This window comes from Enhydra lutris, unplaced genomic scaffold, assembly GCF_002288905.1.
Source record: "Enhydra lutris kenyoni isolate GAN:26980312 unplaced genomic scaffold, ASM228890v2 scaffoldscaffold40, whole genome shotgun sequence".
Taxonomy (NCBI): Eukaryota; Metazoa; Chordata; class Mammalia; order Carnivora; family Mustelidae; genus Enhydra; species Enhydra lutris.
Genome location: NW_019154124.1, coordinates 1,948,634 through 2,005,482, shown reverse-complemented (window position 1 = coordinate 2,005,482; position 56,849 = coordinate 1,948,634). Strand labels below are relative to the sequence as shown.

The 56,849-nt window shown below is 37.8% G+C and overlaps 1 protein-coding gene across 1 annotated transcript; it reads left to right on the top strand.

The window, feature by feature from the left end:
• The first annotated feature begins 2,549 nt into the window (after nucleotides 1-2,549).
• Nucleotides 2,550-50,691, top strand: LOC111155275 (B-cell receptor associated protein 29). The gene is made up of 8 exons (XM_022515402.1): nucleotides 2,550-2,624; nucleotides 3,111-3,217; nucleotides 6,954-7,054; nucleotides 11,750-11,900; nucleotides 13,137-13,272; nucleotides 18,324-18,432; nucleotides 44,013-44,113; nucleotides 50,347-50,691. The coding sequence occupies exons 2-8, from the start codon at nucleotides 3,126-3,128 to the stop codon at nucleotides 50,380-50,382; spliced, it is 726 nt and encodes a 241-aa protein (XP_022371110.1). The 5' UTR covers nucleotides 2,550-2,624; nucleotides 3,111-3,125; the 3' UTR covers nucleotides 50,383-50,691.
• The last annotated feature ends 6,158 nt before the right edge of the window (nucleotides 50,692-56,849 follow it).

The window sequence follows — 56,849 nt, the reverse complement described above, 5'->3', positions numbered from 1 at the left end:
CAGAGGGAGAAGCAGGCTCCCCGCCAAGCAAGGAGCCCGATGCGGGACTCGATCCCAGGACTATGGGATCATGACCTGAGCCGAAGGCAGCTGCTCAACCAACTGAGCCACCCAGGCGTCCCACAAAACTTAGTTTTAAAGAAGACCCCAGGTAGGGGGCCTGGGTGGCTCAGATGGTTTGGGCACCTTCAGCTCCTGTCATGATTCCAGGGTCCTTGGATGGAGTCTTGTGTTGGGCTCTCTGCTCAGTAGGGAGCCTGCTTCTCTCTCTGACTCTCTTTCTGTCTCTCATGAATAAATAAATAAAGTCTTTAAAAAAAAAAAAAGAAGACGACGACGTCAGGTAGATCATACATCCTGGTCATCCTACCAAACATTTGACAATTGCTCTGAATCCTATTATGGATTAAAAAAAAAAAAGACCCTCATTTTTTTTTTTCTGAAAGGAATTGTGTTTTTTACATTTTTAAATAAAACTTATTTTAATGCTAAAAGTGAGTCCTATAGTATTTATAAGTTAACATGAAACATGTTTGAGTGAAAATAAGTGCAAAGTGACAGAATAAATGCCAATTCTATTTAAAATGAAAAGGAACAAGAAATCCTGTATAGAATTACTTTCAGGGCTTAGATTAAAAATTCAAATTGGGAAATCAAACTGTTACTTCCTAATTCACGAATGAAACCTCGATGTATTTATTTTAAATGACTTTTTTAAAAGATTTTGACAGAGATCACAAGTGGGGTGGGGGGCCAGGGAGCGGGCTCCCTGCTGAACAGAGAACCTGATGTGGCAGTACCCTGAGATCATGACCTGAGCTGAAGGCAGAGGCTTAACCCACTGAGCCACACAGGTGCCCCAATTTTAAATTGTATGTAACCACGTTTAATCATGTGTGATGTTTTCAATAATTTAAAACTAAGATCCATGAAACTCTTTAAATGACATTAACTTTGTTACATTTCAAGTCTTCTAGATCCTAGAAGATTGATAACTTGGTAAATACATCTGTACCTGAAATAAAATTAGTTTTAGTCCCCGAAATTTTATGTATAAAATTTTGGTAACCAACCTGGAGATGATTATATATTTGAACTATTTCTTAGAGAAATTTAATTTTTAACTTAAAAACCTAATTTTCATACCCCGTTTTTAGTGATTTACTTATATTTTTATGCCTTCCAGCAGTTGATAATAATTTTAATTTTAAGTTCCATGGTCTGGGAGTGTTACTAAGAGAATTTTGTTATTGGTGAATCTGCCATTGCAAGAATTAAGTATCTCAGTTATGAAAAATAAAACAGTTCCATAGTTAAGATACTGGTCTATACTACCAACATGAGAACTGTGTAAGGAGACAGCTATCTGTTTGGCAGTATTAAATGAATCCATTTTGAAATAAACACCGTGTTGCTGTATCTTTTTAGGCACATTCTGTACTTTACTTTTTCAGTTAACATATTTTTAAAGACAACTGGATTTTTCATTTGATATAAGTAGTATATGTGCAAATAGGGAGCTATATAGTCAAAATTTGTAATTTTTATGTGGGTAAATTAACTCTGAATTGAATTATACTAGTGGTGTGTGCACGGCAGCATAAAGATGATGCACAGCCTTTCAAAGGAACTGGTGTAGAAGAGCATGGAGTCCTAAATGCGTTTGACTTAAAAAACAAAAAAAACAAAACCCACCTTCCTTATAGTTAATTTAAATTTAGTCTTAATTCTCTTTTCTGTGTGATCAAGTATATTTGTGATAAGAAAAAGCACCCACTTAATGGATTTTTATATTCTATAATTATCTATTTACATCATTTAATATTCCCAAATTGTCCAGGAGGGTCATACTGTCATTTGCATTTCTGATATCTTGTCAATATTTAAAAAGTGTATTCACGCAATTCGAAAACCTGGAATATAGTAACTGAGGGAATGCACCCACACACATGGTTTTCCCTCTCAGTTCCCAAACATCTCTCCAGTGTCTTGTCTCTTCCCAGCCTGCAGACAGAGCAGGAAAAAAATGTTTTGAAGCTGCATATTTTTCCACATTCTCAAAAGAACAAAATGCTGCACAACCAGCAGCCCTGCCTCTTCCATTTAACTCTAGCGACTGTTTCTACGGACGGAAGACGAACAGGAAAGCACAGGAAAAGAGTCCCTTTCTAACAGGTCCGCTGACTCCGCGTCCTGCCCCGGCGCCATTACCCTTCCGTGGACTACATGAAACTCTTTGAAGAAAACGTCGGTTAACCGCGCCCCTCCCGCCAAACCACACTTCATTAGAAATTTAAAGTCGGCTCTCTTGAAGCAGTTGACTGGGGAACCCCAAGCATTCGACCGAAAAGTCTGAGTCACCCTCTAACTCCACCATCAATTAGAAAACAATTATTGCTAATCGTCCTCCTCACGCCGCCAGCGACCTCGGCGGGCTAGCGCCCCGCGGTTCCGGTTTGGGAGCTGGCGGGGGCGGGAAGGGGGGTGGGGCACTCTCCTCCAACCACCCCCCCCCACACACACACCGCTCCCCTCCCCGCCCCCCTCGCCCTGCCGCGGCGTCTGACGTCCCGCGCGTCGGTTCGCGCGGAGCAACGCGGGGAGCCAGGCCGGCCGCAGGCGGGGTAAGGCCGGACGGGTTCCCGGGAGCGGCGGGCCCCGGGCGGGAATGAGCACCAGGCCGCGCGGGGCGGCGGAGTCGCGCCTCTCCCTCTGCGGTGGAAGCTCGGGAGCTGGCCCAGCCCGCGGCGCGTTCGCGGAGTGGGAGGGCCCCTGGGCGCGGGCGTTAGCGGAAGGTAGCGTTAGGCTCCTTCGCCGCGGTTGGGGGCCCGGCAAGCACGTCCTCGGTGCCGCGCAGGCCGCCTCGGCGGTGCCGCGCAGGCCGCCTCGGCGGTTCCGCAGGGCTCGCTCCGCAGGTGGAGACGCGGGCCTCCGGGCCCACCCTTGACCCCCGCCCCGGCCCTCCCGCCGGGAGTTCAGGCCGGGTACCTCGGGTGAGAGGAAGGTCCGACCCCCGTCAGTCCCCTGGACGAAAACATTGCGCCCCAGGGTCCTTAACCAAGTGGGTCTTTGAAAGGCGGCAAAGTAAACTTAAGCTTTTCTCTATTTAGGTGTGAAGAGAAAAAATGACACTCCAGTGGGTGGCAGTTGCAACCTTTCTTTATGCTGAAATAGGACTTATTTTAATCTTCTGCCTGCCTTTTATTCCTCCTCAGAGGTAGGAAACCTCCAAATCTTTACAATAAGTATACGTTTCAGTAAGCACAGGAAGCATGATTAGCTCCTTATACTGTTTAGTGTGATACGGAAAAGGTTTTCTTAAGATTAAAAAGTTTTGAAAGCTGATTATTTAAAAAGTGCTGTTTAAACTCACCAACTTTAGGAACTGTCTAATAATATTAAAGAAATCACTTTATATAAAACATTTTATTGTGTGTACAAACGCATTAGCCGTTTCCCTCACTTCTAAAAGGAAAAGGACCGCCCTTTTGGTTCTGTTGATTACAAATATGATAAAGCGTTGGTTGTACTTATAATACATGTCGTCATCAAACTTAACCTTGTTTATTGCCCTGAATTGGAACAGTGAACTAAAAAAAGGGAAATGGATAAATGAGGTTAGCAGCACGCATGGGTACAGAAATGTTTCATTGAGGGAGTGGAACAATGTAGGAGAAGTTAAACCAGTAAATGATTCTTAGTGTTCTTATGTAGCCCAAAGATAGTTTCATTAATGTTTACTGGCAATTTACTACTTTTTTCCATACACAGAATTAATATGTACTGAAAGTGCTGAATATGGAAAGTACCACAACCATACATTAGCGTTAATTCCTTAGTAAAGACCTTCAAAGGTCTTTAAGTACAGTACTGAGCATTTAAATTGAAGCCTTGGCTCACTTTGCTCCTATAATAATCCTCATATGGCTTGGTTTGAGGGCTGTGGGGGGTGGCAGTTAGTGTAGTGGACACACAATGTAGCATTAGTTTCAGGTGTACAACCTAGTGATTCAACTTCTCTGTGGTTATACCATACTCACCACAAGTGTAGCTACCATCTGGGGAGTTAGTTTTAGATCCAGAAAGTTGATAATATGAATGGTGAAATGCACTTTTAATAAAAATGTTGCAACACCTTTGTTCATGCTCATGACATAAAAGAAAATCTTTCATAAATGAGATCATAGAGATAAATTCAGTGAGATCGCATGACTGGAAAAGATTTATGAAAGTTTTTACTTTGGCTCAGGGTCCATGTGGTCTTTACACCTCTTAACTTGCTTCTTACCTACCTGCATTGCTACTCACTTCTGTCCTTGTCTATCAGCTATGCCATCACTTCTTTCTTCCTTACTAAAGAAAAAAAATTGAATCATGCCGTAAGAAGGAGCATTAGACATCATTTTTTTCCAACCCACTCATTCAGTAGTCTGAGTAGTCTAAGGTCATCTAGCTGATCCATGGCAAACTCCAGACAAGAATCTGTCTTTCAGCCTTGTGCTTTTTCTACGCTGCTGCTTATCCTGTTTGTTTGTTTCAAATCTCTGTAATGCCCTGTTAGCTTTTTGGTAGTAGTTCCAACAAGAGAGTCCTGTATTCAAGAAAAGGAATGATGTTATTTATAAACATCTGATTTATAAATAAGGCCTAAGAATTTGCAAACATATACACACACACACGTGTGTGTGTGTGTGTGTGTGTGTGTGTGTGTGTAGTCAATATTTTCTGCGTGAAAATGGTCCATAGATTATGGATCTTTTTCTTCCTACCAAATATAATTTTTTTCTTATACAAGTAGCTCTTTGATAGATACGTATATAAATACACAAATTATATATAGGCTCATGTACAAATATACATAAGAAAATGTGTGTGTATATATATATCTATATAAAAATGTGTATGTTTATGTATATACAGAAACGAAAACAATTCATTTATAATTTGTCCTTATTGTGTGTAAGGAAATTATACTCCAAGTATACTACTCGTATATATACTTTTAATCTTTTATATACGGATCACCATATTGTCAACGAAAAGGCTTCAATGGTTATTTAAGTTGACTATTACTCACATAACCCATTGGTTAAAGACACATAGTTACAAGTCTGGCTGCCTGGGTGTATGTCCCAACTTTGCGTGTTACTGTATGACGGTGGGCAAATTATTTACCATCTCTGGTCGGTTTCCTCATCTATAAAATACAGTTAATACTAGTACCAACCTCATATAGTGATTGTGGTGATTAAATGAGCTAAAATTTGTAAAAGTGCTTAGAACCATAGTATTGTAATGACTGAATATATAACAGCTATTATCATTTCCTCCTTGAATTGAGTATTACTAGAAACTGCTAGTTCTCTTCTGTAGGAAGTCTTTTTTGTGTTTCCTTTTATACTGGCCCTTAAAATGTGAATTTGCATTGGGACATGGAGAAGGTATTGCCAGTTATGTTCTCTTGCTAGAAATATAAAAATTTTCATAATGAAAAATTTGAATAGCGTCTCTGGACTTGGGGGCATAGAGGCATCTGTATCAGTCTCCCTCCCCTCATCAACTTCAAGTTGTTACTTAGGGCTGTTTTCCAAACTTATTAGTTAATAATTTGTTGTAGTCTTAAAGTAAAACATTTTAAAGTTGTGTTTGAAGTTTTATTAGGTGCTTATTACTTTTATGTCTCCTCGAATCTGTTATTCATTTAAAATGCCCTTGTAGGGGTGCCTGGGTGGCTCAGTGGGTTAAAGCCTGGGCCTTCGACTCAGGTCATGATCCCAGTGTCCTGGGATTGAGCCCCACATCTGGCTCTCTGCCCAGCAGGGAGCCTGCTTCCCTTCCTCTCTCTCTGCCTGCCTCTCTGCCTGCTTGTGATCTCTGTGTCAAATAAATAAATACAATCTTTAAAATAAAATAAAATGCCCTTGTAAGAAATGAGTACGTAAATAAATAAATATTAAAATATATAAAATAAAATGCCCTTGTACTGGGATACCTGGATGGCTCAGTCAGTTAAGTGTCCGACTCTGGATTTCAGCTCAGGTCAGGATCTCAGGGTCTTTAGATTGAACCCCACATTGGGCTCCACACTGGGTGTGGAGACTGCTTTGCCCTCTTGCCCACCCCCTGTTCACACGCATGTGTGTTCACACACTCTCTCTCTAAACAAATAAATAAATAAAATAAAATGCCCTTGTACAAAATTTGTTACCTTTCCAGTTGTGTAGTGGATTTCTTTGTCATTCTTTGTCATTTGTAATCCATACTTTCTTACCTCTGTTTCTGTGCTTATGCTGTTTAAACCTTCTAGACTATTTTTTCCCCATTTCGTTTCCTCTATGTTCACATCTTGATCTAGGTAATAATTACATGAGTATATACATACATAAAAATTTGTCAACCTATTAAGATTTTTGTACCTCATGTATGTAATGTCTCAGTGATTTTTTAATTCCTTTGTTGTAAAAAAGAAAAATTCTTTTACTTGGAGTAGATGTTAGAAGTGTATTATGTAAAAATATATAGTGCAGAGTTGGACTCCCTTTCCTGAAATGTTGGTGATTATTACACTAATAGGTCTTTGTTATTTCTGAGTTATTACCCAGATTAGCAAAAAGATGTAAAGTGATAACTTCTATCAGCGATATAACACATTACTATAAGAATTCATGTATCTTTACTTTGAAAGTTATTTTTTGTTGTAGAATGTCTAAACCAAGACAGAAGATAATGTCAGATTATCATTCAACTTGAAAGAGTTGTTATTTCATGAGACATCTTATGTCATCTCAGAAAATTGCTATTTCTCTGATATGACATAAAAAATTAAATTTCTATAATTCTTTTCACTTACTATGCAGTTACCAAAATGTTAATTGGATATTTGCAAAGCATTTCAAAATCTTTTGATTTTTTTTTTTTTTTTTAACGCCTAAAGTAATTGTATTGCTTTACAGATGGCAGAAGATTTTTTCATTTACTGTCTGGGGTAAAATTGCAACTTTCTGGAACAAGGCTTTCCTTACTATTATAGTCCTTTTGATTGTTCTGTTTCTAGGTAAGTACTGGATTCCTCTTTTGATTAGGCTTAACTCTAGAGGCTTTTTTAATTAATGAATTCATGGGGTTTTCAATTAGGTTGATGTTGCTATTGATGTAAAGTAGGTTATACAGGACTCATCCTGGGATAACCACCACATCTACCACCGTTTTATGAGCAAATGTTTCCTATGTTCCATACCACCAGCCTCTGAAATGAATTTCTTTTTCTAAAACTGGGAACAACTGGTACGAGGAGGTATGAGTAGGCGATTGTGTCAGGATGTGTGAATGGGTTCATGCCTCATTTCAAAATGTCAGTATTTGTCTCAGGGTATGCTCTTGTTATCAAGTAAATCTCCAGCTTTGTAAGAAATAACACTAAACAACTAAAGGACAATAAGAAAAATGGATCCCAACTCTGCCACCAGCTAACTAAATGCCTTTTGGAATGGCATTTCATCTCTCTGATCTTGGTTTATCCATTTGCATGCAGAGAGAGAAAAGGCAATCACTTCTGCAGCTCCTTCTGACTCTAGTATTGTGATTTTTTTTTTTTTTTGAGTTGTCTCTACACACAACATGGGGGTCTGACTCATGACCCTAGTGAAGATTTGCACACTCTACCGACTGAGCTAGCCAGGTGCACCTGTAGTATTGTGATCTTTTAACTCTAAAATTATTACAAGAAGTTTGACTGAAAACTGCCACATATCCATAAAAAGAAGGAAAACTAGAGTACAAGGTTTTTTTGGTTACATATATCAGAAACCAACTGGAGCTCACTTGAGCAAGAAAGGGGAACTAATAATAAAATAGAGTTGTTTTAGAGCAGCTCAGGGAAGGAAGAAAGCCAAATTCCAGGAAGAGACTTGTCCTAGAAACTGAAACTGAAAACTGTGTCCTTTGCACGTCCCTGCATTACTCCATGGGTCTTCATTCATCCTTATCCCATATAGCTGTGGGCACCATATAGCTGAAAAATATCATCACTCTGGCCATATACAAGGATTAGTAGCTATTTCTGAATATCGATTCCAATTATAAGGAAAATAAATGAGCCAGCTAGTACTATGTATCCAACCTTTGTTTGGTAAGCTATGGCCAGGGGTAAGAGTCACAAAGCAGAACCATGACCTCTAGCTAGAAACTACATCCATGGGCAGAGTGGGTAATTAATTCTCAGACAATAGCGACATCATGGATGATTAATACAGGACCTTTGACCTTGGATGGTAAAGGCAGCCAGATGGGGATCTATGCTGTAAGCCTTGGTGTTTCCATCTCAGAATAGGGTAATCACACCTGCTGCACTGAGGTATTCAAAGGTTTAAATGCAGTAGTGAATGTAAAATACACAGTCCAGTGTTCTTGTGCACCAGAATGACAATGGTGTAAATTATGGAAAACCAGTAGATTACTCGTTTCCTTTTTATTTTACTTTGAAATTTATTTCATTTTTCGTGTTGGTTTTTTCTCTAATAACATAATCATTACAAGATGTTCGTGTTTCTGGAGCCAGTACTAACTGAAAGTATGTGTGTATGTGTGTTTAAAGGGGTGGGAATAGGCGGAAAGAAGCAGGAAACCCAGGAATATGTTTAGTATCAGCAGAAATGCATCCCAGGAATTTGAAAGATTCCACGAGTGACCCAAGAAAGCTGTCCCCATGTGGTTTCTAGAAAATTGACCACGTATCATACCCTGCGTGTATGGTTGGTTGCCCCTGTATCATTTTTCATTTTTCAGACATAGTTTTGCTTTCAAACAGGTGATTTTATTCCCTAGTTGGTTTTTTTATATCCATTTATCTTTATAAACTTTTTTTTTTTAATATTTATTCATTTGATAGACAGAGATCACAGGTAGGCAGAAAGGCAGTCAGGGAGAGAGGAAAGGAAGCAGGCTCCCCGCTGAGCAGAGAGCCCGACATGGGGCTCAATCCTAGGACCCTGAGATCATGACCTGAGCTGAAGGCAGAGGCTTTAACCCACTGAGCCACCCAGGCACCCCAGTAAACTTCTTTGATGTTATTGGTTAATCTTCAGCATTTCTGCATAATGAATCTAGGAATATTATTTTTATTTAAAAGCCAAAGAAGCTGAATAATAAGCATAAGGATCCTTCATATTACTATGTAGTTTACCTGGCCTGTTTAGAATAACTCATAAATACTATTGTGTTTGATTTTTTTTTTTTTAGTTGTTTCATAGTGGTTGGTATGCTCTTACTATATTATCGTGGCAATCTGAGAAATGTAAAAGAGAAAATGGACATTAAGTTCAAAAAAAATTTTTAAAGATAATTTAAAAGACTGGGGTACCTGGGAGGCTCAGTCAGTTAAGCTTTACTTCAACTCAGGTCAGGATCTCAGAGTCCTGGGTTCAAGCCCCATGTCTGCTTCTCCCTCTGCTCTTCCACCTCCTCATGCACATGCTTTATCTCTCTCAAATAAGTAAATAAAATCTTTTTTTAAAAAAGACTATTTCATATATCTCTATGCAAATAAATGTGAATACCTACATGAAATGGATTTTTTTTTAAGATTTTATTTATTTATTTGACAGAGAGAGAGATCACAAGTAGGCAGAGAGGCAGGCAGAGAGAGGGGGGAAGCAGGCTCCCCGCTGAGCATAGAGCCCGATGTGGGCCTCGATCCCAGGACCCTGAGATCATGACCTGAGCCAAAGGCAGAGGCTTAACCCACTGAGCCACCCAGGCGCCCTGAAATGGATAATTTTGTAGAGAAACATAACTTATCAGATGAATTCTAGTAGATAGAGAAAATTTAAACAGACCAATTTTCCACAGAATTACAGAAAGTTATTTAAAAAAAGAAAAAAGCTACTCCCATCAGAAAAGAATAAAACCAGATAGCTTTGCAAGAAATTCTACCACTTTGAAAAAATAGACATTACTCATGCTGCTTAAACTGTTCCAGAATTTATGAAGCTAGAAAAAACCAAACTCTCTAATTGCAAAAAAATAAATAAATAAATAAAAATAAACCAGATATAAGACTGGTAACATACACCACAGAGAAAAAATGTTCATAGCAGCATTAGTCATAATAGCCAAAAAGTAGAAACAGTCCAAATGTCTTCAAGTGACAAATGGATAAAGCAAATGCAGTATATCTGCACAATGGAATGTTACTCAGCCAAAAAAAATAATGGCTGAATAACAGCCATACCAAAAAATATGTGGTACAACACAGATGAACTTTGAAAACATGCTAAGTGAAGGAAGCCAGATGCACAAAATACACAAGTTAATGATTGCTTTTGTATAGGATGTCCAGAATAGGCAAATCCATGGAGAAAGAAAGTAGATTGGCAGTTGCTAAGAGATAGGGAAGGGGCAGAATGGGAATGGGGTTTTGAGGGGGTTGATGAAAATATTCAAAAATCAGTGGTGTTGTTCGCACAACTTTGTGAATATACTCAAAACCACTGAATTATATGCTTTAAAGGGATAAGCTTTAAGATACGTGAGTTATAACTCAACAAAGCTGCTATTAAAAATAATTAAATAGGGCCAGCTCGGTGGCTCAGTCAGTTGGGCGTCTGCCTTCAGCTCAGCTCATGATCTCAGGGTCCTGAACTTGAGTCTCCAGTTGGGCTCCCTGCTCAGCGGGGAGTCTGCTTCTCCCTTTCCCTCTGCCCCTTCCCCCTTTCGTGCTCTCTCTTACGTGCTTGCTCTCTCAAGTAAATAAATAAAATCTTTAAAAACTAAAAAAATAGTTTAACCGGCCTCAGTTTCCAACTGGAATCTCTTTCCTGTAGCAGTAACTCTTCTCTAAGTGTGCTGATGGCAACATGAAAGAAGCAGTCTGACTTGTTTGCCCCCTGCTTTTTGAGACACCTAAGGGGCAGATAAGTTACCTAGGACCTACAAGATCCAGTGACTTAAGAATGCACTAAATATGGATATGAATAAGCGGAAATCTGTTTTCCATTAGAAAGAAATAGATCCCCTGTACCTCTGAGACTTAATAGAATTGACTGCATCAGAAGTGCAGCTCTCTGAATGTTTCCAGTAGCAGATGCCATCCATGTGCCCATTGGGGGAGCATATGCCCCCATAGGCCAAATTCCATTTTAACCTATGCCAGTGGAAATCTCAGTGTAACCCAATATTTCTAAAATCTTAGTAAAGTTATATTAGTATTACTAGTATGAATTATTAATAGCATTTTAATAATAATGTTCCTTTAATATTATTACCTTAAATAACTTAATATTATTTTAATAATTACCATAACAATTTGATAGTACTGAAGGAATAATACAATAAAATGCTAGTAGAGTCAGGAAAATAGATAACCTCTTAGAATTGATGGGAATGGGAGATGACCTATATGCTACTGTCAGTAGGTTGGATTTTGCTCAACCTATTAGGGATAGAAAGAGTCAAAGATAACAGTTTGCAGTGTAGCTAGAGATGAGAGACAGTACAGTGATAATAAGTCCTAGATAAAGAGTTTTTAAAAAATCCTCTTCCAGTTAAAATTCCCACTAACATCCATTTACAGAGCATCTCTTTTGAGTACGGTGCCCTCCCAGGGATAGTAGAGGAAAAGACAAAAAGAGGGCCCATACCAAAAGTCTATTGTTTAAAAGTCCATTCAGTTGTTCTGAAACTGCTTTCCATTTTAATAATAATTTTATATTATTAAAAGCCTAAAGTGATGTTTTCTCTTTTTCTCTAATAGATGCTGTGAGAGAAGTAAGGAAATATTCCTCATCACCTGCCATTGAGAAAGGCTTAACCAGCAGACCTGGAGCCTATGAACATGCACAGATGAAACTTTTTAGGTCTCAAAGAAATCTTTACATTTCTGGATTCTCATTATTTTTTTGGCTGTAAGTTTTTAAAAAAGCACAATTTTAAAACATGATTTGTGTTTCCCTTCCTCATTTTTCCTACCTATACCATACATTTTTTTTTCTGTGCTGTTTAGTATACTGACATCTTCACAAAAGGATGCAGATGAAATACCCAAATAATAGTCATTACTGCTTGTAGGTTTGCTGGGTCCCTAAGGCCCTGCATGGTCTGGCCCCTGCTTCTCTCTGGAGCCTTGTCGCTCACTGTTCTGGGATATTCACACCACATTCCACCCACACTGAGCTTCAACTGTTCACACATTCGTTCTTGCAACAAATATTTATTGACTCGCTATTGTTTACCTGACTCCTTCCTACTTCAGATTCTTCACACCCACTTTAACCTCTACCAGAACACTCCCCTCTTTCCTGGCTACCTTTCTATTCATCCTTCAGACCCTTTCACGGAGAATTTGTTTATGACCCTCACTCCCTCCAAAGCGTGCTTCTGTGGAATGTATCTGTATATGTATGTTTTTCTGAGTATCATTCATGTTTGCAATTAAATACTGTTTTAACTCTTTCTTCCCCAACTAGAACCTAAGCTCCTTGAAGGACTTTGTCTCACTTCCTGCTGTGTCTCCAGTACCCAGCACATGCTTAACACTTAGCAATTCCGAACACTTAGCCAAGGAAATACCTGTTGAATGAATATTTGAAGATACTAATTTCTAACAATGGAAGTTACCCATAAACTGATGTGAATGAGCAGTTTTTAGGCTTGGCCAGCCTCATACAATGCTCTTTAAATAGCAAATATTAAAGTGGTAAGGGGGAAAAAAATAAAATGAACAAAACGAACTCTCTTACTGGCCCTGCCACACTGTCTAAAATTCTGTTTCTTCTCCTCCTGGCCAAACACCTGTAGGAAAAGGATGATTAAATTAACAAGTACTGCTGAACCTATTCTTCCAAGTGCTAGTCTTATAACAAAGATTCCAAAGGAACGAGATACAGGCTTGTTTTGACAGAAAGACTTAAAAAAAAAAAAGGAAAAGAGAGAAAGAGAGAAAAAGAAAGAATGAAAGAAAGAAAAGGAAAGAAAAGAAAAAAGAAAGGAAGAATATATGTATACATGTCCTCCCTAAACATTATCTTCCTCCACCTTACCCATACCTAAAAGGGAGTCATTTGACAGTGACTGTTTATCTTAAATCTGAGCTTCTAATGATTAGTTACTTATACAGTACTCCAATGCTTTTGTTTGTTTAGAGTGTTGAGACGTCTGGTTATCCTTATTACTCAGCTGGCGAAAGAACTGTCAAACAAAGGAGTACTTAAAACTCAAGCAGAAAATACTAATGAGGCTGCCAAAAAATTCATGGAAGAGAATGAAAGACTAAAACGGGTATTTAAATTTGCTTTTCAAAAATGTGTGTAAATGTTGTTAGTTTTCCCAAGGCGTATTATTTTTCAGTATCAAAAAGAGTATTTTTGTAATTTGTAAGCAAAAAGTGACCATAAGTAACAATATTGTTCTATGAAATGATTGTTTCAGAGTGTCTTATTCTCCTTTAGATTAGTTTGTTCTCCGTTTCCCTCGGTAGTAGAATGCCATTGAACCTATTTCCTATGATTGAAAGAAAAAGAGTATTCTGGGAATATGGATTTTAATTCCTTCATTACCATTAATTTTACTTTATACCTAAAGCAAACCTTTTAAGGCTCTATGTTTCCATTTTCTTTTTAGTTAAATTATTTTTTAAATAATTTTTAAGCCTGATTTTTAAATTTTTTTTGTTTTCTTTTAAATGTTTATGTAGGGAGCAGTAGAAAGTAGTTAATCCTAGACTGATGACCGCACATTATATTTAAAGTCTTTAATTTGGCTGAGTTGCTGATAGTCCTTTCTTGAGAACCGTATGCTGTAATTCCCCTGCCAATCAGGCATAGTGAGTATTAGGAACTGATGTTTTCTCTATTAAATAAAAAGAACAAGTGAGAAAATTATAGCTACAGAATTATTTTATTTTCTTCTTAAGTGTAAAATTTAGGGATAAGATGTCAGAGCTTGAGTGTCTGGTGTTCATGTTAAGCCCCATAAGTTTTGCTAATTCTACTTCTTAAAACAAAGTGTCAGTGGAACCATTCAGAAGTGAAATACATTTTCTTAAAAGCATTCCTAAAATAGTACAATAAAATGATTTTCCTATTATAAATTAATGAAATGCAAATAGTCAATTATGTATTATTCCACATTATATTTATATAAAAAGTATTGCGTTTAATAGAGAATTAAAAATACCTTAGTCTTAAAGCCTAGCCTCTTATAGAAATGAATTAGCCAATACATAATATAATAGAAGTCTTTCCAGAAACCTATTAAATAAGGCAAACCTCATTGCACAAAAAATTGTGTTTGATGCTATGGTATAATGGTCACCTATTCAGAACCCATGTTTTATTTACAATGATGTCTTCCTTATTTCCCCTACAGCAAAAAAGTAAAGCAATACCTTTTTTCATATAAAACAGCATTCAAAAATGTTTCTTTGGGGTATTATAAAATAAAGAACCACTCTATTTTTTACTTCATTTTGTTTTGTTTTGACAAGACATTGATCTATAGATGTCGTATAAATTTCCTTTTGTCATAAATTATAGCTCCTGGTATTTCTGTATTCAAAAGTCATTTCTGCTTTTTTGCAAAAAAAAAAAAAAAAGCAAAATCAGCCTCATTTTGTACCTCAGTATTACTTGTTTCATTTCTGTCCTTTCATCTTATTTCAAAATGGTGAAAGTAAAAACAAAACCCTTAAAGCTTTGATTAATACATGATGGCTAAACTCAAAAGCACCCAGCCTTGTATTTGTAAACTTATTGTGTACCTATCTTGATTTAAAATTATGCCTATCATGTTAGAGTAATGAGTTTTAATTACTAACAGAACACTGATTTTTCCTCTTATTCTTTAGTTGTTTTCCTTTTACTCATCAGCTTTAAGAAAATGGAAAGTATTTTTGTAAACTTCTGGTCCTATTATTTTTTTCAAATATACCATAATTAACATATCTAAACTCATCTTGTCCTTCAAAAAAAGCACCTTCCTCAGAACAATTTTGGCACTTTTCTTTTAGTATTGTTTTCACAACAAGTTACCCTTGCAAGGAAATTTATTTCATGACTACTGATTCTTTGATTCCTCCACAATTTCTCTCTCTCTCTCTCTCTCTCTCTTTTTTTGTTTGTTTGTTTTATTCTTCCCCTTTGATTCCATGCTGTCCTGGTTCTCTGCTTCCTATATTGGAAGGTCCCAGTCATTGGCCCCAGATCATCAGAGACCCATAGATATGCCGAGCTAAAGCTAGCACACAGTAAGGAGAAAGATCATGAGCTGAACATTAATACTGTCAGTGCCCAAAGTGTACTAACTGACCAAGAAAAGCCAAAGGTCAGAATATCAAAGATCACTTCTGTTTTGAGATATTTCATGTAGATTTTGAAATATTAGCTATGGAAACAACTCTTTATTCTCTATCAGAGACACCTTACCTAATGGAAAGCACTTTTACTGTGAGATCCAAGAGACTTAGTCCTAACTCTAATAAAAGTGATTAGCATTGTGATCTAGGGCAAGTCACCTCATATGTTCTCGGGTCAAAGGTTATAAATAATAGCTAACACTATGCCAGGTACTGCTTCAAATCCTTCACGGTAAGGTATTAACTCTTAATTCTTGCAACAACCCCATGAGGTTGGTACTGTTATTATCTGTTTTTATATATGAGGAAATGGAAGCACAGGAAGGTTAAGTGACTTGCACAGAACCATTCAACTAATTAATGACAGAACTAAGATTTGAATTCAAGCAGCCTGGCTCTAGAATCCATTCTCTTAACCACATTTTTTGGTGCCCTTTGTATGCTATCTTACAAAATGACTTGTAGATGCTGCCTGAGACCCCTGGCTGTTGGGATACTCAGTTAATGAAATAATTATGGAAGACCAATCAACTTTTAATTCAACTGCTTTAAAATAACAACAGTGATGGAGCTTTGCGTCTTACCAGTTTTGTTTTGTTTTTTTTTTTCCCGGCTGCTTGCCACTATGGTATAAGGTGGGTGGAACAGGGAACACATGCATTATTGTAGCTAGTAGCTAGCTATTGAATTTCAGTTCCAGGGCTCTTGGTCTTTCTCCAGCATCAAGTCACACATAATAAATCTGGACAAGTTTGCAGGTGCAATAATGAAAGGTTATTTACAAGACCCAACACAAATCCAACTTTTCCAAGTCAATGGCATAGTAATTCAAGCAGTCAGTATAAACATTCCTGCAACTCAGTGGTTCTCTTCCAATTTGGGTAATCAGTGGAGACTGTGTGAACTGAATTCAGTGAAGTAACAGCTGGATTATTTTGAACTTGAAGTGGGCAACAAATTTATAGAGTTAATGGGAAAAAAAACTTTTTTCTTTCTGCTCTTTTTTTTTAATTTTGAAGATAAGAGGTTCCTTAAGCTTAAGGATGTATTTTAGTGTTTGTCTCCTAAAAAAATTCTTTGCAGTCATATATTCATGAGAGCTTTAATTCCTCCTCCTAAGCTGCCTAAACTGTATTATAACAAGATAGAAGATAGTACTGTATTTGATCTTATTTTTTTTTTTTAAGATTTTATTTATTTATTTGTCAGAGAGAGAGAGAGGGAGAGAGAGCAAGCACAGGCAAACAGAATGGCAGGCAGAGGCAGAGGGAGAAGCAGGCTCCCTGATGAGCAAGGAGCCCGATATGGGACTCGATCCCAGGACGCTGGGATCATGACCTGAGCCAAAGGCAGCTGCTCAACCAACTGAGCCACCCAAGCGTCCCTGTATTTGATCTTATACTACAGTTTTTATGCTCTTGTGTCCCCCTTTCCACTAGAGTTACATGAGAGCAGAGACCATGTTTCTCTTATATTTTTTTTCCCTTATATCACCTAATTATAAAAATTTAATATATTTACATGTAGCCCATGCTCAGTAGAAATTTGTGAGTTTTGTTTATTGGATATACCAGCTTACATTAGAAAAGGAATTACCCGGCAGTAGAAATTCTTTTCTGTCACTTTGTTCAAAATTGTCCTGAGCTGTGTTTTTTATTTGACTATAGAAGCCGTCAATATCAGGTTGCTTCCACATTATTTACTCAAATAACCCCTGTCAGTGTATACATATTTTTTTTCAAACATTAGTTTAATTTGCCTTTCGTGGTTACTTAAATATCTTAAAACTTCTCTAAGATAAGTAAGTTTCTTAATTCTGTTAACAATGCTAGTTTCCTTTTAGGCCTACAGATTATGAAATTTTTACTCCATGGTATTTTTATTTTAGTCAAATATTTTACTATTCTGGTCTTAATTTTTTTTGCCCAGAAAAGATGATCTACAGGGACGCCTGGGTGGCTCAGTCAGTTAAGTGTCTGCCTTTGGTTCAGGTCATGACCCAGGGTCCTGGGGGTCAAGTCCTGCGTTAGGCTCCTTGCTCAGCAGGGAGCCTGCTTCTCCCCCTCTGCCTGCCGTTCTTCCTGCATGTGCTCTCTCTCTCTCTCTGGAAAATAAAGTCTTAAAAAAAAAAAAAGATGATGATCTACCAACATACAAAACACATTTTAAAAGCCCACACTGGGGGCACCTAGTGGAGCTCGGTCAGTTAAGAATCTGCCTTTGGCTCTGATCATGTTCTCACAGTCCTGGGATTGAGTTCCACATCCAGCTGTCCGCTCAGCATCGAATCTGCTTCTCTCTCTGCCTCTGTGATCCCTCTTCCTCTATGATTGTTTTTGTTCTCTCTAAAATAAATAAAATCTTTAACAACAACCAAAAAAAGCCCACATAGATTTTAGAATATAAAAAACATTGTAAAAGATTAGCTGAATAAGATTAATTTGGGGACTAGTCAATGACTATTCAGAATTAGGTAGAATATTCCAAGCATAGAGATAGCCCTATCATTATACACTTACCCATCCCCACCCTGACTTATATTCCTTTTTTACAGATTGGTCTGCATAAAAATAGTCTGAGTAGACAGCTCTGTAATTGGAACATAATGGTTTACCAATTAATACCATCCTCACAACTGTTTTTTTCCTTAGATTTATATCACACATTTAACGGAGGAGGAGACATTCACATTACTTACCTAAATACTTTTTGAAAACATAATTTTCATTATAGCCCAACCAGAAACTCTAATTTTCATTTCAGAGATTTCAGCCTTACTAAGAAGAAATCTTTTTGTTTGCCAAATATCAAGTTTCTACCAGCAAAAGTACATTGTAGAAAATTATAGAATACTAAAAAGATAAAGAATCAAATAAAGACCAATAATTTTAAATATGTTATTCAGCCTACTTCCTGAAGCAGTATGTGGTTGTTGCAGTCTAAGCTTACTTCTTTCTATAACTCTCTTTTCGGATAGCTCTTGAAAAGCAATGCCAAGGAAGAGGAACACATTTTGGAAGCCGAAAATAAAAAACTAGTAGAAGACCAGGAAAAACTGAAAACCGAATTAAAGAAGACTTCAGATGGTAACTTTGTGTGCATGTGCAGAAGTAGAAAGTGTAGCATGATATTTTATGCGGTTACACATCACTGTTTTCCCTAAAACAAAACTAATGGCTCAATGTTCTTCTGGCTAAAATAACCAAGAATGACCTATTTACAAATTCCTGCTCAAATATGAAGATAAAACATGGTTTGGGCCAAGAGAAACATGCTCTGTTATACAGAAAAACATGTAAGTGTTTCAGATCTGTGTTGTAAATATAGATGTTCCTGCCTTAGCAGAAAAGCTATGTTCCTGAAAAGTTGCTTGTAAATATAGTTTTGGAAAATGAATGACATTTTTCCATCATAGTATATCGCTGCTTTGAAAGAAGCAATCGCAGGGGGACAATTTTGATTACAGGAAAATATATTGCTTATCTCAAACCCTAATATTTCCTACCTGCCAGATATAAGGAATGCATTCCCTGAAAAGAGACTGATTGTGTAAAGTAAGCAACAATCTGGAATTGTTGACAATTTGAATGGCTTATTCTAAAATACATTACAATCAGGACTTGGGAAGGCACCTATTTCTTCTATGTTTGTTTGTTGTTGTTGTTGTTTTTTTCTTAAAAAAAAATAATAGCATTTTCTTCTTTGTCAAAGAAAAAATTCTTACTGCTTATAGCCACATAACACAGAAAAGTAGGTACCCCAAGTTCAGTGTCATCCCAGGAAACTCAAGAGTAAAAATCTGTGGCTTGACCCTTGGACAACATCCTTGCATATAACAGATATTCCTTGATGTTGGCCAGACAGTGGCAGACTTCTCAGCCAGCCAGAGTTAAGGTAATGGATCAATGCATAGACCTTCTCTGATTTCAAATCTCTTCCACCACTTTATGTTGGAAGTAAATTGGAGAATGTTCAGTGACTGAATTAAGGATCTACTTTTAGACTATTTGTAAGTTTATACTCTTTAAAGTAGATCTCAGCTTAATAAAAGTTTTTTATAATATAACTTGCTTTATTGGTTATCTATTTACCATATTTGGATAGAGTTTACTTCATCATGATATATTTGAATTTGGTATGGAAAGCCCAAAGATAAAAGCTGATTCTGTAAAAACAAAACAAAAATCCATAGGATATTTCATATGATATAAAATTCTTTAATCACTTTCTTCTTATTTAAAGTGAAAAAAAAAAAGATTAGAAGCAGTAAGTTAAAAAATAAGTTACTCTTCTAGACAAGATAGTGCATTATGTGGTTGATGTAGTATAGTCCAAAATTCATTGCTGGTTCTGTTGTCTCTTGTGTCATTACAAAAGATTTGGAACATGATCAAGAATTTTTCACACTTATATGAAAATAAATTTAGTAATCACCCATTATATTTTAAACATCTAATGTTTAAGAAGAGAAGCAGTATTCTTTTTTTATCCAGCATAAAATATTGCTGCTAATCTTTTTGAAGATTGCAAGGGACCGTTTCCAAAATACCTTTAATTAGGATAAAAAATTGTTTCAAAATCTTGCTTTCTTTTTTTCATACCTGTCATGGCATGGATTCCTCTTTTAATGTAAGAAGGGTGGTACAAAAATAAAGACAACAACAAGTTGTTTGCCACATTACACCTTCCTTTTCCTTTGCCTTTCAAAAATCCTAACTTTAAGATATTTTGAGCTTTGACTTTATGACTCTGAGATATAACTCTAAACCTAATATTATTTTAGCATAATATAAAGAAACTCAGTATTTCTTTAACAGACAATTGAGATGTTTGGAATAGATGAACTCTTTGATAACATAGACATTGTGTTTATGATCTGATAGCAAGAGATACCAGCCTCTATGTTTAAAGTGTAGACTACAAACCTTCTTTCAGAGTGAATCAGAGTTGAGGTAAAAGCGGATTTTACCTGTTTGAGTATGTCCTGTTAGGTTTTTGCAAGATGTGTAATATTTTATGAACACATTTTATGTACCCAAAATTATTATTTCACATAACAGTATTAGTGACCTTGAGAAGATCAAAGCTCCATTTCTAAAAGAGATATATCTTTAGCTATGTTCTCCTGACATATTCCAGTCAATTTCATTAAGGCAAGGACTAAGAAATTACATAAATTAATAGTGCAAGGGATTCAGATGAATTCAGTAGCACAATGCTTTGTGTTGTATATTACCATTCAAAAATCATCATTGATTTCTCAATATTGAGGATATTAAGACTGACAGTGCTTAAGAAATGTTTCAGAAAGTTCTTTTATATTTGAAAATTGAGTAGAAAAGCAGTGTGATTTCTCTCTTAATGGAGGCAAATAGAATATTTCAGTATGCATTTTCTCATCCTTGGTGTTTGTTTAATCTAAGTGAAACATTTTCTCCGAAGTATACTAGTGAAGATAGAGCATAAATACAAATGTTTATTTAAACTGGTTAACTTCAAATTGGAAAAGCGGTGTTCTGAACCAAGGTATTAAGAACACTTTCTTAGTAGTGCCAAACACTCCATCAGTTTTTAATCACCAGCTCAGATTTGGACCAGAGTTAGTAAATTGTCTGTGCTTCAGTGCAGTAATATGGCCCTGGTGATCCAAAAGAGAGTATGCATGTCCCGGAGCACCTCATTTATAGTCAGGACTAACTTAGTCAGGTGTAAGGATCTGATCTGTCATTTTTAATGATCTGTTTAACAATAACTCTGATACCCCAGTATGTGGAGTAATTGGGAAAGGGCACTGCCATGGAAAATAAGAACTTATCTCTGAAGATTTACGAAGCTCACATAATAATAATAATAAAAGAACTCAGAAGCTCTCATAATAAAAATAGATCTTGTATGAAGTGAAAAATCTTGTGATGTCCGAGGCGATTGACTTCAAAGGAGTCTCCCAGGATAACTCCTGGTTTTTATTCTTCAAAATAAATACTTTCTTGGCATTTATGCTTATAAATAAATACTTTCTCAGTATATATTAACTAGAGGAGACATGTCCCATTCATTTATTGCCTGCATTCATGCAATGGTGAAAGTAGATAATGATTTTAAAAGTGAGGGCACTGGCTGGCTCAGTTGGAAGAGCCTGGGACTCTTGAGCACTGATCATGTTCTCACAGTCCTGGGATTGAGTTCCACATCCAGCTGTCCGCTCGAGCCTGATGTGGAGTATAGAGATTTCTTAAATAAAACAAAACAAAAATGTTTTTATAATAAATATGTTTTAATAAAACAATAATATAATATTTAGTAAAATAATAATATTTAATAAAAATTAACAATTGAAATGATTGAGTTTCAGGGCACCTGCCTGGCTCAGTCAGGGTCATGAGTTCAAGCCCCACATTGGGCATAGAGCTTACTTAAAAAAAAAAAAAGTGATTTTTATGTGGAAATGTCTCCTCCTTATTCCTTTATGAACAGAAATGTATTCATTACATGTTACATTTTAAAAGGAGTTCTCAGAGCTGCCAATCTTACAGTAGAGGTTGAGTAGTACCCTGCCTATTTCTGCTGCATAAAGGGAAAAGAAGAAAACACAAAAAAGTGATTGAGGCAAATTCCTTGATCCTGGCTTTATCTTCCTTCTCTCCTTTCCTCCCTCCCTCCTTCTTTCCTTCCTTCCTCTTTCGTCCCATCAGAAATTTTTTAAGGAACTTTTCAAACAATGTATTTATTGCAAAATCTTTTAATATGGAACACAGAGACATAAGCTTTTTATACAGATTTAAAACTGAGGGATGGAACACCTGGATGGTTCAGTTGGGTGAGCATCCAACTTGTCCTCTCTGCTGGGGTCTTGATCTTGGGGTCATGAGTTCAGGCCCCACATTGAGCTCTGAGCCTACTTTAAAAAAGAAAAGAAAAAGAAAAAGAAATAAGTAAAACTGAGGGCTTTCGAATTTCTTATAAATGAGTTATTTGAGCCATCTAAAAATAAATTATCAAAGTCTAACATAAGTATGTTTTACACCTGAAAATTTTTGTGAGCATGAACTATCTTTAATTTACAGCCATATCAAAGCCATCACCTTATTTTAAAGTTGTTAATATTTAAGCAAAAATGTGTCAGTTTTGTCATATTTTTTGCTTTATTTCCTTTTAATGAGCTTTTATAATTTGAATAAGAAATTCAAATGTTTTCTCCTCTGTTTATATAACTGGAAGTTTCTGCTTCTTTTCCATCTCCTTCCCTTCTCTTAATAACTGAAGTAAAGTCCATATTAAAAAATAATAGTACAGTGTATTTGATGGATGTGACAATAGACAATATGTAATTAATAGTATATTAATTAAGCAAAAAAATCGCTCCAAGCTATTGATAGCAGTTGTCTTTGGTATATACAAAGAATTTATTTTTTTCCTGGAGTTGAAATTATTTTCTGTAATGAATTTCTTTTACATGTACAGTGAAAAGGATAAAAAAACAAACAAACTCTCTTCCAAATATCCAGGTAATCTAAGGCATTCGTTTTTGGGGCTTGAATCATCTAATCGATTGAGTCTATTCCCAACTTTACTTTGAGAGTAGATACTACATATTAGAAGTTGTTTAACCATTGCTAAATGAAATGGATCACCTAGCAAATTCTGAAAATGTACAGAGTTGTTCTAGTCAAGTCACTGAACCTTTTTAGGCTGCAGTTTTCTGTAAAATGAGGGAATAGGCTACTTAACCTTTAATGTCTGTGTGTCTCCAAATAATACAGTTAAGCAAAAGTTACCATCAAGAACTATTTTCACTGTGGCTTTTTGACCCTTAAAATTGTATTTATTTTTCATGAGAGAAAATTTTTCACCGTAAGTTACCTTTCTTCCGAACTGAGTTCAGCAGGTGGTTAATTAAGCCATATTCCTCACAGAAAAATGTTTCATGTAGGCTTAGAGTCATTAGGACAGGGCCTGGCATGTTTTATCGACCCATTAGCTCATAGCTCAAGTGTGTTATATGGAATGGGGTTACAAATCTTAACCCTCTTGGGTGAGACATAACCATTTCTCACTAGGTTATAGTAAGGTTGTTTGTTTAGAACATCTTTTAGAATACTGATATGGAACAATATAACTGCAGGAAAGGAGAAATGATTTAGTAAAGGAATCAACATGCTCTTTTCATTAAAAATATTGGGGAAATAAAAAAGAAGATTAGACCTTTAGATCTTTTCTCTCTGAATATCTTTCCTTACAGAATTATAACACAAAGTAGTCACTGTAATGCTTAAACAGAACCTAATTCTTTTTTTTTTAAGATTTTATTTATTTATTTGACAGACAGAGAGCACAAGTAGGCAGAGAGAGAGGAGGAAGCAGGCTCCCTGCTGAGCAGAGAGCCTGATGTGGGGCTCAATCCCAGGACCCTGGGATCATGACCTGAGCCGAAGGCAGAGGCTTTAACCCACTGAGCCACCCAGGTGCCCCTAACTTTTTTTTTTTTTTTTTTTTTTTTTAACCAGAGTTTTCATATACAGAAATACTGAAAGTTGAAAGTACTACTACAGGGCTTACAGTGAAAAACAGCAATTTCCTGAGACCCTACCCAGAAACAGCTGTGTTAAGCTCATTTGGCTGTTTATTCTGATGTTCACCTCCAGATTTCTAAATGCAATGTTTAGGTAGCTGTTTTTTGATCTTTCAGTATGTGGGATTTTTTCTTTGACTTTCTTACATAGAAGAGAAGAACTTAGCTCTCTTGCCCAGCTCCTCAGACACATTTCCCATTCCGTCATTCCAATATGAGCATATCATAATTTTTCTTACATCACATTATTATGAGTATGTACCTACTATTCATCATTGTCATGAGAATCCCTGTGCCCTTTTCCTGCGCTGATACCCTTTTTCCTGAGTTCCATGTTTTCCATGTTTTATTTACTCTCTCCTTTTGGTAGAACATACCATCCAGTAGCTTACTGAGGAAGAATACATGAAAGGTAAACAACTTGAAGCCATGAATGTCTGGAAATCATTATTTTCTGAAATTAATTGTCATTATTTTAGCCTTACCCTTCTTTGAAAAATGCTTAACCTCAGAAATTCGAAGGCAGCTCCATTATCTTGTTTCTGTTGTTTCCATTGACATAGCCAGTTATTCCAGTCCCAGATTCTTTTTGTACATGACCTGTTTTGTTTTGTTTTGCCTTCTGGAAACTTGTGGAGTCTTCTTTCTGTCCTCAGGGTTATAAAATTTCATCATGAGAGGGATTTTAGGAGGCAGGAAGAACAAACAAGATTAGAGGAATGAGGGAAAGCAAAAATAGAAGACGACTCCAGGTTTCTAATTTGGTTGACTAAGTAGGTAATACTTTTAACCTAGATTAAGACCAAAGGAGATATGGGGTGCCTTCTTTTCTTTGGAGAGAGGGAAAGCAGATAAAATAAGTGTGGTTATAAATATGCTGAGTTTGAGGGGCCATCAGGATATCCTAGTGAAAATGCCCAAAAAACAGTTGGAAATACAAATTCAAAGCTTAAAAGAAAGGTCATCTGGGGGCACCTGGGTGGCTCAGTGGGTTAAAGCCTCTGCCTTCAGCTCGGGTCATGATCTCAGGTCCTGGGATTGAGTCCTGCATCGGGTTCCCTGCTGAGTGGGGAGCCTGCTTCCTCCTCTCTCTCTGCCTGCCTCTCTGCCTACTTGTGATCTCTGTCTGTCAAATAAATAAATAAAATCTTTAAAAAAAAAAATTAAAAAAAAAAAAAAGGTCATCTGAAGCTAGAGTCGAAGCCATCATACATATGGATAACTCTCAGTTAAGTCAAGGAGTTAATGGGAAAAATCAAGGAAGACTGTATTGAGTGAGAAGGGAGTGGTGTGAACACAGAACTCTGGCACATACAAACATTTGAGGCTTAGCCTGAGAAAAATCAGAGGTGCCCCCTGAGAACGAGTCACCTCTGGCCATCTGATTCTGTCATTTAGCTAGTAGGAAAGAGCCTCTGGGTTCCAGGTAGACGCCTCTACCTTGCTGTGTGTCTTAATAATGTGAAGCCTGCTGATGACCAAGAAGGTATTTATAATATGAAATGCTAAATGTAATTACAAGATTTTCTTCTAAAATTTTAAAATATCTTTGAGGAGTACCTGGGTGGCTCAGTCGGTCGAACATCTGAACCTTGGTTTCAGCTTGGGTTATGATCTCAGCGTCATGAGATCAAACCCCGTGTCAGGCTCTACGCTCAGTGGGGAGTCTGCTTAAGGATTCTCGCTCTCCCTCTCCCCCTCCCCCAACACACTGTGAGTGGGAGCACTCTCTCTTTCTCTCTCTCTTTCTCTCAGATAAATAAATCTTAAAAAAAAAAAAGACATTTTTGAAAGGTATTTTGAAATGGCAAGAAGGAACAGAGTGAGAAGCGTGTGGCTAACATGAGTTGGAGCAAGTTAGGATATATGAGGAATCTGAAGCTTGGGAAACAAAGATCACTCAGCCATGCTCTTTCCTCTCTGGACTACCTCACAGATTACTGTAATTTGATCTTTTATTCCAAATTTGAAAACCGATAGTATTTTCCTTCACTTCCTCTTTCCCCTTCTTGTTTCATCTTCTTCTCAATTATTGGCAGGAGATTGCTGTTGAGGTAAATTTTTATTGACCCAACACTTCTGAAGGTTGTATTTAATTTTAAGAAGTCTTCCAGTGATTTTCCTGAAACCAGCTTTGCCCTCTACACTAGATTAATAGCACATTCTGCTTCATAGAAGTCCCCACAACCTTCATGAACCAAATACCTCTCAACAGTTTTTATAGGATCGGTTCCCGAGGTTTGAGATTCTGCGGATGGCCACATTTCCTGCAGGGTTACATATTAAAGAGGTTTTAGCAACATGGAGTCTTTGCTGCATTCCATTTATGAACTTTTCCGTTTCCCTGCCATAGACGATATATGGTGCTGGATAAGAGGAGGGATACCAAGGCACATATACTGTCGTCCCAGTCTTCAAGGATCTCTAGTGAGAACAGTAGATACATTCACTCATAACAGGAATGTGAGGCAAGGGATGGTAACTGAACTGAAGGGAAAGCTCAAAGGGCTGAGGTAGCCCAGAGGAGAAAGAGATGGATTCTTATTGGCAGAGTTGAGGAAGATTTCTTAGGGGAGGTATTTGAGCTTGGTCTCAGAGATGAGAGGGATTTCAGAAGCAGAGATGATTGTGTCTTCCCCTAGCCTTGGCAACGCACACGATCCAAGGATTAAAGGCCATTATGCCTAAGAGAACAGTTTATGGACTGGAGTGGGCGTGATGAGGATGCCAAGCAATCTGAGACAAGATCTGGGGACCATGAGGACCAAGCATACAAGTCTATTGTTTCTTCTAAATTGAGCCCAGAGATGGCAGCAGTTTTTAGGAAGAAAATAGAGAGCCAGAAAGTCTTTCACCAAATAATTTGTAGACAAGAGATTCAGATAGAGAAGAAAGAGTAAATAGCTCTCAAATGTATAAATGTCTTTATTTAAGAATTCCCTTGAACAGTTTGTTGAAGATGCTAAGAGCGTCTGATATTTGGACATGCAGAGTTTAAAGTTACTCATACTTCATTTGAGACCAGCTTTTGTATATTAGCCTCTCTGGGACCTTGGGGAAGGAATTTACTCTAAGCTGTAGCTCTTCATGGGGTCATTGCATATAAAGCACACAGCCCAGTGCTTGATCTGTGTTCAATTTTAATAAAGTGCTAGGCTTTACCATTATTGTTGTTATTTCTATCAGAAAAGCTTCCAGGTTAAACAAGGAATGACTGAAGCATTTTAAAAAGAAAAGTTTATACCTGAGTTTTCAACCTAAAAAATTTTGTCAAAACTAATTTAAAAACTTTTCCTCAAGTTAGGAGATAATTTTTCTGACAGTATCTTGCTTTACAAATCCACGTAATACTGCCTTTTTGGTACACCATAATGAAAAGGCAGTCAGACTTAAGGTAAAATCTTTCCCCAAGCTTCTAAATTGAAAAAGAGAAAAAGACCTTTCAGAGTCTGATCAGTGGTATAACATGCCAGTGTTAGATGTTTGACTTGTTCATTTGCTAATTAAATCTGTGGTTGGTTTACAAAACCGAAGTAAAATAACAGCTCTGTTCTTTTCTGTGGGTGTCTTGGAAAGTTATTAGTTGAGCCCAATGTGTTTTAAATGCCCAGTGTGTCTGGGTGATGGACAGTGAAATGGGTTTGTTTGTGCTTTCGAAGATAGAGCATGAGTTTTTTGCTTTAGAGGCACCTGGCTGACTCAGTTGGTAGAGCACATGACTCTGATCTCAGGGCTGTGAGTTCTAGCCCCACGTTGGGTATAGAGATTACTTAAAAATAAAGTCTTAAAAAAAAAAAAAAGATTTTGCTTTAGAGGTTGCCTGATCACCAGAGTCTCAGATCAGCCTATCCAAAATTAAATTTGTCATCCTCTCCAAATTATCTCTGCTTTGGGTTCCTGAATCAAAAGCTGTCAGCTAGATTGCTAGAAAACTAAAGGAGGGGGGAAAAGTCTCTTCTTTCTAAAATTAAATCTCATTGCAAGCCCCCTGTCTGGATAGCCTTTGTTCTTTCTATAAGGAAAATTGATAGTTAAAATGGGATACTTTTTAGGAGTCTTCTTAAAATTTTCAGAATGATATGGATCTTGTAGTTCTTCTGAGTAAATTTATGATTTAAGAGAAACTGATAACACTTAACAAGTGTTGTTTTAGGACAAGGGCCAGCAAACTATAGGCCAAATCTTGCCTGCTGTCTTGTTTTTACAGATTAAATTTTACTGGAATGAAGCCATGCTTATTCGTTCACATATTTTCTATGACTACAGAGTTGAGTAGACTAGACAGAGTCTGCATGGCACAGAAAAAAATATTTACTCTCCAGCCCTTTATAGAAATAGTCTGGGAACCCATATTTAAGGTCTTTAAATAAAAAAGAGTATCTTTTTCTGTTTAAATGAGGTGATGCTGAAAAAAAAATTGCTTCTGCCATCAATATTGTTATAAAATTTGGTGTGTACCTAATTGCTTGTTGAATATTGATCAGATAATTTAAGAAATTATATATATTTATGTATAGTAAAGCTAGTTCTTTGTTTATAGTCCACACAAATTCACTCCTTCAATTCTCATGATGGGTTGATAATTCTTCTAGATGTCATGTATTTCTTCTGCTTACAGATGACCTTGCTTTTATAAAGTGTACCCTTTCTAAAGCAGTTGGTATAACCTGTACTTAACACGGTGCTTTGCCTAAAATGTACATCCTGATTTTTAAGGGGAAAGCCAGCATATTAATGTAGTTTATAATTATTCTTTGCTAAGTAACAGGTCCAAAATTGTTTTCTTAAGCATTTAAGCAACCTAATTAAGATTAATTGAGGAAGTCTTTATGCATTTATTGATGTTCTTTTCACCAACAGCACACACAGTGGGGAAATTAGGAAACCCATTTATCAAGTTCCCTGGCCCAGAGTACCAGTAAACTTTGAAATATCTACACACCTTAAGATCCATGTCTTTTCTAAAACCCAAAACGATTTTACTCATGAACCTCACCCATGTTCCCAGTAGCCCAGAATGTATGGGCAGGCACTCATATATGCAGAGTAATCATTCATTTTCCCTTTGTTCTGTGCAGGAGAAAAGTAGATCTATATTTGGTTTTATTTATTAATGTTGACTCTGTGATATAATTAGTTGTGCAGCTTTGTTTCCATTCCAGAGATGTCTTAATCCTCCTCCTGCAGAGAATGCAGTCTTGTAAAACACGTCCCCGTTTGGTCTTTGTGCCTTTTTGTTTGGCTTCTTCATATTGCCACCGGCGTAGTTTTTCAGCACCACGGATCTGATGATGCCTCTGCGCTATTTAAAACTCTTCCTTGGTGCCTGTCACCTTTGCAGCTCTCCAGGATGACACACATAATCTTCTGTGATCTGGCCTCCACCATCATCTCCAGCTCTGTCCCCCAGCCTTATCCAATCTAAATGTTATACTCCTACTCCATTAAATATCGGAGTTGGGAGTTCTTCTTACAGTGGTGTTTCCACACTTCTCCCATTTGCCCAGGACTGCAGGTCTCCTTCCTTAATCCTTCACTCTTGTCGTTAGCTTACACTCATTCTTCAGCTCCAACACTGCCGTGTCTAAGAAGACTCCCCAAAACTCCCTTCCGTCTAGACTGAGGAACACCTTGTGGGCCTCCATAGTGCTGTGTGCTTGCTTATGTGCTAGCACGCTCTGTAGAAATTTCTTTTTCATTCATTTGTCTTTCTTTCAAGACCCTAAGTGCTGTGAAGGCCAGGGCCACGTCTAAGTCAACTCTGTGTCCCCAGTATGAGGCTTGTGTCCCAAACACTGACTTTTGTGCCTTCTCTTCCTTCCTTACCCGGTTCCGATTTCATGGTTTATCCTAATCATGTTCTTGCTAAACTACTCATCTCCTTCATCTCCTTACCCCGTCACTCCCCGCTCCCCCTTCCTTCTTTACTCCCTGGCTCTCTCTAGGACCTAGTCCTGATTAATTTTCACATCTTCACCTACTTGGCACCTGCACCCAAACATGTCACCATTGCTGAAGGGACCAACTTTTTGCTTTAAATAAATGGTCACTAAATTCTGTGGGCCATCAACACGCATGACCATTCTGTTGCACTTCTCTAAAATCTCCTTTCCACACTCCAAAACTATCAGATCTCATCACACTGTGAAATTCTAAGTTTACCCTCTTTCATCGGGAACAAAGAATTAATCAGACAACAACTTCATCTTCTCACCACCAAACTACCGTCCTCCAGCCACTGGGCTCATGGGTTCCCAGGGATTAGGTTTCCATCCCTCATCCAGTGCTGTGGATCCCAGTCTCCAGGACTTTGCTTCTGCAGTCACTCCTGCACTTCCTGTCACCCTGCAGACATCCTCTGGGATCTCTGACGCAACAGAACAAAAACAGAAACTTCCCTTCGTCTCCTATTCCTCCAGTTACTGCCTCTGTTTCTCTGTTCTACTTCAGAACCAGATTTCTTTTTTTTTCCTTTAAACCTGTTTTTTTTTAAAGATTTTATTTATTTATTTGACAGAGAGAGATCACAAGTAGGCAGAGAGGCAGGTAGAGAGAGAGGAGGAAGCAGGCTCCCTGCTGAGCAGAGAGCCCAATGTGGGGCGCAATTCCAGGACCCTGGGATCATGACCTGAGCCGAAGGCAGAGGCTTAACCCACTGAGCCACCCAGGCGCCCCTAAACCTTTTTTTTTTTTTCTTAAAGATTTTATTTATTTGTTTGACAGAGATCACAAGTAGGCAGAGAGGCAGGCAGAGAGAGAGGGGGAAGCAGGCTCCCTGCTGAGCAGAGAGCCCGATGCAGGACTCGATCCCAGGACCCTGAGATCATGACCTGAGCCGAAAGCAGAGGTTTTAACGCACTGAGCCACCCAGGTGCCCCTCCTTTTAACTTTTTATTCAGGCATAATTTCAAACTCACAGGAAAGATACATGAATAATATCAAGAAATTCCTCTGCACCCTTCACTCAGTTCCACAGTGATAACACTTTACATTTGCCTTATCTTGTTCTCTCACCCTCTTTGTATTATTCTCTCACTTACTATTTGGATATTTTCCACATGTTGATTTCCTAACTCCCCCACTCCTTTTACATTCGTCAGATGCCATTCTGTGATAAGGAGGAGTCCTCCTTCATCCCCTTGTTATTTATGTGTTTCTTTAATTCTTTCAGTGGGTTAGAATCCATTATGAGCAGTGCGCTTTTTGTTCAGCTTGTCTCAGAATTGGCAGTCGGAGTCTTTCAGGTGGGGTCTCGTATCATTTTGTCATTTCCCCATTCTGTAGACACTTACTTTCTGGTATAATGAGACATTGCAAGCTCACCTTATACTTACCCTTCTCCATCCCTTGAATCAACTTTCTCCAGAGAGCCTTGGTTCCTTTAAGCAGAAAATGGGATTTAGAAAATAGGATCTGGATCCTGGATGTGCCCATTCCTACTGGGGCGTCATTTATTTATAGGCTCTCTCAGCAGACAGCACAGAGGGCAGCTTAAATTCCACCTCTCTAGAGAAACTTCATGACTACCCAGTCTCATAGCCATCCAGTCCCTCAGCCAGCAATCTGTCTGGACTTTTGTGTGACACTTAGTACTTGGCTGGTCTCTGTATTGTGTCTTCCTCCCAGATTAGAAAATGGCTTTTATGAGAATAGAGACCCTAGCGATCTTCTCACTCAGCACTCAGAAAAATGCCTGATGCCGAGTAAGTTTTTGAAGGGATAGATGAGTGGGAACTCCGTTGTCTTGGGACAGCTTCATCTGTGTAACAGCTTCTTTTGTGTGATAAGCAACAGGAACGTCAGCAGTTAGAGACCAGAAGAAAAATCTCCTTCCTCATGTTGTTTTTTTAAGATTGTATTTATTTCTTTTGAGAGAGCGGGCAGGGAGGGGCAGAGGCAGAGGGAGAGACAATCTGAAACAGACTCCATGCTGAGCATGACCCTGAGATCTTATGATCTCATGACCCTGAGATCATGACTGAGCTGAAATCAAGACCTGGATGCTTAACCATCTGAGCCACCCCAGTGCCCCTTTCCTCATATTCTTGATGAAATGGGGAAGATTTGCCATCACTGTTAAGGAGCTTATTTCTCACTGCCCTTCTATGTTTATTGTACATATGACCCTAATACATGATTGCATAACAGCTCTTCTTTTGAACTCTGATTTTAAATATTTAATGTATTAAGCCCATGCTTCTTTATTAGAATATCTGTTTTTCCTTTATGCACCTTCATACTGTTTACTCACTGACTTTTTAAAATAGTACCACTTGGTCCTTGTTTGTTCTTTTAATACATACTGTAATACGGGATTGAAAAACATATCAAGATTTTTTACAAAAGAGAATTTCAACTAATTTTTTCTTTAGTTAGAACAAAGGAATCACGCATATCCTATTTGATAGGTTCTTACTTAGATAGTACTTATAGCCTAATGAATGTTGTATTATCTGATCCTGTATGTGTAGTGTTTTGTTTTATTGTGTTCCCCTTGTGCTTTTTTTAAATAAATTTTATATGTTAAAAAAGGTCAGACTTATGGAAAAACTGCTAAGATAGTACAGAATTTTCCCATGTGCCCCATACTCCATTTCCCTATTATTGATTTTTGCATTAATGTGGTACATTTATACAACTAAATGAGCCAGTTTTCATACATTATTATTGACTAAATTCCCTAGTTTCATTAGATTTCCTTAGTTTTCACCTGATTTTTTTTTTCCTTTCCAGGATCTCATTCAGGATACCACAGTGTACTTGATAGTTATATCTCCCTTAGGCTCAGCTTGGCTAGAATAGCTTCTCAGACTTGCCTTATTTTTGATGACTTTGACAGTTTGGGGAAGTAGTGGTCAGGTATTTTGTAGAATATTTCTCTGTTGGCATTTATCTTGTGTTTAGACTAGGGTTGTAGGATTTGAGAGGAAAGTCACAGAGGTCAAGTGCCACTCTCTTCATGTTACATCAAGAGTACATACCAACACGATATATCACTGTGGGGGTTGGCCTTGACCACCTGTCTTTGGTGGCATTTGTCAGGGTTCTTTACTGTAAAGTTACTTTTTTTATTCCCTCTTTCCATAATGCACTTTTTGGAAGGAAGTCACAGCTAACACTTAAGAAATAGTTACTCTAAGGGGAGCCTAGGGGGCTCAGTTGGTTGAGCGTCTTGACTCTTGGTTTTGGCTCAGGTCGTGACCTTGGGTTTGTGGGATGAAGCCCTGAGTGGAGCTTCATGCTCATCACGAAGTCAGCTTGACATTCTCTCTCTCTCTCTCTGCTCCTCTCCCTGCTTGCATGCACGTGTATTCTCTCTTTCCAGTAAATAAATGAATAAATGGTTCTTTAAAAAAATGGCTACTCCCCTTGAGGGTGGAGTGTCTATATAAATTATTTGGAGCTCTTCTGCAGAGATTTGTCTGTTTACCACTATTTCTTTCTTTCTGTCTTTATGACTCGTGGCTATTCCTCTTAATACTTTGGATTGCAAATTTAACATTTTTATTATGTTTATTGTTTCAGCTCTAGCCATGGAGAGCTCTTTCATTTGGCTGCCATGTCCCTTTGACATATATATCCCCATTATTGTGGATTTGTTTTGTTTTATTTTCATTTTTTGAGTACTCCCTTATCTGACACTACAAGATGCTGAAGGCTTATCTTGCATATATCCAGCCCCATTCCTAGAGCCAGTGTTTTAGTCTTGTTTTTTTTTTTTTCTTAATTGAACTGGATTCTGTAATACTGTTTAGTTTTGTTTTTAAATTTGAATTAGCGTGAGATATTTGTGGGGTTTTTAAAAAGATTTTATTTATTTATTTGACAGAGAGCACAAGTAGGCAGAGAGGCAGGCAGAGAGAGGGAAGCAGGCTCCCTGCTGAGCAGAGAGCCCGATGCGGGCTCCATCCCAGGACCCTGAGATCATGATCAGAGCCCGATGCGGGCTCCATCCCAGGACCCTGAGATCATGATCTGAGCCGAAGGCAGAGGCTTAACTCACTGAGCCACTCAGGCGCCCCTAGCGTGAGATATTTGTAACATGATTATATTTTTATCAAAATATTTTAAAATGGTCTGTTGGCTTTGTGACTCTCCAGCTATCCAGGATATTTTTTTAGCTAAAGTATGGTTGACACACAATATTACATCAGTTTCAAGGGTGCAACACAATGATTTGACAATTGTGTACCTTATGCTATGTCACTGTGAGTGTTGCTATCATCTGTTCATCATACAGTGCTATTACAATGCCAGTGACCTTATTTCCTGTGCTGTACCTTTCATCCCCATTACTTAATCATTCCACTGTTGGAAGGAATGTTTTGTTCTTTGATTAAAGATATAATTGTTTTCAGTTGCAACCAGGATTCCTATCAGGTGAATAGAGTGATACTTCATTGTTTACCTGACATTTATCACAATCTCAGGAAAAGAACTGGTTACACACAAGTGAATTTTTCAAATGCTTAGAGCTTAAACTTTTCATTTACCCATTTTTTTCCTTCCTTCAAGGAACATATTTTAAGTACCTTCTGTGTGCTGAGCACGGTGCTGGGTTCTCAGAACAGAGAGACAAGACACGGTTCTGTTTCTCTAGTGGGGACATAGCTACACTTCAACATGGTGGGCGCTATATTTTAGGTGAGCTCCAGATGACATAGAAACCGACAGTGGAGATCAAGGGCAATTTCTTGACATTTTGCAGGAATAATGTTAATTAGCCAGAGGAAAAGGGAATAAATGAGCCTGGCAGGGAGGTGAAGGTCGATGAGCAAAGGTGTCTTAATGAAATGAGCAGCGGATAACTAAGAGAGTATGGCACTTCTGAAATACAACAAGGAGCTCATTGTGACTGGAGCATAACGTAAGACAGCGGCAGTGGCAGGAGGGGAGCAGAAGGCCTAGGATCCGTCAGGAAGGGCCTCGGGTTGCTATGTTCACATTCCCAGGCACTGCTGAAGGGGTTTTAGGCAGAGGGGCAATCACTCTGACAATACTGTGGGCAGTGAATTAGAATAGCCAGGAAACGAGATGAGGAACCCATTTCAGCAGTCTAAACAAGAGATGAGGGCAGTGGTGACAGAGTAGAGTGGATGGACCGATGGGATAGAAAAGAAGTAGAATCAGCAAAGCTTATCAACAGATGGATATAAGGTTAAAAGAGAGTGGGTGATAATGGAAGTGATGAATGCAACAGAGCTGATTTACATGTAACTGGCAATATAGGCATGTACCAAAAAGCGTAGCCATAATATAATTAAAACTGCAGTTTATGTTCCTTACTGAACCAGAGTTTGTGTGTCTACTTTCCAAGTGTCTCGGAAGCATTGCTGTCGATTAACACACCAGTCATTGATCACTGGCAAAAGAATAGTATGTGTGAGGATTAAGTATTAAATACTCCAATATACCTCACTCTCAAGGTCCCCAAAATAGAACCAAATAAACTGAAAGAAACCAACACTAGATGTATGGAAAATTTTCAAATAAAAAATTATTTCCTCTGTTGCAGTCCTTATACCTATTGTACAACAGCCAACTTTAGCTGTCTTGCTAATGCCTCTAGAATGTTCTCTTCCATTCCCTGGCAGAGCTTAGCTGGTGGTGTCTATTATCTCAAGTAGAAATCATAGTGATACATCTACACAGTGCATTAGTCTCACCAGCTTCTCCCACTGTGCAAACAGCTCCACAAATGTGAGTTTGGCATTTGTAAAACTACAAATATCATTGACCTGTTTACATGTCATTTTACACAAATATTTTACGCAAACATTTTGGTTTACATCTCACTGTAATATCATTTGGGGTTTCTCTATATTAATAAGTGATGTGTATGCCTCAGAAAGTTCCTGTTGACTAGAACATAACCCGGCTTCTAACTGAATCTGGCCAATACTCTCATGAAATATCTCAACATTTCCATAAAGCCACCAGCAAGTGATAGCAACTCATTTTTGCAGATGAGAAAATTGAAATAGTGACTTAGATGTATCACCTCAAGCCTCCTTGTTTAATAATGTCTTTCCTATAAATGCTACTTCCAAAATAAAATGATTCAAGATGAAATAAGCATATGCAAATGTCAGATAACAAGTTTATATAATCCCTTAGTCACGAAGGCAGTTCCAGAAGGAGGTGGAAGGCATCCAAAGCAGAATATTATAATTTTTATAAAACAAGAGATAGAGAAAGGACTGGGAGACAGTCCAAAAGGCTCCTAGACAATAACAGCCTCTCTTAATTGAAGTGAATTAAATAAGATAGTAATCATTAGGTTTATTAATATCTGCTGAGATACAAAACAAAATAAGAAACACAGCTCCTACCTTGGCTTGATAAGTGCCAGAAAAATGGGATTTGCCTGCATTTGTTTTGCCATACCTTCATATGTAGTGATCAGGAGAAACTTCTGGATAGGCTGCATAGTGGTTTTCCAGCTTCTTTTATAGATGTGTAGGACCTCCTGACTCATTCTATCTCCTAACAGTTCCTCGCTTTAAATAAGGAACTGATGAGATGATATCTAAAATTTATTCAGAAATTGAAGTATATATCATTTTTAACATTAAGACCAACTCCTATTCAGTACAAGCTCCTGGCCAGTATTCTATATTTTTAAGAATAATTGACATACAATATTGTATGAGTTTCAGATGTACAACATAGTGGATTGATATTTATATACATTATAAAATAGTCGCCACAGTAAGTCTAGTTACCATCTACTACCATACAAAGTTGCTACAGTATTATTGACTATATTCCCCATGCTGTATATTACATCCCCACATCTTTATTTTATAACTGGAAGACTGTACCTTTTAATCCCTTTGAACTGTTTCATCCATCTCTCCCACCTGCCCCTCACCTCTGGCAACCATCAGTTTGTTCTCTGTTTTTGTTTTGTTTGTTCATTTGTTTTTTAGATTCCACCAATGAGTGAAATTATATGGTATTTTTCTTTCTCTAACTTATTTTACTGAGCATAATACCCTCTAGATCCATCCGTGTTGCAAATGGCAACATTTCATTCTTTTTTGTTTTTTTGCAACATTTCATTCTTAAGGCTATGTAATGTTCCACTATAAATATATACACCACATTTTTTTTTATCCAATCATCTGTTGAAGGATATTAGTTTGCTTCCAAATTTGGGCTATTATAAATAATTCTGCAATGAACATAGGGGTGCATATTTCTTTTTAAAATAGTGTTTTCATTTTCTTTGGTTAAATACCTAGAAGTGGATTACTGTATCATATGGTAGTTCTATGAATAGTTTTTTCATAGAGGCTTGAGTGTTTTCTATATATAGTATCATGTCACCTGCATATAGTGACAGTTTACTTTTTCCTTTCCAATTTAAATGCATATTCTTTCTTTTTCTTGCTTAATTGCTATGGCTGGGATTTCCATTACTATGTTGAATAAAAATGGTAAGAATGGGCATCCTTGTCATGTTCCTGATCTTAGAAGGAAAGCTTTCAGCCTTTCACTGTTGGTTAGCTCTGGGTTTGTCATACATAACCTTTATTATCTTGAGGTGCGTTTTTTCTTTGTATCTACTTTGTTGAGAGTTTTATCCTAAATGGATATTGAATTTTGTCAAATGCTTTTTCTCCATCTGTTGAGATGATCATGTGATTTTTATCCTTCATTTTGTTAATGTGGTACATCATATTGATTGATTTCAGGTATTGAACCGTCCTTGCATCCCTAGAATAAATCCTACTTGATCGTGGTGTATGATCACTTAAAGTATCGTTAAATTCAGTTTGCTAATATTTTGGTGAGGATCTTTCCATCTAGACTTACAAGGAATACTGACCTCTAATTTTCTTTCTTTCTTTTTTTTTTTTTTTTTTTTTTGTAGTGTCTTTGGTTTTGGTACTAGGGTAGTGCTAGCCTCAGGATGAATTTGGAAGTGTTTCATCCTCTTTTTTCTTTTTGGAATAGTTTGAGAAGAATAGATATTAACTTGTCTTTAAATGTTTGATAGGATTCACTGGTGAAGCTGTCTGGTCCTGTATTTTAGTTTGTTGGGAGTTTTATTACTGTAATTTTATTACTAGTAATTGGTCTATTCAGATTTTTTTCTTTTTTTTTCTTCACATTTTCTAATTCTTTCTGATTTAGTCATGGAAGATTGTATGTTTATAGGAATTTATCCATTTCTTCTAGGTTGGCCAGTTTGTTGGCATGTAATTTTTCACAGTAGTCTTTTATAATCCTTTGTATTTCTGTAGTGTTGTTTATAACTTCTCTTTCACTTCTGGTTTTACTTAAATCTTCTCTTATTTTTTCTTAATAAGTCCAGGTAAAGGTTTATCAATTCTGTTTATCTGTTCAAAGAACCAGCTCTTAGTTTCATGGATCTTTTCTATGGCTTATTTAGTCTCTTTTTCACTAATTGCACTCTGATCTTTATTTTCTTCCTTTTACTAAATTTGGGCTATGTTTCTTCTTTTTTTTCTAGTTCCCTTAAATTTTTCTTGGTTTTTTTTTCCCTTGTTTTTGTTTTGTTTTGTTTTGGTTTTGGTTTTGGTTTTGGTTTTTTTTTTTTTTTGAGGGAAGCCTATAAACTTCAGGAGAATTGCTTCTCCTGCGTCCTGTAGATTTTGGAATGTCATATTTCCCTTTTCACTTGTCTCAAGTATTTTTTTGTTTCATCTTTGATTTCTTCATTCACCTGTTGGTTATATAGTAGCATGTTTTTAACTTTCTTGTATTTGTGCTTTTTTCCAGTTTTTTTCTTGTCATATCCCGTTGTGATCAGAAAAGATTCTTGATATGATTTCAGTCTTCTTAAATTTATTGAGATTTCTGGGGCACCTGGGTGAGTCAATTGGTTAAACGTCTGCCTTCAGCTCAGGTCATGGTCTCAGAGTCCTAGGATCAAGCCCTGTGTCAGGCTTCTTGCTCAGCAGGGAATCTGCTTCTCCCTCTCCCTCTCCTCTGCCTCCTCCGACCACAGCTCATGCTTGCTTGCTGGGTCTCAAATAAATAACATCTTTAAAAAAAAACTTTGTTGAGACTGCTTTTGTGGCCTAACATGTAATCTGTCCTGGAGAATGTTCCATGTATACTTGAAAAGAATGTGTATTCTGCTGGTTTTGGATGGAATGCTCTGTATATATTAAGTTGATCTGGTCTAATGTATCATTTAAGACCAATATTTCCTTATTAATTTTCTGTCTGGGTGATCTATCCATTGCTGTAAGTGGTTGTTAAAGTCCCCTACTATCAGTATGTTGTTGTAAGTTTCTCCCTTTGCATTTGTTAATATTTACTTGGTACTACTATGTTAGGTGTGTAATTATTAAGAAGTGATACAACTTCTTATTCAGTTGATCCCTTTAATACCCATTTTTGTCTCTTTTTACAGCCTTTCTTTTAAAGATCATTTTGTCTAGGAGAACCTGGGTGGCTCAGTCACTTAAGCATCTGACTCTTGATTTTGGCTCAGGTCATGATATCGGTCATGAGATGGAGCCCCATAACAGACTCTGTGCTCAGTGCAGAGTCTACTTAAAATTCTCTCCCTCTCTCTATGCACCTCACTCTCCCCCCACTTTTGTACTCTCTTTCTCTAAATAAAAAAATAATAAAATAAAAAATAAAGTCTATTTTGTCTGATAAAAGTATTGCTATCCCAGTTTTCTTTTCATTTCCATTTGCATGGAATACATTTTCCCATTCTGTCACTTTCAGTTTAGATGTGAAGTGAGTCTCTTGTAGGCAACATATAAATGAGTCTTGTTTTTTAATCCATTCAGCCACCTATGTATTGATTGAAGCATTTAGTTCATTTATATTTAAAGCTTTTTTTTTTTTTTTTAAAGATTTTATTTATTTATTTGTCAGAGAGAGAGCGAGCACAGGCAGACAGAGTGGCAGGCAGAGGCAGAGGGAGAAGCAGGCTCCCCACAGAACAAGGAGCCCAATGCGGGACTCGATCCCAGGACGCTGGGATCATGACCTGAGCCGAAGGCAGCCGCTTAACCAACTGAGCCACCCAGGCGTCCCTAGTTCATTTATATTTAAAGTAATTATGTACTTACCACCATTTTTTTAATTATTTAGTGGTTTTACAGTTCTTTGTTTCTTTCTTCCTGCTCTTTTCCCTTGTGACATGATAACTTTTTTTAGTATTATGTTTGGATTCCTTTCTCTTTATTTTTTGTGCATTTAATATAGGTTTTTGATTTGTGGTTACTGTGAGATTCATATATAACAACCTGTGAACATAGCAGTTTATTTTAAACTTATGATCATTTAAGCTTGAACAAATTCTTCAAACACTACATGTGTTTGAACACTCCCTACCCCCAATATTTTGTTTTTGACATCATGTTTTACATCCTTTTATTTTGTGTATCTTTAACTAATTATTGTAGTTATAGTTTATTCACCACTTTGTCTTTTAACCTTCACACTAGCTTTACAAGTGGTTGATCTACTACCTTCACTATATGTTCACTTTTTACCAGTGAGATTTTTTTCTTTCATATATTTTCTCAGTTTTAGTTATAATTTTCCTTTCTTTTTTTCTTAAGGAAATCCTTCTAATATTTTTTGTAAAGTGGTGAACTCCTTTAACTTCTATTTGGCTGGGAAACTTCTTATTTCCCCTCCAGTTCTGAATGACAACATTGTCAGTTAGAGTGTGCTTGGTTATGTTTTTTCATTTCAGCACTGTGAATATATTTTGCCACTCTGTGCTAGTCTGCAGAGTTTCTGCTGAAAAATCAACTCATTTCCTTATAGAAATCCCCTTATATGCAATTAATTGCTTTTCTCTTGCTACTTTTAAGATTCTTTATCTTTAGTCTTTGACATTTTAATTATAATGTATCTTGGTGTAGATCTCTTTTGAGTTCATCTTGTTTGGGAGCTGTGCTTCTTAGACTTGGGAAGATCCTCAGCTTAGTGAATTTTTCAGCTATGATTTCTTTAAATAAGTTTGATGCCCTTTTTTTATTATATATATACCCTTTTCTCTTTCAGTTGTCCTTCTGGGACCTATATAATGTGAATGTTAGTATTCAGTGTTGTCCCAGTGGCCCCTTAAACTGTCCTCATTTTTAAATTCCTTTTCTGTTTTCTTTTTCTTCTTTTTTTCTCTTTCTCCTTCCTTCCTTTCTTCCTTCCTTTCCCTTTTTCTCTTTCTCGTTCTTTCCTTCTTTCTTCCTCTGTTCTATTTAGGGGACTTTTTTTTGTTTTTTTGAGATAGACAAAGCAAATGCATGACCAGGGGTTAGAGAGTGGTTAGGGGCTGAGGGAGAGCGAGAATCTCATACAGGCTCCACACCCAGTCCAGAGCCCAATGCAGGGCTCAGTCTCACAACCCTGAGATCATGACCTGAGCCAAACTGACTGAGCCACCCAGACACCCCAGTTTGTGTGATCTTCATTACCCAGATCACTAATCTGTTCTTCTATATTATCAGATCTTCTGTTTATCCCCTCTAGTGTATTTTTTTTTATTTCTGTTATTGTATTCTTCAGCTCTGATTGGTACTTTCTTATATTTTTTCTTTGTTGAAGTTCTCAGAGTTTGATAAGCATCTTTATGAGCATTACTTTGAACTCTTTATCAGGTTGATTGCTTAACTCCCTTTCATTTAGTTCTTTTTCTGAGGTATTGTCTCACTCTTTTGTTTGGAACACATTTCTGTCTTCTCATTTGACCTAACTCTGTATTTGTTTTAGGTATTAGGGAATTCAGCTACATTTCCCAGTCTTTTTTCTTTTTTCTTTTTCTTTTGGAAGTTTTTATTTAAATTCTAGTTAGTTAACATACAGTACAATATTAATTTCAGGTTTCGAATCTATTGATTCAACACTTACATACAACCCTTACATACAACACCTGGCTATTTAAATAAAAAATTTAATTATAATTAAGTATAATTGGGGCACCTGGGTGATTCAGTTGGTTAAGCATCCAACACTTGATTTCAGCTCAGATCATGATCTCAGGGTCCTGCCTGACATTGAGTCCTGCAACAGGCTCTGCACTTGGCATGGAATCTGCTTGAGATTCTCTTTCTCCCTCTCTGCCCCCTATGCACTCTCCAAATAAATAAATAAATAAATAAATAAATAAATGAATGAATGAATGAATAAATAAATAAATAAATGGTAAGTGTGATTTAAAATTCAGTTCTTCAGTTACACTAACCACATTTCAAGTGCTAAATAGCTGCTTTCAGCTAGAGGCTGCTATATTACCCAGCACAGATGTGTCCAATAAATGTCCTATAATACAGGAAGCTTATTGACAACATTGTCTAGAAAGTGCTGATACAAAAGCCACTTTAGTTGAAAGTGACTTATATACGTAAAAATACCCATATGGTGTCTTTTCAAGAGGAAAGGTAACCAGATTGTTTATAAATAGAACCTATGATTTCATCCTGTTATGCTTAAAAAGTGACTCTAATTTATAAATCCCACTTTTTTTTACTAAAACTTCTACCCTAAAAGATTATAAATGCAGAACTTCTAAAGACTACATATGCAGAATCATATGTAGAGTTAGTTCAGGATTTGCAGAATTTTTCCAAACCATCTTGTGCTGATCTTCCTTTCTACACATTTGCTCGCTATCTTCTCCATAATGTGCTGACTTTAATGTTTATGATATACAGATATATTTTTTAAACTTCTGTCTAATCTGCTAAGACTGTAGCTCCTTGTAGACAGAGGCTAATGTAGAGCCATTTTTGTGTATCATATTGAGGTAAAGTCTTTAAGTGTCACACACCCTTATATTTTTCAACTTTGTATAAGAAAGGATTGTCTTTGCTTTGAAAGAAATACAGCCACTCTTCCTTTGGTGAGAATGAAAAATATTTTTTTCTTCCTCAATTTTTTCAAAAGCATACCCTTCTAATAAATTCTGTACTATACTGATTGAGTCCAGGATGAATCAGAGAAGATTTAGGATGAGCCTGGAACATCTTATGCCAGAAAATAGAGTACTCATAAAATGATGGGGACATAGTCAGAAGATGTAAGATCCAGCTTGACAGGGTTCCCACTGGCCATATCTGGGAGAAATTAAGTAAATCATGAATTATAAGCTGTTGAAAAAATAAGAACCTATGAGTTCATACTGATGATATATGGATTAATAGATAGTTGGGTGGGTGGATGGAAAAGAAAGGAAGCCCCTTGTTTATAGTAAAATGCTGACTGATAAATGTGGATGGAATGGTGAAGCTGGAAAATCACCATTGTACAACCATCACAATAAAGATTGGCTTAGGCAAGAATTATCAGTGGATGCTAACTATAAGGTCAAATTTTGACAAGGAGCAAGATACTTACATAGTCTTGTCTTCCTATATACTCCTTCTTAGTTATGAGGAAGAAAATCAGTATAAAATGGAAAAGCCAGTGAGAGGCAGATGGGCCACTTATTGTAATACCTTGACCAACATCAGCATCACTTATGTGATATTTGAGTGTAAGCGGGATGCATAACCTGAATTTAATCATGAGCAAACATCAGACAGAACCAAAATGAAAGACATTCCATTGAAAAAAATATGACCTGTATTCTTTAAAATGTCCATGTTACAAAAGGGGAGAGGAATGCTGGGGGAAAGCTGAGGAACTATTCCAGATTGAAGGAAACCAAAGAAACATGACAACTTAATGCTAATCTTTGCTCTAGGGCTGGATCTAGATTCAAAAAAAAATTATAGAAAGCACGTAATTGAGACAGTAGTGAAGACTGGAACATGAATGGTAGATTAGATACAAAGTATTATATTGGTGTTAAATTGCCTACATTTGCTAACAATGCTATATGGTTATGTTAGAGAACACCTTTTTTCTTAGGAAATACACAAGTATTAAGGACTAAAGGGGCATGATGTCTGTAACTTATTCTCAAATGATTCAAGAAAATAATTTTGCATGTGTGGAGAGAAAATACAGTAACAAATGTACCGCATCTTAACAGTTGGTGAATTTGAGCAAGAGCTACAAAGGAGCTTTCTATTTAAGTCTTGTACCTTTTCTGTAAATTTAAAATTATTTCAAAATAAAAATTTTAAAATTCTATCCCCTGTTTTCTAGCCCTCTCTAAGGCACAGAATGATGTGATGACAATGAAAATGCAGTCAGAACGACTTTCAAAAGAATACGACCGACTCCTGAAAGAACACGCAGAACTTCAGGTGCGTGACCTGCACTTTGTGGACCTGAAATACTAATTACTATGTCAGCTGTTTGGGTTATTTGTCCTTCCCAAATCAAGAAGAAGCACTTGGTCCTGGCTTCTTTTTTTTTTTTTTTAAAGATTTCGTTTATTTGTTTGACAGACAGAGATCACAAGTAGGCAGAGAGGCAGGCAGAGAAAGAGGAGGAAGTAGTCTCCCTGCTGAGCAGAGAGCCTGATGCGGGGCTCAATCCCAAAACCCTGGGATCATGACCTGAGCTGTAGGCAGAGGCTTTAACCCATTGAGCCACCCAGGTGCCCCTCAGTCCTGGCTTCTTAAAAATGATTAAGGAAACCAGATTTTTCCCTCAAGGGTGAAGATGAGGACATTGCATGAAAATACAAGACAGTCATAGCGTGGAGAGTTACCAACATGCTAACTTACAGCATTCTAGTTTTAGTGAAATTTTAAGCAAAAGAATTGAGCCACAAGAGTGACAAGATTGAAAAACAGACTGGTTCTATAAACATTTCATCTTGCCATTGGCAATGTTTGCTCTATTCATGTCAAAAAATAAGGTCAAAATTTGAAGTCTCACCTCACACTACTTCTGTCCCAGTGTTTTAGACATCTTGGGTCAAAACCTATGGCATTCAAATACATGATTTGCCTCCAACATGGATTTAAAGACAGAAATGGGAAAAAACCTTTTGTTAGTAAAGTCACAGAGTCAAGGGCTTTAGCTTTTCTTTCTCTTCCCCTCCAGCCCAGCAAGAGTTCGTGGCCTGCATTCCTCCATGCTAAATCTATCGCTTCCCTCTTGATTTGGCAGCCCCCAATCTGAATTGATTTCCCAGCCACTCTTTGACCACATGTGGGGAGAATTTGGGGGAAAAGACCATTCCAGAGGCAGCCCTGGACCTCTTAGTTCCTCCCGAGATGGAGAGCCTGTGCTCTTCTGCTCTCGGTTTGGATTTATCCTGAGAATTTGACAGCTTTTGTGGCTATCAGAACTTCTTAGCAATCACAGCTCTACAGTCTTTTCACCATAGGAGAAGCACTGGTCCCAGGACTCATTTCCGTTAATTGTCCAGGGTCTGGCACTGTGCCTGGCAAAGGGCAAGCAGATACTATATTGATAGACCTTAGAGTCAGTCTGACCTGAAATAACTCAGAATCTCATATTAACTGATTTTATGACCCTGAACAGTTTATGGTACCCTTCTGTAGCTCACTTTTCTTCACCTATAAAGTCAAACTAATGATGACACCAGGCCCACCGGGTTTTCAGTAGAATTAAATAGAATGCGTAGGATACTTAGCATGGTACCTGGCTGATAGGAAACACTCAAGAAATTATACCTATTAGAGTTATCATTGTTATCATCAGCATACATTCCTCTGTAGAAGTTCTGCTGGAAGAATGACTTATTCTTAACCAGCCACTTTAGCCTTGATTTAGAGCCAGCCAAGAAGCAATCCAAAATACATACGTAATGTGGTATTCCTAGCTGAGTTGCAAGTTTAACTAATCTACTTTGACAACAGGGCAGTTCAGAGAAGGGTGGATACCCTGTGTGCTTCAAACCTAGGACACCAAGAGCTCAGTTTACGTGTTCTAGAGTAGGTGGTTAGATGTTCAGCAAGACCACCCTTTCCCCATCTTTAAAACACAGGTCCTTGTGAGTGCCTGGGTGGCTCAGTTGGTTAAACATCTGCCTTCAGCTCATCATGATCACTGGGTCCTGGGATCAAGCCCCGCACCGGGCTCCTTGCTCAGCAGGAAACCTGCTTCTCCCTCTGCCTCAGCCTGCCATTCCCCCTGCTTGTGTTCTATCAAATAATAAATAAAATCTTTAAAAATAAACAAACAAGCAAACAAATGCAGGTCCTAAAATTGGTGACTTCACCATGGCCTGATGAGAATTACTCCAGGGCATCCTTCAAGAGCCACCATGGAAATGAAGGAAGACTTAAGAAGCCTTTGGCCTAGAAATAGAACTTTTTCTCTCCCATTTGTGAGGTCAGCTTGTACTCAACAGGATGAGTATCCACACCAGTGGACTTTGCCAAGAGGTCAGAAACATTTAGATCCCTGAAAGGAGAAAAGAGAAGCAGGAATATTCCCTCATTTTCTTATGGCCAGTGGCCATCGCTGAGTGTCCCCGTTATGGTAACTGCTAATCTCTTAATCCCTGAAGAATATATATGACAGTGGGATTCCCTCAACCCTTTTTCTTTCCCCTCCCAAAACCACCTCTGTTTGGAGCTTATGCATTCTTGATAACAAATGTTAAAAAGATTTTCGGAGTAATTCCTTCCCCAGAAAGGAGTTGTTACACCTATTTCTTTGAAAAATGACCCATCCTAGAGATGCCAAGTGCCACACTGAGAGTTGGGCCTTGTTCACTAGTGCATTTAAGGCCTTGATCTACATTCTTCTTTTATTTTTAAAATATGTAAGGGGAGACATTTATTGAAGATGTGCCCTGGACCAAGCACTTAGCTAATAGCTTCATATATGTTACTCTGTTTACTTTAATCACAACCCACTAAATTAAAATATTTTCTTACCCTATTTTGCGGGTGAGGAAAACAAGACCCAATAACAGAGGTGTTATATAATCTATCTAAAGTCACTGAACTAGAAACTAGGTGCAGAGCTGGATTCAAAATCAGGAAATTTTTCTCCAGATTCCCCATCATTAAGAACTCTGCTCTTTGGCCTGTTCGGTCATGAGACTGTGTTCTTGGATCCATTGTCTTCCTACTTCTGCTCACTCAGTCTCAGAGAGCTACATTTCCCAAGCCCACTTTCTCTCCTCTGGGCAAGTTCAGCAACAGGAGGCACAGGAGGAGACTGAAGGCAGGAGGTCCAAAGCCAGGGATTTTTTTTCCACCTGGTGGCCCTAGCTCTGGGGTCCATGACACTGTCTCCACCCTTGTCCCTCCAGCTGGAAGAGTGGTGGTGGTTCTGTGCTAATCCCTGAGGTCTCCTACCACACTGCCCCATGTGTCTGCTCTTTCATCACCTGTAAAACCAATTTCCCATAAAAAATAATTGCTTGTAGAACAGAAGACCTCTTGGCTCCATAGTTTGCCAGTTCTCTAAGCGCCAGGTAGATGACTTGACATCCCCGCACCTTGGCTTCCTCATTACTTAAATGAGAGTTATAATACCTTCTGAGCATTAAACCAGATTGTCTACAATACAGGAAGGCACTTTAAATATTTTTAAACAAGAAAAGCTCTATATCCCCATAAGATACTAGTAGTTATTTCTTGATTGGACACATTTTTTCCCCTACTCATCCTCCATTGTCCAGTATGAGACCTTGTAGAAGATTCTGAGATTTAAGTGTCATTAAATGACTACCGTTTTCTTAAAAGTGGCTCATACACTTTGATATTCACCTTCTGAAGTCTACTTGAGAAGCAAAAAAATTGCTGTAGACCGTCTATAGTAAAAAGCTATATCAACTTGCCTTTCATGAATTTTACTTCTATTGTCAAACCAACCTTAATAATTGAATTTTATCTTTAGAGTTCCTTGGGAAACTTAGCTTTCTCAGTTTTGCATAATTGATTTACTTTAAATAAAGTAACCGTAAAGTGACCATTAAAATATTAAGGAAATAAAGGTGAAAGAGGGGAAAGCTGGTTTCCTTACCATAAATGAAACCCACTTTGCATTTTTAAAATCTGTCTGGATTTCCCCATTTGGTCCCCTCCCTGTTATAAGCACTAAATAAATATTAGAAAACAATCCCTTCAAGATAGAGTCTTTGTCTTTCCTTGTTTGCCCTGGCTCTCTTCTAGAAAAGAAAAGCAAAACTAACTGAAGATTATAGGCAGCACTTGCCAGTTTTCAAATTTTATTTTGGAAAATCACCCTTTACTTAAGGGAGTTATCCAGAATAACAGCTCCATTAAAGCCATGACTTTTTTTTTTAATCTTCATATCCACTTTTATTTTGGGTAAGTGCAAGATTATTTCCCTTTTTTTAATTGAAGTATAATTAACATACATTATTATATTAGTCTCACATATACAATATAATGATTCAACAATTTTGTACATTTCTCAGTGCTCATCACAAGTGTACTCTTAATCCCCATCACCTGTTTCATCCATCCCCCACCCACTTCCCTTCTGGTAACCACTGGTTTGTTCTCTGTATTTAAGAGTCTGTATTTTTGTTTGTCTCTTTTTCATTTTGTGCATTTGTTTTGTTTCTCAAATTCCACATACAAGTGAAATTATATGCTATTTGTTTTTCCATATCTGACTTATTTTGCACGGCATTATAGCCTCTAGCTCCATCCATGCTGTTGCAAATGGCAAGCTTTCGTTCTTTTTCATGGCTGAGTAATACTCCATGATACACAAACATGCACACACCACATCTTCTTTATCTGTTTGTCTATGGATGAACATTTGGGTTGTTTACATATCTTGATTATTGTAAATAAGGCTGCAGTAAACAGAGGAGTGCATATATCTTTTTTTTTTTTTTAAAGATTTTATTCCTTTATTTGACAGACAGAGATCACAAGTAGGCAGAGAGGCAGGCAGAGAGAGAGGGGGAAGCAAGCTTCCTGCTGAGCGGAGAGTCCAATGCGGGGCTTGATCCCAGGACCCTGAGATCATGACCTGGGCCGAAGGCAGAGGCTTTAACGCACTGAGCCACCCAGGCGCCCTGCATATATCTTTTTAAATTAGTGTTTTTGTATTCTTTGGGTTAATACACAGTAACGGAATTACTGAATCATATGGTAATTCTATCTTTAATGTTTTGAGGAACCTCCATACTGTTTTCACAATGGCTGCACCAGTTTACATTCCTACCAACAGTGCATGAGGTTTTTTTTTCTTTTCTTCCTTGCCAACATTAATATTTCTTGGGTTTTTGATACAAGTCATTCTGATAGGTGTAAGGTGATATACCTCATTGTGATTTTGATTTGCATCTCCCACAGTGTGATGTTAAGCATCTTTTCATGTGTCTATTGGCCATTCATAGGTCTTCTTTGGAAAAATGTCTATTCAGTCATCTGCCTGTTTTTAATCCAGTTATTTGAGGTTTTTGGTGTTGAGTTGCATAAGTTCTTTATATATTTTATAATATGTAATAAATAATTAATATTGTATATTAATATGTAATATATATTAACCCCTTGTCAGTTATATCATTTGCAAATATCTTCTCCCATTCAGTAGGCAAAGCTGTGATTTTTACCTAAAATGTCAAGATATATACAAACAGGGGCACCTGGGTGGCTCAGTGGGTTAAGCTTCTGCCTTCGGCTCAGGTCATGATCTCAGGGTCCTGGGATCGAGCCCCGCATCAGGCTCTCTGCTCAGCAGGGAGCCTGCTTCACCCTCTCTCTGCCTGCCTCTCTGCCTACTTGTGATCTCTCTCTGTCAAATAAATAAATAAAATCTTTAAAAAAAAAACAAAAAACAAGAAACAAAACAAAACAAAAAGATATATACAAACATGTGAAAGTGGTACCTTATCATTCAAAATACCTCCTCTAATCCTGTCTTCTGATTTGGTTGGTTAATGTTAACATTGTTAAAGTTGCTCTGAATCAATCCATTACTGCTCAGCCTGAGCAAGAGATTGGTGAACCTCTCTTCTGCAAGCAGTAACTATTCCAACTCCATTTTATGAGGTTTTTTTTTTTTTTCCTCAGTGTAGACTTTTGCTTTCTTAAGTGCAAATGATCTCTTAAGGTTAATTTCTTCCCATTTTCCTCCAGTTTTAAGTGATATCATCTTGTGATCAGAGAAGAGTATAATTTGAGAAGTTGGCAAATATCTGAAGAAAAAAACACATTCAAAGAGTCCATCCCATCTGGGGGTTTTGTGTCCCTTCATCCTTTCTTTGCCAAAAATCTTAATTGGGTTTGTAAGAAGGGAATTTGAGAAATTTTGTTTTCCTGGTATAACCTGTGAAACAAAAGCAAAATGGATTAAGGCAGGGATATAAATGAACTTACCAAGAGTGTTATTTTTTCCCCTTTAGACTTTTTTTTTTTTTTTTTCAAATAAAACCCACAAACTTTGTAGTTTTTTTAAGTTTGAGACTTTCTCAATCCATGTTTTCACATTTGATTATTCTCATAATTAATAACCATACACAGAAGAGATAATTTTTTTCCTTGTAATATCTACGAATCTCTTTTTCACTCTTTGTTGTAACTACTTACCTAAGTCTTTTTTTTTTTTTTTAATCACCCTGCAGAATTGTTTGGGGAGAGACAATAAGAAGGGTCTGTGAACTTTGAGGGAAGATTGTGCGACGCCATGTGAAGATGATCACTTTGTTATCATGTTAGCCTCTAGAACATTTACAATTCAGTTTGGAAGAAGGTACTATTTACGACCAGCCAATAATTTTTTTAATGCCATGTATAGGCTGTTACCATAACAGCATTGTCACAATATTTGATGATGTTTCAGATCTGTTGTAAAGTCTATATTCCAGCTCTCACATAAAATGTAAGCGTGATAAGCACCCTGTTGAGATATTGAGAGTAACACTGGTGTATGGTTGCTGTTTGCCAATAAAAGGACAGATTTATAACCAGTTACTTCCAAAACTAGATTTTTAAGTTGATGAAACCATTAATAGCCTTGAAACCTTGATGAGTTTTCAGTAATAATCATAACCTATTTAATGAGATGATGATAATGCTGATATATCTGAAAATAGTATTCAGTATCAGCAAATTTGTTCATAGGGAGATTAAATAAGGACAAATGATCAGAATTAGCCACTGTTTGTATAGGGAAGAATCATAAAGAACAAAAAATAAAAACAGTGACCTGAGCATTTTTTATAAGCCTGATGACACTATAGCTTATTCTTAGAGGACAGCTATATTAATAATTATATTTTTGTTACTTTGCTTCTACATTTGTTGGACTGTTTTTGTTGACATTGGTGTTAATACGTAATTAGTAGTTGTTACACCTTTTTAAAGTTCATCTGGTAATGAAGTTTACATCTATTTGCATAACGGCCATACACTGAACTTAAAATTATTATACAACAATGTGAAATTCTTGACTCAGAAAGCTAATGTACAACATATGCAAAGAGCAATTGTTTCCTATTGCCGTGAGAGTTACTAATTATACAAATATTACCTCAAATACACGTATGCTGGGGTCACAGTTTCTCTGAGATGTATCTGTGTTCTGAAAGCTAAATCTTAAATGCTATTTTTTCATTCATATTCCTTTGGAATCTCCTTCAGCACATGATAGTGATCGTAATAGTATTAATATGATTTACGTTATTCCAGTGTTTAGACATGAAAGTCATCTTCCTTGTCTCATAAAGACTTAAATATAAATGAAAATGGAAAATAATGACCAGAGTTTTTACTTTCCCAGTATCTGTTTCTTTTTTTCTTTTAATTTAATTTTATTTTTTCAGTATTCCAAGATTCATTGTTTATGCACCACACCCAGTGCTCCATGCAATACGTGCCCTCCTTAATACCCACGACCAGGCTCACCCATCCCCGCACTCCCCTCCCTTCCAAAACCCTCAGTTTGTTTCTCAGAGTCCTGTCTCTCATGGTTCATCTCCTCCTCTGATTTCCTCCAATTCACTTTTCCTTTCCTTCTCTTAATGTCCTCCCTGTTATTCCTTATGCTCCATAGGTAAGTGAAACCATATGATAGTTGACTCTTTATGTTTGACTTACTTCACTCTGCATAATCTCCAGTCCTGTCCATGTTGATACAAAAGTTGGGTATTTATCCTTTCTGATGGAGGCATAATATTCCATTGTATATATGGACCATATCTCTTTATCCATTTGTCTGTTGAAGGGCATCTTGGCTCTTTCCACAGTTTGGCGATTGTGGCCATTGCTGCTATGAACATTGGGGTACATATGGCTCTTCTTTTCACTACCTCTGTATCTTTGAGGTAAATACCCAGTAGTGCAATTGCAGGGTCATAGAGTAGCTCTATTTTTAATTTCTTAAGGAATCTCCACACTGTTTTCCAAAGTGGCTGCACCAACTTGCATTCCCACCATCAGCGTAAGAGGGTTCCACTTTCTCCACATCTTCTCCAACACTTGTTTCTTGTCTTGTTAATTTTGGCCATTCTAACTGCTGTTAAGTTGGTATCTCAGTGTGGTTTTGATTTGAATCTCCCTGATGGCTAATGATAATGAACATTTTTCTAAGTGTCTCTTAGCCATTTGTATGTCTTCTTTGGAGAAGTGTCTGTTCATGTCTTCTGCCCATTTTTTGACATGATTATCTGTTTTTTGAGTGTTGAGTTTGAGGAGTTCTTTATGATCTTGGATGATGCAGGAATCTATTAAAATCCTAGAGGAGAACATGGGCAAGTAACCTCTTTGATATCGGCCACAGCAGCTTCTTTCAAGACATGTCTCCAAAGGCAAAGGAAACAAAAGCGAAAATGAACTTTTGGGACTTCATCAAGATAAAAAGCTTCTGCACAGCAAAGGAAACAGTCAACAAAACAAAGAATTCATTCTCCCACGGAATGGGAGAAGATATTCCCAATATCTGTTTCATCCTTTGTTGTTTATTTCCATTTTAGCACTGACTTCATGCATATCTAATTTTGGTCATTGTAACATAGATGAAATGAGCAAACACATAAGAATTTTATTTCAGGTCAAAGTCAGGAACTACTGCTAGAACACAGACATGCAGGAGACATTTAACAGGAGTAAGCGCTGGAGTTAAACCATATGGGCTGACAACACCCTGAATAACAAGGAAGGGGAGAGCTCCAGTAGGAGGAAACTGACTAGGGACTGCTCAGAGTATTGCCTCGGAAGTAGCAGAGTAGGTAAATAATGAAGGTACCAGGCGCTTGTGATCCTCGCCTCCCGGGCACAGATATCAAATCTAGTGACAAAATAATAGAGATAGAAGGAGAAGATACACAGCTTTAGAACTGTCAGAACTAAAATCGAATCCCAGCCTTACCACTAATTCAGCTGTGTGATTGTGAACACGTTATTCACGCTTGTTAGACTTCCATTTCCTCATCTCCAAAATTATGTCAGGATTATTATGTGAACTAAGATGCCACAACAATCCTCAGTTTTTCCAACTGTGCAGCAGGGGAAAAGCCTGTCTCCCTTTGAAGAGCATGAGGATTCAAAAGATTACCAGAAAGCACATAAGCTTTAAAGTGTACATTTAAGGGTCACCTAGGTGGGTCAGTCATTTAAGGTTCTGCCTTCGGCTCAGGCCATGATCCCAGGGTCCTGAAATCAAGTTCCATGTCAGGCTCCCTGCTCAGCAGGGAGTCTGCTTCTCCCCCGGCTTCTTCCCCCCTGCCTAATTAGTGTGCCCTCGCTCTCAAGCTGTCTCTCAAATAAAGGAAAAAATTCTTCTAAAAAAAATAAAGTTTATGTTTAAGTAACCTTGTACCTCAATCCTCAATTTTAGAAATCAGCAACCCGAGGCTTTAAAGGTTTGAGCTGTTTACCCAAAGCAGTGTAGAAAGTTAGATTCAGGGCCAGGATCTGGGTGTGTTCCAGTTCCCCAGATATTATTCTAGTGTCTATACACAGATTAATTATAATTTGCTAAACGAGATATTGCTGTGTATTCACCAGCATTTGAACCAAGGAGTCTGGCTCCAGAGTCACCATACTGAACTGCCTTTCAAGCTACACTTGTTTGTTCTTATTACTCTCTTAACCGCTGATGGTTCTTAACACATTCTGTTGTTATAAATAAACACCTATCCCATGGGTTTAGCTGTACTGCGTACTAAGTTGTGTTCTTTCCTATTGTCAGTAATGACTGCACTATGTCTTGGGCTGTATTATAGATTCTAGCACAGGAGCGTCAGTCTTGCCCTTTTCCATCAGAGTTACACAGAGTTGCCAGACTCCCTTCTTGTAAGTCTACCTTGAGGTTCTGGACTCCAGGAAGTAGTACTTAAGTTTTAAGTAAGCTCTCTAGAATTTGGCATGAGTCTCCCTGGTTGCTTGCCTGGCTTTATCTTGGGCCCGGTATTGGTAACTGAGTTACCCTAAACTCCCATCTAGAGCCTCTCTGATCCTCTCCTGATGCCAGCAGCTCTAAATACCCATGCTTCCAGTCCCAGTGCTGGTCTCTGCTGGCCTGAAGTGACACTCCTGCTTCCTCCTGGGCCCTCCCCACCCCAGCCGCTTGCATGCACCTGCTCTTGTTGTCTTCCTCTACCTCTGTGGGTTGGTCTGGTTCTGCATTCTCCTTCCATTGTCCACTGCCTTCTTGCTGTCCCTCCCTACTCTGCCTCACCACAGCTGAAAGGCCCATGCCCGGCACTACTGGCAAGGCCCATGGGACACACCTTGCATTCGAATGCCCGCTTTAGACTATGCAAATATAGCAGTCTTCATAAGCATTGACTTCTATATCTAGAATGGATTTGTCTAAAGTCTGTGAAGCTCTTTTTCTGAACTTTTTTATCCCTTGGCCTATCTTTCCTAGAATTCTTGAGAACTCCATTTACAAAAATTCAATCTTCTTTTCTTTATTTTTGTGGCATTTCTTTCTCTAATCAATTTACTAGGTGGCATTTTCTTATTCCACAGTGGTACTTTCCACCTTATTCGCTAAACAAACACATCTTCCTCACTACAGTCAAAGTGATTTCTAACACTGCAGACCTGAAAGTTGCCCCCCCTTGAAGTTATCCATGTCCTAATCCCTGGAAGCTGGAAATACTCTCTTCGATGGCAAAAGTGAATGTTATTTTATATGGCGAACAATGTGATCAAGGATCTTGAGGTAGAGAGATTGTCCTGGATAAACTGGGTGGGCCCTAAATATAGTCACAGACGCACACACAAGAAAGATGTCACCAGACAGAGAGGAGAAATCACTGTGACCACAGAGGCAGAGACTGAAGTGCTGTAACCACCAGAGCTAGAGGAGGCAGGGGACAGATTCTCCCAGAGCCTCCTGAGGGGACATGACACTGCAGACACCAGTTAGACTGATTTTGGACTTCTGGCCTCCAGAACTATGAGACAATAAAATTTCTTGCGTCCAGCCACCAAATTTGTGGTAACATGTTACAGCAGCCTTAGGAAGAAACTAATACAGGAACATACAGCACAATCTATAGTGGGCTGGACTGAACCTCTCAATGTGTGGGAAATAGACCCCCTTTAACACCACTTGGCCCTCCCAGGAGCTATGTGGGTAGATCAAAGATTGCCATAGTCAGCTGCTATCTTCATTCTTTTTCTCTAGCAATTTTATTTCCCACTGTTTCCACTGCCAAATCACGCCATCCTCCTTCCTCACCTGGATGACTGTGACTACTCCCTGCTGGTCTCCCTGCGTTCCCTCTTACTCCTCTCCTAGTATGTGCTCTCCAGGATCATCATTCCTTGCTTAAAGATCCCATTACCAAGACCTCACCAGGCTTCCCCCGATTTCCTTCCAGCCACACTTGCCTCTAATTCTTCTTACAAGAAACCAAGTTCTTTTCTTTCAGGGCTTTTGCATCCACAGTACGTCCTGCATTGCAACCCAATCTGTCTTGACCTTGTTTTATTTTCATCGTAACTCATCACTGTCTGAAATTATTTCACTTTTGGTGTAGTGTTGTCTCCTGCCCAGTGACAAACATAGTTCCTGCACACAGCAGTAGAATGTTTCTCAAATTGGGAGTAGGGAAGCTCTTCCCGGGAACATTTAGCAATACTTCAGGGTGGTTTGGGTTGGCACAACGAGGGGAACGGTCCTGGTGGGTAGAGGCCAGGGAAGTTGCTAAGTCCACTCTACAATGCACAGGACAGCCGACACACACACGGAACAGAAGTATCTGACCCAGAACGTCAGTGTTGCCAAGGTTGAGATACCCTGTGATAGATAGATGCTTGTGCCCAGGAGTACTGCTTGTACCCCAATATCCATTCTCATTCATCTGTGGTAATAGATACCCCAGTATTTTTACACAAAGCTACCAAGTACAAAGATGATGTTTTCTGGTCTCCTTGGACCAGAAATAGAAGGAATGTCGTGTGACAGTAATTTTTTGTTTTTGCATCCTCTGTTCTGCTGCATGAAAAGCAGATATCACCATCTTAGACCATGAGCTTAAGGCCATACAAACTAAAACAACAAGGTAGGGCTCATGGGTGGCTCAGTCGGTTAAGGTCTGCCTTTGGCTCAGGTCATGTGGGATCAAGTCTTACATCAGGCTCCCTGCTCAGTGGGGAGTCTGCTTCCTCTGACCCTCTCCCCCGACCCCTGGTTATGCTTGTTTGCACGCACACACTCTCTCTTCTCTCACAAAAATAAATAAATAAAAATCTTAAATTAAAAAAAAATAATAAAGCAACCAGGCAGAAAGATGTTGTGTCCCTGACATTCGTCCCCAAGCACCATACCTCCCCTGGATTGCTGCTCAGTGAGTAGTTGAATAAATGAATGACATCAGATATTTTTAATGCATTGTTTCTCTTACAGGCCTAGATGTGAATAAAAAGCCAAAATTCGTTATCGGATATAGCACCAAACTATCAACTTTTTTTTCTTTTTTGTACTTGTAGAATCTCATCACCCCTGCCTTTTACGTTAGGATGATTTTTTTTTTTTTTAAAGATTTTATTTATTTGTCAGAGTGAGCACAGGCAGACAGAGTGGCAGGCAGAGGCAGATGGAGAAGCAGGCTCCCGCTGAGCAAGGAGCCCGATGTGGGACTCGATCCCAGGATGCTGGGATCATGACCCT

Bases quoted from the DNA above. Each gene is read 5' to 3' on its own strand.
- LOC111155275 (XM_022515402.1), top strand. From the start codon at position 3,126: ATGACACTCCAGTGGGTGGCAGTTGCAACCTTTCTTTATGCTGAAATA. The intron at 11,901-13,136 runs GTAAGTTTTTAA...TTGTTTGTTTAG, and splicing joins TTCTCATTATTTTTTTGGCT to AGTGTTGAGACGTCTGGTTA. The intron at 44,114-50,346 runs GTGCGTGACCTG...ATCACCCTGCAG, and splicing joins AAGAACACGCAGAACTTCAG to AATTGTTTGGGGAGAGACAA.